The 69,356-nt window shown below is 55.1% G+C and overlaps 4 protein-coding genes across 4 annotated transcripts; all 4 read left to right on the top strand.

Annotated features, from left to right (window-relative positions):
- Positions 1 to 953: 953 nt before the first annotated feature.
- On the top strand, positions 954 to 8,611 carry SPMAP2 (sperm microtubule associated protein 2; the record flags this gene model as incomplete). Its single annotated transcript, XM_084248602.1, has 8 exons — positions 954 to 1,279; positions 1,703 to 1,816; positions 1,997 to 2,068; positions 2,497 to 2,558; positions 3,317 to 3,386; positions 4,410 to 4,527; positions 5,633 to 5,792; positions 8,373 to 8,611. The coding sequence occupies 8 exons, from the start codon at positions 954 to 956 to the stop codon at positions 8,609 to 8,611; spliced, it is 1,161 nt and encodes a 386-aa protein (XP_084104728.1).
- Positions 8,612 to 31,116: 22,505 nt separating this feature from the next.
- Positions 31,117 to 42,663, top strand: MIER2 (MIER family member 2; the record flags this gene model as incomplete). The annotated part of the gene is made up of 13 exons (XM_084249391.1): positions 31,117 to 31,204; positions 32,217 to 32,359; positions 34,183 to 34,308; positions 34,824 to 34,944; positions 35,439 to 35,530; positions 35,900 to 35,969; positions 39,345 to 39,493; positions 39,796 to 39,877; positions 39,947 to 40,041; positions 40,606 to 40,730; positions 40,951 to 41,078; positions 41,780 to 42,209; positions 42,642 to 42,663. The coding sequence occupies exons 2-13, from the start codon at positions 32,225 to 32,227 to the stop codon at positions 42,661 to 42,663; spliced, it is 1,575 nt and encodes a 524-aa protein (XP_084105517.1). The 5' UTR covers positions 31,117 to 31,204; positions 32,217 to 32,224.
- Positions 42,664 to 46,759: 4,096 nt separating this feature from the next.
- On the top strand, positions 46,760 to 54,397 carry PLPP2 (phospholipid phosphatase 2; the record flags this gene model as incomplete). The annotated part of the gene is made up of 6 exons (XM_084251460.1): positions 46,760 to 46,811; positions 49,620 to 49,771; positions 50,041 to 50,318; positions 53,592 to 53,649; positions 53,868 to 54,044; positions 54,233 to 54,397. The coding sequence occupies 6 exons, from the start codon at positions 46,760 to 46,762 to the stop codon at positions 54,380 to 54,382; spliced, it is 867 nt and encodes a 288-aa protein (XP_084107586.1). The 3' UTR covers positions 54,383 to 54,397.
- A 5,266-nt stretch (positions 54,398 to 59,663) lies between these two features.
- On the top strand, positions 59,664 to 60,914 carry ACTL9 (actin like 9; the record flags this gene model as incomplete). Its single annotated transcript, XM_084248601.1, has 1 exon — positions 59,664 to 60,914. One exon carries the CDS (start codon positions 59,664 to 59,666, stop codon positions 60,912 to 60,914), a length of 1,251 nt encoding a protein of 416 aa, XP_084104727.1.
- Between the last annotated feature and the right edge of the window lie 8,442 nt (positions 60,915 to 69,356).

Genomic DNA, 69,356 nt, shown 5'->3' with positions numbered 1-69,356 from the left:
TAGAGCCCATCGCGGGACTTCCCCATGAAGCCACCTCTCCAGCTGCCTCTTCAAGTCCTCTTCAAGCTGGTTGGAGCCCGACTTAAATATGCACCAGGGTGCCCACTTTTGAACCTGTTTGGTCTTTTTAGTTGATTGACACGCATGGGAGCTCCAGTCGGCATTGGGAGGTGTACGGTCCTCTGTTGCACCGCACCAGAAGGGGCTGAGGGTCTGCACTACTCTGCACAACTGCCAAACAGGAGGGGGTTGGTCTTACTGCAGCTCTTTGGTTGGTGCTGGTCAAGCTCCAGTTCAATCGGTCCATTCTGAGGTGCAGCCTGGAGCCTGATACCCCGGGGAAAAGCCCAGCCCCGGCCCAGACTGGACCTGCCCCCAGGCAGGCGCCGAGGAGCTCAGCGGGTCAGAGGCAACTGTACTGGACATCCCTCGTGGGTCTGGTGCTCATAACTTAGGGGGCCCTGCTTCTGCTTCACACCAGGCCTGCTCTCGGGTCCCGACCTGCTATCAGGCTCCAGGCTGCACCTGCTGCACCTACGCGGGTGAGGGCCGGACCCACCGACTGGGTCAGCCCTGTTTCCCTGGGTGTGTCCCTTTTCACGGGGACACAGGGAGACCTGGGGCTGGGCGCTTTCCTGAGCGGTCAGGGGAGGCGGATCCCGCCGAGAAGTGCGGGCACAGGGCCAGCCAGCACGGAGGCCTGAGGCGGGGGGTGCACCGAGGGTGCGTATGGAGCAAGAGGAAGCCAGACAGGAGCGGACAGAGGCAGGGGCCACAGTTAGGGCAGCGATGGCCCCACACACAGCCTCGTTGGGCCCCCACCGGGGTCCTGAGAGTGTGCGGGCAGCGGAACGTGGAGCCGGAACACGGGCGGGACATTCTCGTGTCGCCAGGCGACCGCAGACACACTTGGGTGTGGAGGGAGCGAGGCTGCAGGTCCAGGGGAGCTGCTTATGGCAGACGATCAGCCAGGCTCACTAAGCGACACCCACAGCGGCTCAGAGACCAAGGCCCCGTCTGAGGGCGGCCAGGAGGATGCCCCGAGCCTCCAGAGGACGGTGTTCGAGAGCCCTGGGTCCAGAGACTCGATCAAGTCCCAGGACCTGGAGGATGCGGAGCTGGGGTACGAGGTCCAAGAGGAAGAGGCCCTCCCGGAGGAGGAGGTGAACGCAGAGGAGTTCCTGGATGACCAGAGCCCAGAAGAGGCCGCTTCGGGGCAGGAGCTGGATCTGGACAAGGATCTGGACAAGGACACGGAGGAGGCTGTGCCTGAGATGAGGTGGGCAGCCGGGGCAGGGGTGAAGTACCAGGGGAGGGAGGCAGGCTTGAGGGGGAGGGACGGCTGGTGGTGCGGGCGGCCGGGACCCTGGTGCAAAGGCCCTGCTTCCCCCGGTTGGGGGCCCCTGGGGGCGCTCCTTGTAGCCCCCTCTCCTCTGGGGCCGGCCTTGGTATGTGTTGGTGATGAGCAAACCTTGTCTTATTTAATAATCGCAACAATCCCGGGAGGGTTTTTCCCTTTCACGGAGGGGGCTGACCGGGTCACCTCTGCCTGGTGGTCCAGGTGGGTCTCATCCGGGTCCTTGCGATGGCAGCGCTCTCCCCAGAGAGCTCCCTGGATGGAGAGGTCAGGGGGCGACGGGGTGTGGCAGTCGAGGCCTCTGGGTCTCCGAGGTGGTGACCTTAGCCTCCCATTCTCCCAAAGCCGGCTGTCCATTTCCCCGGGGGTCCCCAGCATCTCCAAGCCCAGGTGCAGGAGGCGGCGGAGGATCTATGACCTGGCTAAGCCCAAGATCAACTGGCAGGTCCTGAAAAACAGGTGAGGTGGGCGGGGCTGCGGGAGGGAGCGGCCCTTGGGGGTCACCCTGCACCCTCCCCAGGCCACCCACGGCTCCATCTGTCACCCAGACGATGCCCTTGGGGGGGTGCCAAGGGAGGTCGGAGACTGAGGTGGGGCCTGCGGGAGCACGGCGGCTCGTGGGGGCCTGTCTTGCTGCAGGAAGGCCTTCTGCTGTCAGGGGTTCACCTGGGTCTCCCCGCGCATGAAGAGCCTGCAGTTCTGTGTCTACTGGTGAGTCCCGGGGCAGCTCCTGCCCACTCCTGCCATGTGGGGGGGTCCGGTCACTTGATTTATGCTCCTTCTCTCAGGGACAGGGTGGGTGACAGGCTCCCCCCTGGGGGCTCCCTCCCCCTGCGCTCTGGACTCCCCTGCTGGCCCCGCAGTGGGCCTGTGCCCGCCGAGGGCCCTGGCACTCCTCTTAGTTATGCCTTTTTTTCTTTCCAGCTCCCCTTTCTCTGAACATCAGCCCTGCTCAAAATAATCTACACCCCAGCCCCAGAGCTCCTTTGTGCTGCTCTCTCCCACCACCCCTTCCTCCCTCCACCAGCAACCCCGCCCCGCACCACCGTCTTCCTGTCTGTGTTTTGGGGTGCAGAGCAGGGCACGGGAAGTCTGTGCCTGGCTTCCCTCACCCTGAGCCATGCCTGGCTGTATTCCAGGCCGTCCGTGTACTGGACAGAGAAGTTCCTCGAGGACACCACCCTCACGGTCACAGTGCCAGGTAGCCCACCCAGCCCTGCTGGGGCCACCCTGGGTCCTGGGTTGCGCCACCCTGTCTGTCCCGCCGCCCCCGCCTCCTGCCTCACCCCCAACTCACCCACCTGTGCTTGGCTTTAGCGGGAGAGACCAGGGGATCTCCCCCAACCCTAACTCTCCCAGGAGTCCCTGCAGCTCCTCCCTGCCCCCACATTTCCAGGAGTGTCTGCCCTCCCCCCTGGGGACTGTGCTCCCCAGTCTTCCAGGGTCTCATCCCTGGATTCTGTCTCCTGAGGAGGCTGGCCCTGGAAGCCAGGGGCCTGAGGCGAGCTCTCTAGGGGAAATCCTAACTTCCACGGCAGCTGAAAAGGGGGGTGGTGCTGACTTCACACAAAGTCCCATCCACAATGGCTTCTGCACTTTTGGAGAGCACAGAGGCCCTCCACATGGAACTTTGGAAAACAGCTTATTGTTGGAGAGAAATAACAGGGCAGCTTCCCCCTTGGGGGTTTTAGAGTCTCCCCAACAATGACCAGAGTCCCTGGAAAACTTAAGTGGAGTCGCTGCCTGGCCTGAGCTGCTGCTCCCACCCGCGTGGCCGCGCCAGGGGCTTCGGGCCTGTGGCTGCCGTCTCCACAATGGGGGCCGTGGCCGGCGCTCCCCGCAGACTGTCGGGGCCTCATGCCCTGCCTTTGCCCCAACCCGTGGGAAGCTGAATTCAGGAGGCAGGGAACCCTGAGGGTGGGCAGGTTTTAAAGTTGGGGCTGCTCCCACTTTTCACAGTTGTCTCCCGCCGAGTGGAGGAGCTGGCTCGACCGAAGAGGTTCTACTTGGAATATTACAACAACAACAGGCAAGGGCCGGGCGGCCATCTCAGGGCAGCCAGGCGGGAAACTGCTCTTCCCTGACAGCAGGTGGGGGGGTGTCTAGGGCCTGGGGCCAGGTGACCCCCGAGTGGGTGGTAGCGCGGGCAGGTGCACGCCGCCCCTGAGGGGTGCTGGCATCTCACCTCTGCTTTCCCTTATCACTGCGCGGAGTCTGCTGGCTCTGAAAAGTCAGCAATTGCAGGACACATTTTAATTTTATTTATTTTTATAGCAGAATTCTTTCTTACCACTTAGAATTTTCACACCTGTCGAAAGTGATCTTTAGAGTTATTTAGACACAGATTTTAATCCCCCGTCCTCATGGATACATGACACGGAATATATAACTGAAATAAATTAGCTGAAGTTGGTCCGAATGTTTTTGAATCACTTTCAACCCAGACATGTTGCTGTGTTCCTCGTGCTGCTGTTAGGCCTGTCGTTGTGAGGAAGACAATTTAAACTGCAATTAGATTTAGCATCTGTAGCACAACAATGCACGTAACTTCATTGCGTTTATTCTGGTGTGAATGGCCACGTCCCAGCACACATCCGGCCGGCAGCGTTTATAAGCTGCGTCCCAGCCTCGGAGACATGAAAATATGAAAAAAAGTCTGCCCGTGGACTCACTGCCGGGGCAGAGGCACGGCTGAGACCTGATTTTAGGAACTGGGGGTCCAGCAAGTTCAGTGAAGTTCACTTTTCCCAGTACTCATGGCAGGATCCCTGGTGTCCAAACACTGACCCCAGCCTCAGTGATGGGGTGCGGGGAGGAGACCATTGCCACAGAGGGGAACACAGATGCTTGACCTGAAGGCGGACAGGGACAAGCTGGGAAGCGGCAGCAGCGCCCCGGGCCCTCGGGGCTTCCCTCAGGGGTTCTTGTATGATCCCCTCCTAGAGATGTTTCACAGCCTCCAGGTCCCAGGCTTCCCTTATCCCCAGAATCAGGGAGGGGGTGAGAAGAGGCGCACCTGGCCCAGCGGGGGTCTGAAATGCCACATCCCTAGGACCACTCCCATCTGGCCCATCCCTCGGTGCACCCTGGAACACCAAGCGTCTGGTCGCCTGAGGGAGCTGGCTACCCCACGGATCCGGAATAACATTTGGAGCATAAACATGACTGAGGTAGGTTTCTGAAACTTTCTGTCCTGAGGGACTGGGGTAAAGGTCCAGGAAGAGAGGAAACTGGCCTCAGAGCAGCAGATACGAGGCTGTTTTACTGAAGGAAAAACTGTCTCTTGCTCTCATGGCCTTGAAACCTGCACAGAGAGCAGCTTCCCGGCCCCGTCAGTCAGATGGGTCTGGAGCACTCTGCTCACACACCCACTGCAGAGATTTAAAAAGTGCAGCCCATTCTGAAACAAAACCCTAATCTCATCCAGTTAAAGGTTGACATGTGACCTGGGGCACCGCCTGTGTCCTCTCCATGCCCACACACCTATAGCTCCCCAGTTCCCCAAGTGAAATTCAGATTCCTGAGCCCAGAATTCAAGGCTCAGCAGAGTTTGGCCCCTCTTGAGTGTTCCTCCACCATGTGTCTCCTTGTCAGACCAAAGGCAGATTCCTCAGCCTCCCTTCTGTGTCTAGAACTCTCCCTTCACATCCAGAACCTCTTGCTCCAGAATCCCATTCCCACCACCCGCTGCACCTTAAATTCCCTCAACCCCTCACAATCTCTAGGGAGAGTGTGGCTTCTTCCACCCAGATGGTGGGCAACTAACTGTTTCTGATGGCTTGTCATGACTGCCAGGCTGTGTGAACATCGCCACACTTGTTGCCGTGTGGTCAGGTGTGACAGTGTCTTATGTGGCATCCTCAAGCGCATGCTCAACTTGACTTGAGAGGGACAATTTGCTCTCCAGAGTGTTTGTGCCAGATCACTCTCATCAGTTATGCATGAAGATTTTTCTCCTACATTCTTGCCAAGATGTCATATTTTTGCCGAATTTGTTGGCATAGAGTGTTATTTTGTTGTTTAATTTACATTTCCCTGCTCAACAGGGAGGATTATTAGCCATTATGCTTACTCCTATGTGATTTTCCATGGCCGCCATTTTTTGTTGTTGATTTAGAGGAGCTCTTTATGTATGATAGATACTAATCCTTTGCCAAACACATTGCAAACTAAGTTCTTCTCATTCATCTTCAAATGTTTATGGGGTCTTTTTGAGTCAGGACCTTATGAGGAATTACAGGCTATTTCATGCTTTTCTTCTAATTCTGTTTCCAGGTGTCTCAGGTATCCCGGGCAGCCCAGATGGCTGTTCCTAGTCCGAGGATCCTGTGCTTGGCAAAGCCCAGGGTTCCAGCCACCCTGTTGGAAGAGTGGAACCCCATGCCAAAGCCTAAGCCACATGCGTCAGACTATAATCGTCTCCTTCAGTTGGCCGGTAAGTGGCTCCCCTGGGGCTCTGCTCCTTTTGAGGTCCTAGGCAGAGGGTGGTAGTCAGAAAACTTGAACTTTAGACCCACTTCTGCCAGATTTGTACTTCCCTTTCCCTCATCTCCTTCATAAACTGTAAACCACATCCCTGTGGACAATTCACACAGGCTGCTCCCCCAGGGAAGAGAACAGAAGCCAGAGGGGCTGTTGTGCAGATGCTGTTGCCTGGGGGGACTCTTGGGGGCAGGTGGGTGTGCTGCTGATGTTTGACAGTGTCTGTCTGGCCTTAATATCACAAGAGGAATTTAGAGAGCGCGCCAGTCGATGATTCTAGCAGTTTAGTGAGGGTCACCCGACAGGAGAGGGGTGCAGCTGCCAGCCACACTCTCGGCCTGAGAGCGAAGGAGGTCCTGGCTGACCAGCAAGCCGGGTGACTTCTCACTGTGGCTTTCTGGGTGCTCAGCAACAGGAAGGTAACACATCGGGGCCGTGCTCCAGGCACCCTGTGACAGGAGCAGAATAGAAGTTTGGGGTACAGGGCCGGGACTAGGGAGCCATGCTGAGGGGCAGGGCAGCTTTCAACTGGTGTCATCTGCCTTTGTTCCCCTTTGCTTTAAGATAAATGACATTCCTATCCCTGATGACAAGAGCATATAAAAAAAGCAGCCCCACCTGAAATTTCAGCCATGTGTGTCCTCCTGGGTGTGCACACAGGCCTCGGGTGCGTGTGTCATGTTCATCCCCCGGGCACACTCCTCCGGCCACACGCGGGCTCTGCCTTTTGCACAAGGCAGACCCTGCCCAGAGTGCACCCATGGCACCCATGTCTGGTCACAACCCTGCACCACCCTCATGCTGTGCTCCCTGTGCTGCCCCCCACATTCCCTGTGGCAGCCAGAGTCTTGCTAAGCTTAAGCTGGAGTCCATCCTCCTCTGCTTCAACCTGCTGGGGCTACCACCGTGCTCTGTGCACCCTCCCACCCCGTGATCATCTCCTGGCTTCCCTAGGCTCTCCCGCTGGGCTCGCTTCGCTATGGGCTGCACACTGGCCCTTCCTCTTGCTGAAACACTTGTCCCTGACACTCACAGGCTCTGTCTGCCTGGTGTCGCCTGCCCTCCGGGGAAGGCCCCTCTGAGCACCCTGTTTGGCTCCACACATGGAACCTGCCTTCCCATGTGTCTCTGGGCACCTGAGCTGACCAGGACAGGGGTTCCCAGAGTTGGGAGGTGAGGAGAGAGAATCTGTATGAACTTGTGTCTCTGCCCTTGAGAGGGGTCTGTCCACCTGGCAGCTGCTGACCACATGGTTATGTCACTTAAATAACTCAATTGAATCCATTAAAATTAAATAGAAAAAATCTTGAGCCCAATCCAGGCTTCAAATTCACATGACCAAGTCAGCCGTGCAGTTGCTCCAATGCAGAGGGCCTGGCGGGTTTGCAGGTGTGTTGGCCAGCAAGGCAGGAGCCCAGAGGGATGTGGTGGGAGATCTTTAGCCGACAGGACCCCACCCAGGGGGCAGCCCCTACCCGGGTGTGCAGCACCACATAGGTAAGGATACCTCCCTGCCTTCCCCTCACGCAGGGTCAGAGGGGTGGAGGGAGGGCTTTGAAGGGCCTACCTAACCCCTTCTCATGTGGGCCACCAGGGCACTCCTGACCAGTGCCTGAGTGCCCCTCCAGCTCCCCATCTGGAACTTGTGGCCATTTGATTTTTTTTGTTGTTGTTGTTCTTTACAATTCACCCATTTGAAGCACACAACTCGAAAGTCTGAAAAATATCTTCACTGTGCAACCATCACTATTGCCCTGCGGCCCAAGCCCTGGGGCATGACAGGCTTGGCAGGCAATGCTCTAAGTGAGCAGAGATCCTGGAAGCCTTTGGCAGCAGTTTCCCTGCCCTGCTGCCCTGCGGGCACTGCTCTAAAAGCGCCATGGAGCATGGCAACTGCTGCAGGGGTGGCCGCCAGTCCTCAGAGCAAGCTGCCTGCTTTGGCAGTACCCCTGCCCTCCAGGGCCCCTGCCCCCAAAGCAGCAGCAGCAGCAGCAGCAGCAGCAGCAGCAGCAGCAGCAGCAGCAGCGCTCTTTGCGCCCAGGTTGCCCTGAGAGCAGCGGGCTGGGGCGGCTGCACAGCGGTGGGCATTTTATTGCCCTCATCAGCTTCCAGGGCTGCTGCTTTTAGAGCCTGAGCTTAGAACCCAGTCATGCCTCGGGGCTCTGTCTTCACCATCTCATTTCAGAGCATTAACATGCCCAAAAGAAGCCCCGTCCCCATCAGCAGCCGTCTCCTCATCATCCCCTTCCTGGGCACCACGAGCCCACTCTCTGGGCCTGTCCTGGACGTCTCTCCTCAGTGGCCTCACGTGTCTCCTTCTCTCCCTGAGCATCGTGTGTCCAGGCCCCTCTCCGTGGCAGCAAGTATCACAGCTGCCTCCCCTTTCCTGGCCACTGGTGTTTCCGTGTGGGGGGACCGTCTCTGTGTTTCCACACTCACCAGCTGCTCACACGCCATCGAACTTGGCGTCTTAACCTAGAAGACCGATGCGTTCGGCATGCCTGAGGCCGTCTCTCTCCCCCGCCCCCTCCAGCGCCCAAGACCCAATCGGACAAGTGTATTCCTGACCGTGACCCGCGCTGGAAGGTGCTGGAGGTCACCAAGAAGGCTGTGGCCAGTCCCCGGATCATCTCCCTGGCCCAGCCCAAAGTGCGCAAGGACCTCAACGAGGGCTACGACCCCTACCACGTCTCCCCCGCTTCCTTGGTGGCGCGGGCCTCCCCACGCCTGTTTGAGCTCGCCACCCCTAAGAGTATCACCAAGAAAATGTGACAGCCAGCCTGCCTGTTCCCAGTAAACACCCAAGTGCATCCTAACCTTGTGTGCTCTAAGCGTTTGGCCTGGAGGAGGGAGGGAGGCTGGAAGGCGGAGGATAAAGACAATAATAATATTTATGTGTGCACCCAACCACATCTGTGCCGTTTTTCTTCCCACATCACTGCTCCCCTCAGTCTTGGGGCTCTTTGCTGTGAGACCCTAGCTTCCCTCAACTTCAGATTTTCCTCAGAACCCCTATGTCCAGACCACCTTATCTGGAGGCGTCTTTCATGTTCTGACTTCACAGTGACCTGGCTGGGGGGTGACTTTCCCCCTTTACAGAGGTGAGGACTGAGGTCAGGGAGCTTGGGGAAGACCACCGTCCCCACAGGCTGCCGGGACAGTCACCACACGGGGGGCCTAGAACACATTCCTTGAGCCCTGAATCCGACACAGCCCCAACGGGCTAAACCCAGGGAGAATCTAGCTCCTGCCTCTTCCAGCCTCTAGAGGCACCGCATCCGGACCCAGGCCCATCCTCCACCCTCACAGAGGTGCAGGGTCTTCCCAACTCTGCCCTGACCCTCCTGCTCCCTGATAAGGCTCCTCGTGGGGACACTGGCCCCTGGGGAATCCAGGATCTTCCCATCTCGGGGGCCTCAACTCATGTCACCCTTTACCACATGAGGCAAGTGCCCCATGTCCAGGCTGGGGAGCTGGTGTTTGACTGACGGCAGTGGGAGAGACCGTGCCTCCCTCCGAAACCCCAGCCTTGTCTCCCGCAGGTTCTGACCCCGCCGAGGCCGTGTCTTGCGGGTATGATGCGCAGCTGACTGGGCCAGAGCGTCAGGCGGGGCCTTCCAGAGCCGCATAGGTCCCAAGCCCCGGCCTGAGAATCTATAATTATTGCTCAACCCCAAGTTCTCTGAGGATGTTACTCCACTCAGGACTTAGAGATCATCCACTGAGCTCTTACCGGTCCAGTCCTCCGAAGGTGTTCATAAGCGAAAGGCTAGCCAGCCCGCGCCCTTCCTCTCGAAGACGGCCTGAGGGTCCCGATGGACGAGCAGGGATGTTGAAAGAGGCTGGTCCCTCTGCTGGGAGTCTCTGGGCACCAGGAAATGATTCCTGAGGGTGGTGGGCAGGGAGAGCAGCAGGTGCCCTGGGGAGCCCATGGTGAGATCCGCAACGCCTGCTGTGCTGCCCTGGTGGGGGCCGCAGGGAGACAGAGCAGCGTCCCCAGTGGCTGCACGGCCCCTGAGACTCACCTCTGAGCTCCGGCCGGGGAGTGTTGGAGTCTGTGATGCTTTGGGGGCATCCCAAATCAGGGCTCCTGTAAGAGGGGCACCCCTCGCTTAGGGGCACAGCAGAGACAGCCCACCCCAGGCAGGTCGGGTTTCATGTGCCACTGGGGTTCGGGGTTTGAAACCTGCACTGGTTTCGAAAATGCATCAAAAGGTTTGAGCCCGTGTCGGCACCAGCGGGGTGTTGAGACTGAAAACACGCCGACGAGGCTGGGAATCAGCACCGCCTTGGGAGCAAGGGGAGGCGCCAAGGGCCCTGGACAGCATGAAAGGCAGGGAAGCTGCGGCCTCTGCCTCGCTGGCCTGAGACTCGCCTGTGAACACCTTCACTTCAGAACACAAAGACTCCCTCCGGGGGAGACCAGGTCTCTGACTCAGCAGCGCTCTCTTCTGGGACGACCTTGTTCCCTCTGGGCTCTGACTCATTGCTCTGGAGCTTCAGTTGCTGTTCCTGCCTTGCACGCCCAGCGCTGCCTGCTGGCCTGACCACTCACCTGCGTTCGGCTCCTCTAAGAGCTGTCCTCCGTGGCCTGATCCTGCAGCAATGCCTCTGATAGTCGCCCCACCACCTATAGGGCAGCCTCCTGTGGCTGGGTCTCCAGCCTGGGGGCCTGTACCACCTCAGCAGCCCCACCTGTGATCACCCCCAGCTGCCAGCGTGAGTTGGGTCCCGGTCCACTGCTAATAGGTGCGCCACCAGCTCCAGGCTGTAATCGGAGGGACACCAGCATCCTCCACAAGCAGCTTTGGGTTTGGATTGCTGGGCACTGCAGATAATATCTGGGGTAGGGTGAATGGACACTAGTGATTTTAAAAACTTTCCTTTTTCCATCTCTCTCAGTATCCCCGCTGTTGTCATACTCTGTGTCTGAGTTGTGTCTTGCAGTTGTAAGCCCACAGGTGAGGGCTGACCAACCACGGCATCCCCTAGATTTGCAGTTTCAACCCCACAAGGGTCGCATCTGATAATCAGTGTAATAGCCAGGTCCAGGGCCTCCCCGGTGGTGCAGCAGGTTGAGCGCAGCGCTATGAAGCTGTCTGCAGTCTCTGCAGTGAGGGTTCAATTCCCAGCGGGCCAGGGATCTACCCACATGGCACGGCAGACCTCTCCTGTCTCGTCTGCTGCTCCCTTCAGCAGTGTTTTCGATCCGTCTGCTTGTTCTCCTCCCCGCTCTGTCTCTGATGAATCCTCTCACACTCCCCGCACTTCTGGCCTATACCCCAGCTCTTGTATAAATAAATAAAATCTTAAAAAAAAAAAAGCCATGTATGGTCACGAAGAGCAAGACCTTCATTGCTTGATAAGCAACAAAGAAGGGGAAAACTCAAGTTCAAGGTGTTGCAAGCACGCTCCCTTCGTGGGGCTGGGTGAGGGAGCTTCTTCTGAAGCAAACAAGTGGGCAGGGTTTTCTCCAGGAGGCCCAGCAGATCCAAGCTGGTTGTGGTTGGCTCTGTGATTAGACGTTTCAAAGCAGGAGTACCTGCTCCAACAGCGGGGCTAATGAGTTTAAAAATTGGCACATTTCAAAGTCCCAACCCCAATGGTGCTTGGAACCTCACCCATGCCAGGCCTACAATCTCACGCCGGGGGAGGGGTGGTCGGCACGGGGTGGGGGTGGAGGGTGCAGCAGAACCAGGCCTGCTCCCTGCACCCCACTGTTGAAAAGGCCTGCAGTGGAGCCAGGCACACTCTGGTACCTCCAAACCAGGAGCCTCAGAGCTTCTCTTACAGAAAGATATTTGGGTTGTGTCCAGTTTGGGGAGACTAAGAAGGAAGCCAGGAGAGATATTTGTATCCAAATTTTAACAGGAATTAAACGGTTGTGTAGTAAGTGTGTGTTTGCCTTAATAAAAAGGCACTCGGTCCTTCCTGGAGGCGCAAGAGGTTAAGATGCAACCTATGAAGCTGTCCACAACCACTGCAACACTAGTTCAATCCCCTAGCCAGCCAGGGAGCTACCCACATGGTATAGCAGACCTCTCCTGACTCACCCGCTGCTCCCCTCAGCAGTGTATTTCAGTAAATCTGCCTGTTCTGTTTCCCACTCTGTCTCTGGTGAATCCTTTCACCCCCCGCACCTCTGGCCTGTACCCCAGTTCTTGTATGCATAAATAAATAAATCTTTTTAAAAATAAATATATAAATAAAACGGCACTCCTGGAAGTGGTGTATGTGTTCCAGGCATCTCTATCCCGACCAGGCCTTGGTATTGGCAGATTCAAAAATTCTGAATATGAGCCCTTATCAGGTAGATGATTTGCAACATTTCCTACCTGCTTGTGACTTAGCTTTTAATTTTCAAAGTGTCTTTCAGAGAGCGAAAGTGTTTAATTTTGATGAAATTTGACTTATTCTTTTATTTTATGGATCTATCCTTTGGTGTCACATCCAAGAAAATTTTGCCTAATCCAAGGCAAACACATCTGTGATGGATTTTGAGTTCTTTTTGTATGTTGTGATAGTCATCAGTCACGGTTGAGGTTTTTTTTTTTCTTTTTGTACGTGATGTGCAATGGTTACATTTTTGAAAAATAATTTTAAACACTTTGACAACTGAATGTTAACATGCAAACACACTTCAGAGATATTGTGGATTTGGTGCCATGATAAAGCAATGTAGACGATATCACAGTAAAGCAACTGACATGAATTTTGTGATTTCCACAGCATATGAAAGTTATGCATGCATTGTACTATAGTCTACAAATGTGTGATATTAGCATTATATTTAAAGAATAATGTCCATAACTTAAGATATTTTATTGCCAAAAATACTCACATCACCTGAGCCTTCAGTGAGTTGTAATTGTTTTGCTGGGGGTAGATCTTGTAAAAATACTGTATCTGTGAGGTGTGATAAAGTGAGTTGTGCTTGTACTTGGTTCTGTTGTAGTCCTAAGTATTTTATTCTATGCTTTAAATAACATTGTCAGAAGAGGGATCCACAGACTTCACCAAATGCTAAAAGAGTGTGTGACACAGAAAAGGTTTGGCACCTCCACAGAAGGTCTTTATTTTCCATCCAAGAATAGTCTCAGGGACAAACTTCATGGCTCATTATCAATACGCTGCTTGTTCTGCTCTCACTGTGGGTGCTGCAACCTTAAATCATGCTCTGATACTTTTGGTCTTTGTTCCACTTTGACAACACAATTAGTGCAGCTTTGTACTGGAAAATATTGTTTTGCATTTGTTTATCATTTGCAGATACATTAATCAGAGCATTAAATGTTCTAGTATTTTCAAACAATGGGTTGAGCTTTCCTGTTTGGGCCTGGCTGGGTGGCTCTTGCAAAGAAGGGAGCTGGGGGAAGAGCCACGCTGCCAGCACCGAGGGAGTGGGCAGCGGTCATGCCAGATGCTCACAGGCGCCATCCAGAGCAGGCACACTGAGCGTGGAAAGAGATGGGATATTTGTTTATTTTATTTTTATTTATGCAAGAACTGGGGTACAGGCCAGAGGTGCGGGAGGGTAAGAGGACTCACTAGAGACAGAGTGGGGAGCAGAACAGGCAGACCAATGAAATAGACTGCCGAGGGGAGCAGTGGGTGAGACAGGAGAGGTCTGCCTCGCCATGTGGGTAGCTCCCTGGCTGGCCGGGAATCTAGCCAGCGCCGCAGAGGCTGCTGAAGCTTCACAGTGCTGCGCTCAACTCGCAGCACCACCAGGGAGGCCCGAGATGGGATATTTGTGATGAAGGAAATGCATGCTCCAGGCGAGTGCGCGGAGACCACTCTCAACAGTGCTGCCTGGCCGGGGAGGTAGGGGTGAGCACTATCCCTGTGCCGCTGTCCCGAAAATGTGAGGATGAAGGTTCAGCAAACTGTGTACATTGGCTGCCTGGGCCCATGACCACTTCCAAACATCCACAAATAGCCAGTGGGGATGCAACCAACCACCAACTGTCAAATAGTTAGAAAGTTGCCCCCCAATAAACAGTGCATTAATGTCATTGCTTCAGAGAGCAATTTGGCCAGATACAGAAAAGATAAAAATGTGCCTTCTCTACAAGCCCAGTCCCTTCTGGGTGTCTGTTCCAAAGCAACTGTTGCCCACACATGCAAGGAAACATGGATGCAAATGTTTATTGTGCCCTTATTATTTTTTTTTAAAGATTTGTTTATTGTGTGGAAGAACTGTGGTGCAGGCCAGAGGTGCAGGGGGTGAGAGGACTCACCAGAGACAGAGCGGGGAACAGAACAGGCAGATCCACTGAAATACACTGCTGAGGGGAGCAGCAGGGAGACAGGAGAGGTCTGCTGCTCCATGTGGGTCAGCTCCCTGGCCGGGGGTCAAACTCAGGCCATAGAGGTGATAGCCTGAGACTTAACACAAAGGAAGCCCTATGGTGCCATTATTTGTAACTGTGGAAAAGTAGGTAGCCATAATGCCGATCAGCAAGAAAAAACAGTGATGTATTCATACAGTGCATATCATTTTCTAGAAGAAATTAAGAGACATAGAAATGCCTGCATCAATCCTAATCTGGGGCTTGAATGACAATACGTGAGAAAGGACTCTGACTGAGGGAGGGTTTCTAGGGGTGTGGGAGATGCCCAGAGCTCACGCAGAGCTGGCAGGACTGTCTCCCAGCACCCACCTAAGGGTACAACCAAGCATTCTCTCTTGGCATGTTGGGAGCAAGTGCATAGGTGTTTTCCCAGATCCAGCTGGACCTGAACCTCAGGTAGCAGGGCTGAATGGGAAACACCACGGGAAGCATATTTGCAGGGAGTGACCTTCTGGCCAACCTGATTCCAGGCTGGGCTGTGCTCAGAGCTGCGGTTGAGCAACCTTGCTCAGAGGAAAGCAGAGGCTAAAACGCTTGTTTTTACAACAACCCCATGTCATAGCAAGTTTCTTCCCATGAGAAGCAAGATCCTGGTCCATCCTAAGACTGGTGGTTTTGGGGACCCCACTTTATGCACAGATGAGTAATGAAAGGATGTAAAGTTAGCACAGAGAAAGTGAAAATTGTAAACAAACATATCACAGCAAATTTAAGTTTAAATGGATCCAACAGTTGTCCAATGCATGAGATCACAAAGCAGGAATACAGAGTTGATGAATGTATGGTTCCCCTTGGAATTCCATAGGGCTCGAGAGCGTTGAAAGTGTCTCTTGTTATGTTAATGAAGATAACTTCTGGAAAACACCTGAGGTTGGGGACCGGTTGCCAGGGAAACCAACCCGAATAGAGGGTGGGACTTTCAGACTCACACCCTGATTTCCTGGGAGGGGAGAGGGCCTAGAGGTGGGGTTTAATTGCCAATCACCAATGACTTAATCGCTCTTGCCTAGGGAATGAAACCGACATAAAAGCCCAAGAGGAAGGGACTTCAGGGAGTTTGGGGTTGGGGACACATGAAGATTTGGGGGAGAATGGCATGCCTCGAGAGGGCATGGGCGTTCTGAACCTTTCCTACACATCGCCCTGTACGTTCTCTTCCATTTGGCTATTGATCGTGTCCTTTAGTATCCTCTGTAATAAATTTGTGATCAAGTGAGTAACGGATTTCCTGATTTTTGTGTGAGACTCTGGCAATTTAATAGAATCTGAGATGGGTGTCCTCGCAACTCTGATATAAAATTGTCACTGACCACAACAGGGTAGGCTGTGGTGATTGCTGGTCAGTTACTATCATGACAGCAAAGCAAGAGCAAGAACTTAATCGCTTGATGGCAGCAGGGAAGAGAAAAACTCATGTTCCAAGGCAACTTTCCTACTTGGACTTCCCTATGTGGGGCTGGGAGGAGCAGACCTCTCCTGTCACGCCCGCTGCTCCCCTCAGCAGTGTATTTTGTCAGTCTGCCTGTTCTGTTCCCCGCTCTGTCTCCGATAAATCCTCTCAACCTCCTGCGCACCTGGCCTGTACCCCGGTTCTTGTATAAAAAATAAATAAATCTTTTTTTTTAAAAAAGGAGCTACTTCTAAAGCAAACAGGGAGGAAGGATTTTCTTCAGGATTGAGGCTTTACTTGCAACTCACTGATTCTGCAATTTACCTTTAAACAGTAGCAGAGTTGGGCCTCCCTGGTGGCGCAGCGGTTGAGTGCTGGGCTGCGAGGCTGCCCGCGGCCTCTGCGGCGCTGGTTCGATCCCCGGCTGCTCCCCGGCCACCAGAGGAGGGACCCATATGGCGCGCAGACCTCTCCTGCCACCCGCTGCTCCCCTCAGCAGTGTACTTCAGTCCTTCTGCCTGCTCTGCTCCCCGCTCTGGCTCTGGTGAATTCTCTCACCCTCCTGTGCTTCTGACTGTACCCAGTGCTTGTATAAACAAACAGACAAACAAACAAACAAATAAATAAATAATACATGCCTCTTTAAAAAAAAAAAAAACAGTAGCAGAGTTTACAAAGCTTTCAGCTCCTCCAAAATTTTCAGCTACAACAAAACTACAGCTGGGAGAACATGTAATCAGTGAGATGTTCTGGTTTTATATGGGGGTAAAGTTTTGCACGAGGTTTTAGTCTGTTCTTCATTGTTGAGGTACAGTGGGTACAGCTTGTCTTCTGTAGCTACTTTCTGCTAAAAAGAGCCAGTGTCATCACCTGCTGGGTGGTAGAGCTGTTCCCTAGCTTATCTAACTTGTGGTCACCTGGGTTTGCTCCCCTACAGTCTCACCTTTGACTTCTTAAGAAGTTCCACAATTTGGAAGTTGAATTGTTCTTTCTTTTTTTATTTTTCTGTGTAGAAGAACTGGGGTACAGGCTAGAGATGTGGGGGTGAAAGGATTCACCAGAGACTGAGTGGGGAGCAGAACAGGTGGATCTACTGAAATACACTGCTGAGGGGAGCAGGGGGCGAGACAGGAGAGGTCTGCTGTGCCATGTGGGTCAGCTCCCTGGCCAGGGATCGAACTCGTGCTGCAGAGGCTGCCAATAGCTTCATAGTGCTGAGACTTAACCCCTTGTGCCACTAGGGAGGCCCTGATAATAAATTCTTTAATTGTATTGCAATAAGGAGCCAAAGGTAGACTGAAAAGTTTAAGAATTTCAGTTAGAATGATCTAGCTATCTCCTGAATTCTCATTTTTAATCTTAGAAACACTTTGATTTACTAAAGAGTTTTGGGAAGCTACCTACAGCGTGGCAAAGGAACAGATTCAAGATGGAGCCCAAGGCTGGCTGGTAGGTGTGGGCAGCCCCGCTTACACCCTCGGGGGAAATCAGACACATTCTCAACCACACAGTTTGAAAGAAGTATGTAAACTGCCTTAATAATTGTTATGGTCAAAGTGCTTGTCTCTCCCCCTTTTATATGCTGAATCCTCACCTCCAAGGAGACGGTGATAGGAGGTGGGGGCCTGGGACTTGATTAGGAATCCTTGTGGATGGGATTAACGCCCCCATGGGGTCTCTTCTCCCCAGGCCCTTGGACTTCCAACACCCCAAACCGAGAAATACATTTCTGTTGTTTACAAGTCACCTGGTTGTGGGATTTGTTATAGCAGCCTGAGTGGTGTAAGAGAATTTTTAATTGATTACAAGTTGAAAAGAGAATATTTAAAAGCTGTGTTGTGTTAAATAAAATGTATCTTACTGTTTTTTTAACATTTTAATATGGTAACTGGAGAATTTTCAAATTCATCACATTCTAACAGTGCTGGTAGGATTAAGTAGCTTATATAAAATTATACTCATGAAGGTAATCGCTAGAATAAAAGTACAAGCCACTCCAATTCTCAGAATGAAATACAGAAATGAGAGAGAGTGCCGCGGCTGTCGGGCATCTGGGAGGGGCAGAAGCTGCCTCAGGTGCTCTTCCCAACCCTGCTGGCTGCCTGGCTGGTGCTTGACAGCAGGGGCCCTGCCCAGCGCTCCTGAGGGGGTGATGCCCAGCCCAGCCCAGCTCAGGAAGGCTCTGCCTGCCCGCCTGGCGGTCCCCTTTTCTCCCTGCCCTGCTGACATCCCTTCCTCACAGGCTTTGCTCTTCCGAGCCCTCCCCAGAGAACTTCCAGCGCCCAGATTTTCATCTCAGTGTTTGCTTCCTGGGGAGTTTGGGAAATCGGCCTCTAAAGAGGGATTTTGGAGCCTAGACTCTAGGACTTCACAGAACATGATAGAACTTCGCAAACCTTCATTTCTGATCTCTGCTTCAAGCTGCCTCCTGACCGCTGCTCCTGCCTCCAACATCACCTGCTGACTGTGCCCACCTGCACTTGCGCCTGGTCCTCTGGCACCCGTGGCTTATGCCCGGTATCTCTAAGAGCACTTTGCACTTAAGCCCAGTGTCCAGTAGCCTCTAAGAGCTGTCCACTGCTTCTGACCCTCTGGCACCATTGCCTGGCTACTGTTCCTGCCCATGGCACAACTGGCATCATCTCCTGGTGCTGCTGTGTCTGGCGCTGTCCAGCCTGGCTTTCAGATTCCTGTTTTTGGCTGCTGTGCCATCTCAGCAGCACCACGGGTGACAACCCCAGCTGCCACTGTGGGCCGAATTCTGGTCCACCACTTACTTGGTGTGCCACCAGCTCCAGGCTGTCTTCAAGGGGACAAAACCATCTTGCACGAGTTGCCTCGGCCAACTGGACGCTATCTGGGGTAGGACTGTTCGCCTTTGTGTCCTTAGAGAGTCTTTCCTTCCTTCAATTTCCTTCTCTCTTTCACCCCTTTGTAAGTAAACCCCGTTGTTTGTTGTGTCCTGAGCCTGAGCGGTGTCTTGCAGTTCTAAGTGCTCGGTGAGGCCCAGTGCTCCGTGACACTCACCAACCTTTGCATCGTTTCATATCGGCATTTATATCTCTTGATAGAATAAATATTTGGTTTTCCTTCTTCTTCCTCCCATTAATATCATACTTTCAACTGGTATCACCTCTCTTGTTTGTTTTTTAAATCGTTCAAAATATGACTCATGTTTTGTGGCAGAGGCTAGGTCCCCTGAAAACAAACTTTGAGACAGATTATGGGCAGGAAGATTACTGGGGACCTCCCTGCGGGCAGCACCTACCTGGCAGGACTGGACATAAGGAAGAGGCGCCAAAGAGGCAAGGTTCCAGCCCCTCCTCCGGAGCCTGACCCTGTCAGTCACAGGTGCTCAGATCTCTGCACCCACAACCCCTGTGTATGGGGGGCGTTGGCTGCCAAAGGCAAGAACCAGGAGACTCAGCTGAGGACCACGAGCCGCCAGCACCCCCAGTAGCAGGGAGAACTGAAGTTTGTTCGTGTGTTTGCTCGCAGCAGAGGGTGAGGGTGGGGGTGGGCTGGTTGTGATGGGAGATGTGCCCACCCCCAGTCTGAAGCGCTCAGCTCCATGTGTCCTGGAAACAGTGTCTTCTAGGATCGTGTTCCTTCTGGGCCTCCTTTTCTGGAGGGAAACTTACAGGAAAGAGATAAATGGGGTGAGCCACAGCCCTCACTCTCTGCCTTGGAGCTATAACCCAGACTCATCAGCCCCTGCCTCTCCAGATATCCTCCACCCATTCTCCTTGGCCAGTCTAAGAGGCTGACCTGGTGGGGTGATCCAACTCATCCTGAGGGGCTGTGCCCCTCATCACTATGCCCTGCAGGTGCAAAGGTCAAGCTGAAGTCTGAAGCCAAGATCTGTGGAGGTCTTGAGGTCTCTGTGAAAGCCTGGGAGGTCTCCAAGTCTGTGGATGTCTCTGGGAAGGTCTTTCCAGGCATTCCCATGAATCTGTCTGCGATGGGTCTGGTGAATGAATCAAGCTGGTTGGATTATGTCTTCCTTAGGGTCCCTGCCTTTCGAACCTGATTGGTCCATTTACAATCCTAGCTTTTTGATTGGTGCTGGTCCAGCTCCAATCAGATTAGTCCATTTACAATTGCACGTGGTATTCATAAATAAACCCTCCCCCCACCCCCAGCTGCCCAGACCCATCCCACACCTAGGTGGGTTGGTCTCATTGGTGGTGGGCTCAGGAGAACAGTGGCTGGAGCCAGTTCAACGGGGCCAGGCTGGACGCCGCTGCACCTGCTTTTATCGGTCTGAGGTGTGGTAGTGCAGCCACCCCCCACATAAATGCACAGAGCAGAGCTGAAACACAGGTCTAAGCAGCTGGAGTGCAGGAAACGGCTTGGAGACCCCCAGGGTTGTCCTGCGCTGCCTGCCCAGTGGACTTTTTCCCTTTCCCCAGCTCCTGCTGCTGCCACTGCCACTGTCAGAGCCTGCCAGGCTGTCCTGTAGGCTGCTGCAGCGCCACCCAGGCTGATGCTGCTGGAGCTCTGGGGGGCTGGCCTACAGGGTGCACGTGCTGTGGCCAGTCCTCAAAACTGACCACTGAGGCTCCAGGGTAACGCCCTGCAGCCAGGTAATGCCCTGCAACAGCAGCAACTGCCATGGGCCCCCGTGACACTTACTCTAAAGCATAGTAAAGAAAAATCCACATGCTCTTCCCAGATTCGTGAAAATTTTGCTCCATGTGCTTTATCATTCATCTGTCTCTCTGTATTCAGGTAATGCACTTTCTGAACCATTGAGAGCAAGTTATATCCATCATGGCACTTTACCACTGCCTTAGTCTATTTGGGCTGCTCTAACAAAAATGTCACAGGCTGAGAGGCTTGCAAGCAACAGTAACATAGTTTTTCACAGTTCTGGAGGTGACAACCCAAGACCACGGCACTGGGAGCTCAGGGGGAGTGAGGCCCCTGCTCATGGACCATGTCTTCTCTCTGCATGCTCACATGACACAAGGGACAGGCACTCTCTCTGGTCTCTTTATAGAGGCACTGATCCTGTTCATGAGACCCCACCTGTGACCCACTCACTGATTACTTCCCAAACACCATCACATTGGGGAGTAGGTTCCAACACATGAATTTGGGGTGATATAATCAGTCTACAGTAACCCCTAAATACTCCAGTGTGCGTTGTCTAAGGTTAAGAATATTTTCTTACATAATCACGGGTTGTTTTTGATTCCAGCAAACTTGACATTGATGTAATACTTCAATCTATTTGAATTCCTGTGTAGCCAACTGACTCATGATGTCCTATGTGGCATTTCTCCTACCACTAGATCGGTCCAGGACCAATGTTGCACTTCACGGTCATGCCAGGAAGATATCACAGCTTTCATGGCATTAATGTTTCACAGCTTAATATTTTTGAAGACTACCACCTATTTGTTTGCCAGCGTGTTCCTTATTTAAGATTTGTCTGAATTTTCCTCAAATATAGATGCTGGCAGTACATCCTTCCCAGGTATCACATCAAGAAGCAACATGTCCATCTGCCTTTTACCAGTGATGCTAATTTTTATCACTGGGTGGAAAGGTTGCCTTATGTCTCCACCATAACTAATAATCTGTCAATGGGAAAAAACTTTCAAGCCCTTTTTTTAAAAAAGATTTATTTATTTATGCTATAAGAACTGGGGTACAGGCCAGATGTGTGTGGGGTGAGAGGATTTACCAGAGACAGAGCGGGGAACAAAACAGGCAGACGGACTGAAATACACTGCTGAGGGGAGCAGCAAGGGAGTCAGGCGAGGTCTGCTGCACCATGTGGGTTTCTCCCTGACCGGCCGGGAATCGAACTTGCACTGCAGAGGCTGCGAAAAGCTTCACAGAGCAGTGCTCAACCCACCGTGCCACAGGGGAGGCCCAAGACTTTCAAGCCTTATAAATGTCCTTCTCTTCATCTGAATTCCCTTTCTCCTTCAGTTCACATCTATTTGATGATTCTCACCAAAGACTATCCTCTTGAGTCAGCCTTTTCCGTCATTCCTGCCACCTGTTATTCACAGAGCCCGACTCTCCTTGTATCTGTGGATGCAGCTCCCTGCATCACTGAACCTCTGGTTTTCCAGTGGGAGGGCTGCAGGGGACAGGTATTCAGATCATTGATGAGTGACTTAATAACCAATTATTCTCTGTACAAGTGACAAAGGGCTTTGAGGCTGGTCTCAGTCACAAAGGTGGGAACCCCCAATCCAAATGATGTAAGAAGACACAGGAAGTGGGGAGGGGGATTCACTGACTTATACTGGTAGAGATCAGGATAGACTTTTCAAAGCTGGTTCTTCTCTTTCTGGCTAGAAGGTTCTCAGAGGGCTGGATAATGCTTTTAGATCAAGCATAGAGCATGGTCCATCTTGACTACTCAATATTCTGTTGGTTCGCATCGGGGAAAGGAATGGGGCTCTTGCATCCTCTGCCTCCCCAGTTTTATTCCTCCTGGCCTCAGCACAAACATGCACTCGTTTGTGCAAGCCAGATACCTTCTCCCCATCTCGCCTGCACTCCACCAGGGCATCTTTCTTTCGGAGTCACCTACCCTACTGTCTGCGCGGGTCTGTTCCCACACTGACATCTGTGCTGCCTCCTCCCTGATCTCCCCTACTCCCTCTCTACATCCCCTGCCATGACAGAGTACCTGTCAACCTGAAATTTAAAATGTGGTGAATCTGTTAGGACTGTCTTGTTCAATTTCCCCCTCAGCACCCAGCATAGGTGCACAACGTGCAAACGTTCCGAAAATATTTAATCAACGAATTAAAAAAACACCAATGGTTTTTAGAGTCAAATGACCCTGGGTTCGATCCCCCCCACCTGTTCACCAGTTGGGACGCTGAGTCCCAGTATATGGAGGCCATGTTCCTCAAAGCTCAAGGGGCATTTTTGCAAGCTACCCAGTAGACTCTGGCCCAGATGGACCATCACTGGTGCAAAAGTGCAGAAAGTTGCAGAACCACACCTCCCAGACTCGCTGCTGGCTCCATCACCTAAGTATTTGAGGCTGTGCCTACGGGCCTCGGTTTCCTCATCTGCACCTCGGGGTCCTGCTGGTGCTCAGCTACGACGTGACGGGAGGAACTAGGCCAGCGTTCCCCACCCGGGCGTGGTTGTCAGGAATCAGCGTTTTTATTTGCAGATGCCCCCAGCCCCGGGGGGCCGAGGCCGAGGTCCCAAGCAACCCCCGAGCGCGCGCCCGCCCCCGGGTCCCCGCGCGTGCACCCACCCGGGCCGCCCGGCCCCGCCCCGCGGCGCCGCCTTCCCCGGCGCTGCAGCCAATCAGGGCGCGGCCCCGCATCCGGGGATCCCGGCGCGGCCCCGCCTCCCGCGCACATACGGCCATGGCGGAGGTGAGTGAGCTGGCCGGGGGAGCCGGCCCCCCGCCCCCGCCCCGCGCTCCCGCCCCGGCCGCGGCCTCGCCGGGCTCTCGGGCCCGGAGACCCCCTCCCCGGGGCTCGGGGGCCGCGCGGGTGCGCCGCGTGCTCCCCGGGCCCGAGAGCGCGGGGCTCAGACGGCGGCCGCCCCCGGCCCGGCCCCCCCTCCCGACTGCCACATCGCGGGCTGCACTGCGCATGTGCGGCGCGGGGCGCGCGGGACGGGGGGCGCGAGGTGGGGAGGGGGCGCGTCGGGGCGCTGCGGCCGACGCGGTGGGGAGGCGCGCCCGGTGCGTTCCCCGTCCTGCCGGACCTGGTCCCTGGCCGCGACCCCCAGCCCTCGACCCCGACTCCTGGTCCCCAGAGCGACCCCCGCCCCAGACGCCTGCACTCCGGTCCCCCCAGTTCCCGCCCCTCAGCGCCGACCCCAGACCTCGGACCCCGCTTTCCGTACGCCCTCCCCGAGCCCCGCGGTCCTTCCCGCTCACGGACCCCCTGCCTGCCGGGCGTTGGCTAACTTTGCCGGGCGCGCTCTGGGTCGCGGTCGGGGTGCACCGTCTTCGCCCCGTCGGGTCCCCGGGTGGGCCCCGCCCCGCGGCGCGCGAGCCCCCGGCCTGTGGGGTCCCACGCCCGCTGGACCCCTGGCAGAACTCAACTCCGGTTCCGAGCTATCCCTGCGCAAACTCAGCGGAGTTGGACCAGCCTTCATCGGCGGCTTGAGGTTACTCTCGGAGCCTCTTCGCTCAGTCCAGACAGGCCCGAGACTCCTTGATCCAAATACTTGGGGACAGTTGCAGTTTCTTCCGACTTGAGGACCTGTGGGGTTTCCAACTGTGATGCGTGGTTGCACTCACCGAGGACTGTCTGGGATAAAGACAGACGCCAAATCCTTAATGTTGCCGTACACCAGGGTGGTAGAAGGCTGCGGGGGTGTGGTGGGTTGGGGATGGGGACAGTATTGGGCTCTGGGGACACGCTGCAGGTCTACAGACTCAGCAGTGAGCCTCATCTAAAGGGCAGGGCCGTCGAGGTGCAGAGAGGAGTGGGAAGCCATCCAAGAGGTACAGTGGGCTGGCTGGAAAGTGCCCTGGTTGTGGGGCCGCGCTGAGTGTTCAGGACTTAGCGTGGGTCTGTGTTGCCATCCTTTCCCACCAGTGGCATCTCAGGAGCAGCAGGAGACCCTGCACTTGTGACCACAGGCATCTGTTTGCAAAGCGAGTTGAGATAGCAAGACCTCACCAGCCATTTTCTGCCTTGTCCTGGGTGTCTGGGTCCCGGGCTTGTGAGTTAGTTCTCCTTCCTTAGAGACATTTAGGGAAACAGGACTCACACAGGGACTGACTGACCTCGAGGGTCAGAGGCGGTCAGGTTTCCCAGTGGTCCAGCAGGGGCCTGGTGGTTGAATGTGTGCTCCGGCATGGGAGACAGTCTTCCTGGGTGCTAGGTGTCATTTAGGCAGCACTCCTGGCCAGGCAGAGGGTCAGGGCAAACTCCCCAGGAGGAGATCCTCTGTGTTCCTGTCAGGCCCTGAGGTCCTGGCGGTAAGCAGAAACCCAATGGTTTTGTCCCAAAGGGTCTTAGAAATCTGGTCAGTGAGGGACCGTTTGTGTGCCGAGCCTGGCCTGGGCCTTGGCCAGCCTCTCCCAAAAGACCATGGCTGCTCTGGTGCCTCCTATTCTGTGTGGCCTGCCAGGCCCCAGAGTAGCTCAGAGGCTAGGTTTCCTCATCTCTGAAATGGAAAGGACCTCGAGCCAGAGATCTCACGAGATCTCAGGGTGGAGAAGCTGAACTTTGCAAAATCGCTGTCTCTGACCAGTGAAAAATGGTGATTGTTACTTAGTCAGTGCTTGATCCGTGTTAGCGGCCTGACTTTTGTTGTGGCCACAGTAGCCGTCAGCACCACGAAGGAAGACAGCAGGCTCCGTGTCTGATGGTACAAGATTCATCCTTGAGAAACCTACTACTGTGCTTAACACCTTCCAGGGCGTCTTGTTCACTTTGGTGTAAAGTGCATCTCCTCCCGACCCCTGGCTGGGTTGTGTGGGCCCTGCTGATCTTGCACCCCCCACCCCAGACCCTGGGCCTCCTGTTTCCTTGTGCACTCTTCACCCTTGGTGGGGCTGGGCTGTTTCACTGCTGGTCAGGCCCCCACCCCATTTTCTCCTTCCAGGACTGTACGTGAGCACTTGTGGTTAACGTGACCCCAGCTAGACTGGTTAACTTGTGGGTGGAGACAGGTGGAACTTGTTTCTGGTTGATTTCGGAATACCTGCGGGGCCACCTCAGCGGCACCAGCCTGAGTTGGTGCTAATCGTTACTCAGTGGGCGGGGTGAAGTACCTGGTGGTTCAGGGGGCACCATGAAGCTGGGTGTGCCTGAAGGGTTTTCAGGTCAACTGTTGCTGCAAATCTTGTCACCATAAAACTCAACTTTCCAAAACTACAACAGTCATTTTATTGTTCTCTTTCCTGGTTCTGAGGGTTGAAGGGCTCTGCTAGGCAATTTTCACTTTCCGTGGGGTGGATTGGTGGCTGCAGCGGGGTGCAGCCTAGAGAGCTCCACAGCTGGACACATCATGCTCCTCTCCTCGTGGCCGTCGATGCCGGCTATGGCCGGGCACCGTCACATGCTTCTGCGTAGCTTGTGCTTCCTCACAGCATGGCAGCTGGGTTCTGGGCAGGGTTGTTCCAAGATGCCTGGGGAAGCTACTGTGTGCAACTAGCCCTGGAGGTCTCGTGGAGCCCCTCCCACCAGCCACAGGGCCAGCCAGATTCCTGGGCAGGCAGGTGTCTCAGCGGCACGCTGAGCAAGACTGGGGCGGGTGGGCTGCACGAGCACAGCGTCCTGGGGTATGGGATCTGCTCAGTGGCATTTGGGCGTAAGCCTGAGGGTGGTGCGGGGGAAGAGGTGCTGCCCGGGGCGAAGGCTGTTCTGCCTCGCCTTCCCATCATTGTGCTGTGAGCTTGCTGCCCCTCCGCTCTGCCCAGCCTGTGCCTTTGGGACCAAGTCTCTTGAGCTGTGTTCCTGCTCTTCCAGCTTTCCCGTCTGCCCAGGACACTCGTAACCAGCTCCCCGTCCTTCTTCTTCCACATAGGCCAGACGAGGGCTTTGCCTCTGATGGAGACATCAGAGTGCTCTGAACAAGGGCCGCAGACCCTGGGGATGCCACTGTGTGGACTGGACTTGGCCTGGTAGTGGTATTGGGGCAGGGACAGGGAAGAATGTCCACGCGGGCTGCATTTCTTGGTAAGTTTCGAGTCACCGGGAAATGAACTTGGGAATCTGAGGCCCCATGGGGAGCAGGCTGCCGGCACCCCCTGGGAGATGCTGCCTTCCTCTTGCTGTTGCTCTTTCTACCATTCCCGGTGGTTTCTTTCTGAGCTCCATGTTGAATGGCAAGTCAGATAAGGACCAAGTCCTCCTCAGCCCGGGCAGGGCCTCAGGCTGCCGTGCCTGTGCCTGCGATGCCGTGGGCCCCGCTCTGAGCAGAGTGCTTGCCTTTGCTCTGGAGAAGGAGCCTCCAACTCTGGCCTCACTGGTGGCCTCCCAGTCAGTGGTTGGTCCACGGTTGGCAAGAGATGGGGAGCCAGCCCCGCCTGAGGCGGGAGGGGAATTGGGAGATGCTGGGAGGGGCTGGGGAGCGCGGGCTGGTTTCTGAGGACCTGTGGGATGTGGCTGTGCTGCCGTGCCCTCCTCCCTGCTCTTGGTGCTTCTTGCCAGTCCCGGCCCAGGCGCTGGCTCCTTGTCCCCATCTGCAGCTGCCTTTTGCCACGTGGGGCTCAGCTTCCTAAAGCTGCTTGGTGGCTCTCCCCACTTAGAACACGGGCGCGCCGGCAGAGGCTGCTCGAGCTACGTTCCTGCCAGGGACTGGGCCCCCCAGGCTCGTGCTCCTCCTCTTGCGCTCGGCCTTGCCTGCCGCCGCCCGCCTTGTCCAGCGCCTGAGTACCTTTGCCTCTGGCTCTTGCTTTTCTGCGCGCTCCTGTGCGTTCACTTGTGCTCGTGGGTGGTGTGAGGGCCGTCAGGGGCTTTGAGGTTCGGAGCCCGAGTTTCATGTGCCGTGTGAGCGGGGAAGTGGCTTGGCCTCTGTCACGTCCGATCCCCTGTTTCGCGTGTGAAGACCATGACGACGTCTCTTGACCAGTGAGTACATCAGCGGGGAACTTCTTGGGAGACTTTTTCTCTGAATTTTTGAACTATTTCATTAAGCACGCCAGTCTTTTCGATTTTTACTTTGCAAAAGCTTTACTGAGGTAAAATTCATGTCCCATAAAGTTCGCTGACTTAAAGCGAACTGTCTTCTGCCTAAGTCACAAGGCCCAGGCTGGAGAAGTCAAGAGGATGGACACCCCAGCACGTGTCACCCTGGCGTAGGGAGTGAGCTGAAGGCAACTGAGACGCGCTCTCTTGCCCCCACCGCCGGTGAGCAGGACCGACGCCTGCTGGCGGCGTGCTGCTCCCCGTCTCACCCCAGCCAGGGCGGAGAAGCCACCGACTCACTGAGGCTCACAGAGTCTAGAGCACCAGGGACTGAACGGGGCTTTCTTCTTTCATTGAGCAGTGCCCTGCCCCCGGGGATAGTGAATGTGCAGTTCAGTATTCACAGGCTGGACAGCGCCGTCAGCTAACTTCAGAACATCTCCAGCTCCCTGAGAGAAGCCTGGCACCCCTTGGTCATGACTCCCCCCACACCCCCTCCTCTGCCACCACGACCCACTTCCTGTCTGCGGCCGGGCCTGCCCTGGACACTTCTCATCGGTGGACTCATTCCGTGTGGCCTCCTGTGTCTGGCTTCTCTCCCTGAGCGTCATGTCTTCCAGATCCTTCCATGTGTTCGTGGTAGAGCGGCGCTCCTTTTTCACCGCTGAGTGATGTTCCATTGTTTCATTTGATTTTCTTTTCATCAGCTGGTGGACATGAGGCTTTTCCCACCTTTGGCTGCTGTGAATCATCCTGTTGTGAGCACGGGACTTTTGCTGTGGGTGTTTTTCTCTTGGCAGTTGTAGGGGAGGAAAGTCACTTTTTTTCTCTCCTCTTGACTCCTCCAGCCTGGGCCCTGTGCTTAGACAAAGGACAGCTAGTAGCAGAGTGAGGCTGGCTAGGACGCAGGCTTCCCTGGCATCCTGAATGGACACTCATTCTAGGGAAGTGACAGGGCCACGTGGAGGGGTCAGTGCCTGGGGGCCTGGGAAGAAAGCCCCGTTTAGTCCCTGGTGCTCTAGACTCTGTAGCCTCAGTGAGTCGGTGGCTTCTCCATCCTGGCTGGGGTGAGCCGGGGAGCAGCACGCCGCCAGCCAGGCGTAGGTCCTGTTCACCAGCGGTGGGGGCACGAGAGCATCTCTGTTGTCTTCATCTCACTCCCTGCACCAGGGTGGCACGTGCTGGGGTGTCTTGCTCTCTTCGCCTCCACTGTGGACCTGGGATTGGGGGTGCTGGGTGCAGTGTTAACCCTGTAACTTTGGAAGGAGCGGCTGGACTGTTCCCCCCCAAGGGCCGTGTTCCCACAGACGCGCGTCACCAACTGTCTCGCTGCCGGGGCTGCTGGCTGGCAGGCGGCTCTTTCCCCTGACGCGGAGCAGTTTGTGTGTGTGTCTCTGTGGAGGAGTGTCTGTTTTCAGGAGGAAATCTTGAAATTGGGCAGTTTGTGTTTTTATTATTGAGTTCTTCATGCTCAGCACAGGTTCCTGTACAGCTGTGTGACCTGCAGATCATCCCTCCGTTCTGGGGTTGTCTTTTCTCTTCCTGGCGGTGTTCTCTGAAGCACAAAGGATTTTTTTATCTTGACGAAGTTCTGTTTGTCTCTTTTTTTTCTTTTGTTGCTTATACTTTCGGTGTCTTGTCTAAGAAACCGTTGCCTGAGCCAAGGTAACAAAGATTTACCTCCTGTTTTTTTTTTTTCCCTAAGAGTTTTTGCTCTTATATTTAAGGTCTTTGATCCATTTAAAATTAATTTTTGTATATGGTGTGAGAAATGTTGAACTGCATCCTTCTGCGTGTGGCAGCTGGTGGTCCCAGTGCTGTTTGTTGGAAAGACTGTTCATTACACTTGGAGTTGTTGAAACAGGCCGTGAAGGTGTGGGTCTGGTCCGTGTCCTCAGATTCTGCTCCTTTGGTCTAAATGTGTATGTAGCCTGACGACAGTGCCACATTGTTTTGGTAGGTTTATGCAATTATGAAATCATGAGGTGTTCTATTCAAGAGTAGTTTTTTCCCCCAAAAAATTTGTTTAATTTATTTATGCACACCAGAACTGTGGTATAGGCCAGAGGTGTGGGGGGTGATAGGATTCACCAGAGACAGAGTGGGGAGCAGTACAGGTGGAGTCACTGAAACACACTGTTGAGGGGAGCAGCGGGGAGAGGTCTGCTGCGCCATGTGGGTAACACTCTGGCTGGGGATCAAACTCATGCTGCAGTGGCTGCTGACAACTACATAGTGCTGAGATTTAACCTCTTGCGCCACCAGGGAGGCCCTTCAAGAGTGTTTTGGCGCTTCTGGATTTCTTGAGGTTTCATGATTTTTGGAATCTGTCAGTTTCTACAAAGAAGCCAGCTGAGATCCTGATAATGGGTTGTGTTGATTCGGCACATCAGTCGGGGTAGGGAGGTATTGACACCTGACTATTTGGGCTTTTGAGCTGTGAGTATAGAATGTCTTTCTGTTTATTTAGATTTTTTGTAGATTCTTTCAACATGGCTTGTACTTTTCATAGTATGAGATTTGAACTCATTAAGTTTATTCCTTAGTATTTTGTTTTGATGCGATTATAAATGGAATTGTTTTCTCCATTTCCTTTTTGGATCCTTCATTGCTAAAATGTAGGAATAAAATTGATTTTTCATATATTGTTCTGATAGCCTGTATTCTTGCTGAATTCATTTATTACTACAAATAGATTTTTAGTGGATTCTCCAGTATCTTCTATGCCCAAGATCATGTCATTCATGCTCCCCTCTAGCTGGCATTTGCTGAGTAGAAATGGGAAGCAGGTCTCCTCGCTGCACTTGGTGCTGGCGCAGGACTCAGAGCAGCATGGTCAGCGTTCTTGTCTGTCCCTAGTTGAGTGGTTTTTCCTGAAATGGCGTTGGATTTTGTTAACTACATCTCCTCTATTGAGGTGACTGTGTGGGTTTGTTCTGTATTACGTTGATTGACTTTCAGATGTCAAGCCAATTTTGCATCTCTGTGATAAATCCTTCTTGGTGATGGTTTAAGATCTTTCTTATATAGGGGCCTCCCTGGTGGTGCAGCAGGTTGAATGCCGAGCTGTGAAGCTGTCCGCAGCCTCTGCAGCATGGATTCGAGTCCCGGCTGGCCAGGGAGATATCCACATGGCGCGGCAGACCTCTCCTGTCTCCCTTTCAGCAGTGTTTTCGGTCGTTCTGCCTGTTCTGTTCCCCGGTCTGTCTCTGTCTCGCCCTCTGGCGCCTCTGGCCTGTACTCCAATTCTTGTATAAATAAATAAATAAATATATATATATTTTTTAAAAGATCTTTCTCATATGTCCACCTTTGGGCGTCTGAGTTATGCTGCAGTGGACACACGTATATACACTTCAGGAGGGACGGGAGTTAGGCTGCAGTGGACACACGTATATAGACATATGTCTTCATTTCTCTTGGGCACATACCTGGAGTAGAATCGTTGGTTACTTGGTAACTCTGTATCTGCTTTTGGAGGAATCCCCACATTTCTCCAAAGCAGCCGATTACCTTGAAGACTGAGTGCCTGGAGGCCGGGCCCCTGCTGAGTTTTGGACTCAGTGGTAGCGGATGCGGTCTGGGTGTGCGTGGCGGGGCTGTGTGCAGGCTGTGCCGGGCTCAGCCACTCTGGGTGCTGTTTCCCCATTTGGAGATGAGGACACCGAAGCTCTAGAGCTGCTGTGTAAGCCAGAGTCTGCACCCTCCACGTGTGAACCTCAAACCCTTGGGGATGCTAAGCAGGTGCTCATTCCCAGTGGCCATGTGCCTGGCTCTGTTCTGAGTTCTCCCTCTCCAACACACAGTACCTCACAATCACCAGGGAGCACAATCACCTGGGAGCTGGCTGTGACCCATGCTTGCTGGTCCGATACGGTACTGTGATGTCTGTGCTGTGGTGGGTTCTGGGCCCCCCCAAGTTAGCCCCCCTCTCTTCTTTTGCAGGCCTCCTCGCTGGAGAGGCAGAGCCCTGGGGTGGCCTCCTGCCTCACTCGTAGCCTGTGCCCTGGAGAGCCCGGCTTGCAGACGACAGCAGGTACCTCCTTCCCTTCTGCCCAGGCTGTGGGGCCTTTGCCGTTGTGAGACTGGCTGTTCCTGCTAGTCTAGGGGCGGTGCTGCACTGTCTCCCTGTTCTGTGGTGGGATACAGGGCAGCCCTGCCGAGGACCGGGGTGCCTCCTCCCGGTGGTCCTACCTGGCCCTCCTGGCTCTCACTTCGTGGCTGGGTGGCTTCCCGAAGGAGAATGGATGAAGTAGGGGTGAGTGTGGCATGGGCACCCTGGAGCCCTGGGCCATACCTCCTTCTGCCATACCTAGGTCAGCGTTGGCTTCCTCTGCGCCTTGGTGTGGCTGATTGAGCTCTATTCCTTTTTTGTTTGTTTCTTTTAAAACTCAACTTTTTGGATCTCATCATGGAGAGGTAGCGGTGAACACACCCTAGTTCATTTGGGAAAACCCCAAATCTGCTAACGTGCACCACCCATGGGGGCCTGTGCCTGGCCCTGCTGAGGGAGATGGGATGGGCACTTGCTGCCCTACATGCTGCCCTGCAGTGCTCCCTCCCCCTAGCGACTGTGGAGGTGGGTATAAGCATCACCTCGGCTCTTCTGGAGCCCAGGGCCTCACACTCGCCGCCCAGGTGCCGGAGGCCAGGCATCGCCCTTCTGTTCTTTGCGCCTGTTAACCAGCGCTACCTCTTCCTTGTCCACCTGCTCCCCTGGAACATCACCAGTGCCTGTGGTCAGGGGGCCACGGAGCCTCCCCAGGAGAGCACAGCTCCAAGTACCGGCTTGTGCCAGGTGTGCCCTCCCACTAGGATGCATTCCGTGGGGAGTCCCGTGGTGGGCTGACCGCACACGGTATGCACACAGCCTCTCACAGCTGCACACACACATGCACACGCAGCCTCCCTTTTGCACGCACACAGGGCATGAGCTGGGGTTTGGCCCTTTGACCACCCTGTTGCTCCTCTCTGCCCCAGCCTCCTCAGCCTCAGACACAAGGATTGGGGCCGGGGTATTGGTGTGCTCAGACTGGCCCCCTCCACAGTGGTGTCCATGGGGTCTGCAGGCCACCAGTTCAACCTCGCAGAGATCCTGTCGCAGAACTACGGCATCCGGGAGGAGTGTGAGGAGGCTGCCAGTGGCCTGGAGAAGCCCGAGGAGGAGCTGGAGAAGCATTTCATCACCCAGGTACCGGGTGCCGCAGGTGGGCTTGCCGGGCTGGCCGGGCGGGTGTCGGCCTCCGCGCGGCTGCCTCAGTGCCTGAGCCGCGCAGACGCCGGTGACAGCGCTGGTGTGACACGAGCTAAGGCTGTGGGGACGGCCCGCCTGGTCCGGCCTTCGTGGGACAGCGGGGCTCTGGATGGCGAGCCCGCTGCTGTCAGGCCTGTGGGCCTCAGAACCCGCTTTCATGCTCTTGAAAGTCGAGGCTCTCAGGAGCTTTGTCCACCAGCGGTCTCATGGCTGGAAGAGATGACGTTTCTCTGAAAACTAAACAATAACTTTCCCCAAGCAAAAAAAACAGGGAGAAGAGGGTGGCATTTTTCTAAATCTCCAAATAAAGTAGCCGTTACGAGATTCCAGCCGCTGTCTTTTGAGGCCGACGTTGGTCAGTTACGATGCGGTCTTTTGGTTGAAGTGGAGATCTGGCCCTGTGCAGTGCTTGGAACAGGGAGGCGTGGTGACGACCCTCTCAGACAGTGGTGGGCATCTGGAACGCGGCACAACCATTCCCTGCTGGTTTGGGAGGGTGCTTGCAGAGAGGATCCTGCACCGTGTCCAGAGAACTCTCTGTGCTTGGTTATGTGACAGCCCGTTGGCCGTGAGCTGGGAGTGGGTCTTCATCCCTGTGTGCTCTTGTTTTCAAAACATTGGCTCCCTGACATGTTGATCTCCAAGTGCCGATAGAGTTCACAGCATAACATGTCAGCAGCACACAATTGTGAAAACCATGAAGTGGGGGCTTAAACGGTAGAGGTTTAGTTTCTCACAGGTCGGAGGCCAGAAGTCCAAGGCCACGGCCTGGTGGGTGTTTCTGGTGAGAAGCAGGTATTGACCCTCATGCCGTGTCCCCTGGCTCAGCCGCTGCTGGTTCTGTTCCTGGTGCAGACGGGCCATCGTTGCTCAGTAATGAAGGGGTCTGGAGAACTGGGGTCCTTCTTCACTGTATTCACCCCCCAACAAACCTATAAGTAGAAGCTGCTGATTTCCCCCATTGGGTCCTGTGAGAATAAAGAGGAACTTGGCCTGGGGGGGGGGCCCTCAGAAGGGGGACTGGGGAATAGGCTGGGTGGTTTCCCACTTGACTTGAGGTCCCCACAGTGAGGGCCCGCTAAGGTGGAAGGTGGAGGGAGTCAGTTGCCCACACATTGAGTGGATGAGGGAGTGAGTGTCCAGGAACTAGAAGCCGACAGCAGCGCACAGGGTCAGTGGAGTGAGAGCGAACGGCACTGGCCTCAGGAGCGCGGTGTGCGGTGGGCTGAGTCGCTGCGTTGAGGGCAGTAGTGGCGAGGAGGGGAGAGAGAATTTTTGCCTTTCTCCCAGTAAGTAAGTGTCTTGTGTCTGTTTCTTGTCATGTTGCATCAGCCCAGGGTCATGGTGCCCTGGAACTCCCTGTCCTGTTGTGCTTGTGGCTACTTGCTGTCGCCCCACTGGCGGGCTGTGACTCCATTGCATGGTGGGGCCTCCGTCTCATTACTTAGTGTGCTGAGGACGTTTTAAATCAGAAATGGATGTTGGCGTTCACTGGATTCCTTTCTCACCGTTGTCATGAAGCACGTATCTGATGTGTTGATCCATGAGTTGTGACAGTGGATGTCCAGGTGTTGAGCCATGCTTGCTTCCCTGGAATTAAATCTATGCTTGGCTGGTCTGGTCCTCTCCTGGGGTTGGGGGAGTCCTTGTGAGGGATTAGGCCAGGGTCTGGCCCTGATTGTGGTGGCTGATGGGGCCCAGGCAGGGCAGGGGGCGGAATCCCCAGAGCAGACCTTCCTGACAGAGCCCTGTTCCCTCAGAACAGTGACATGCCCCTCGACGAGCTGCTTGCCCTCTACGGCTACGAGGCGTCAGACCCCATCTCGGACCGGGAAAGTGAGGGCAGCGAGGCTGCAGTGCACCTCCCGGACATGACCCTGGACAAGGTAAGTGGTCATGGCGGAGGCAGGGGATGGAGGCCTGGGACAGAAATACCCTGACCATGGGCCAAAGGAGGGGCAGAGCAGAGGCTGGCCTGGGGAAATGTAGCTGGGTGGGAGCAAACCATTGGGCATGCTCCCTGGCCAGGTTCTCAGGTCCTGGCCTCCGGGTGCTGACCTCTGGGTGCTGACCAGGTCACGGGGTGACTGTCAGGAGGGAGGGCCTTGTCACCGAACTGAATGCACAGTGCAGGATCAGCGATGGGGCTGTGAAGGCAGTCTCAGTGTCCCCTCCCAGACCTCAGGGTGTGGTTTCAGGGGCTGGCCCAGTCTCTGCAGGGTCCCTGACTGGCCCGCACCTGCACCTGGTCTCTGCATCTGCAGAGAGGGAGGAACAACGCACTGGACCCTTTGGGTGCTGCCGGAAGGAGGCTCCCCCAGACTGGAGCAGTCATCGTTCGAATTACTAGTGAGACAGATTGTTAAACTGCAAAAATGTTCTTTACTCTCTTTGTTACAAGGAACAAATAGCGAAGGATTTGCTTTCGGGGGAAGAAGAAGAGACACAGTCTTCAGCCGATGACCTCACCCCGTCCGTGACCTCCCATGAGGCCTCTGACCTTTTCCCCAACCAGAGTGGATGTAGGTGTCCTGCCCCTTCCTCTCGTGCTGGCTGAGCCAGCTCTGGTGTGTGGGTGCGGACTTTGGGCTGCTGGGACTGTCCTATGCGGCAGGCCGTGCCCTGATGTGTGAGGAATCCAGGACTTGTGGCTTAGCGACCGCAGCTCTTGGAGGGTCTTCCTGGTCTCACCCACCGTCTGGGCAAGACCTGGGTCACCCTGCTTCTCAGGAGGGGCACAGCACGGGGGTCAGGTGATGGGGAGGGGGGTGGAGGCTGCAGGCAGTGGAGGCCCCGGGGTCCCTTCCTGCGGAAGACGCTGTGAGGAGGCCGCCACAGGGAGCCAACACATCCCCCCAGTAAAAACTCAGCTCCCAGGCTAGGACTGGGGAGACAGGAGCCCCAGAAAGACTTAGGCTGAGAACGGACACAGGAGCACCCGGTGTCTGCGCACGAATCCTCTCATCTCCTCGCGCAGTGCCCTGGGTATGCCTCACCTGCCCTCCTTTCCCCAAAGCCTGCTTCCTGGTGGATGGAGCCAAAAAACCCAGCTCCTCTGCCTCGTCCGACACGGAGGAGGACCCCTTGCCTGCCAACAAATGTAAGAAGGTGGGTGTCTTCACCCCGCTGGGTCCTCACCTCGGCCTCGGCCTCCTCTTGGGGCTGGGCTGAGCCTGCCGCGCGCCAGGTGTGATCTGGGCTGGACTCGGCCGCAGTGTCGGCACCTTGAAGTCCTGTTCTCGGAGCTGCTGGGCTGGGTGTGGGGAGCCTGGGTCCTCGGCCCCTGCCCCATCCCACGTGGCTGGCTGCCCTGGACAGATGGATGGGGTGACAGTCGTGCTGCTCCCCCCATCTCCCCATCCTGTCCCATCCTCTGCCTCCTGCCCTTTGACTGCAGGGCTTGGCTTCTCGGGGCAATTTGCACATGCTAAGCTGTGTCCAGTGGTCTGCCCTGACTCCAGACTTTTGCTTTTGCAGGAGATCATGGTGGGGCCTCAGTTCCAAGCTGACCTCAGTAACCTGCACTTGAACCGCCATTGTGAGAAGAGTAAGTGGCCTGGTGATGGGGCGGGTAGAGCTGGCTACATATGCAGCCAGGGCAGCTCCAGGTCCTCGGAGGGACAGTGAGGGCCCAGTTCGGGCCAGGTGACTGTCCTGCACTGCCCCGAGCAGGGGTGCTGAGCTTGCAGGGTGCTCAGGGCCAAGGCTGGGGTGGGAGGATGTGGAGAGACTTGCCCTCGCTGCCTCTGGGCCCCTCTATGTCCTTGCCCGCAGCTCGTGCTCTGTGGTCTTGCCACCCTGCACAGCCTGCACCCTTTTGCTTCCTTTGGCTCCCCCACCCTTATGCTCCCCCCTCTTCATCAGCACCCATTGACCAGGAAGAACTGGCCAGCAGGTCACACCTTGCCCCGGTCCTGTCTCAGCACACACCATCTTGAGTTGATGTCTATTGATGCCATAGAATGTCAACCAGGCCTCTCTCGCCTTTGAGATAGGGATTGTCACCTCCACTTGCAGACAAGGAGTTGGGGCTGGCCCTCCTGGCACAGGAATCTTGCCTAGATGATTCGGCAGCCAGGTTGGGGTGGGAGGGGACAAGGGAGACGGACCCTCAGTAAAGAGATGAACACGTCTCGGAGCCAGGGGGACTTGGGCTTGGGGGATGTTTGCTGCGTCGTAAACACTGTTTTGGTGAAAGATGGCTGACGGGAAGGTGCAGCTAAGCTGGGTCATAGGAGCTGGTGGAATTGGGTCTCTGAGTCTGACAACACCAAGGACATTCCTCAGAAACCTCGGCCCCACCTTCACAGGGCTCCAGGGCTGTGCAAACTCAGTCTGGGACCCTGCCTTGGGATCTGTCATCCGTCCTTTGCCTGCCCTGCAGGGAGCAGACGCTTGGGACGCAGAGGGAGAGCCCTCCCGCATCTGTGCTGCGGCTCGCTGTCCCCCATTGGCCATTCCTGCTGCCGGGGTGTCACCGTGATTTGCAGTGTGGGTGTCTTTCGTGGCCAGCCCTCTGTTCTGGACCCACTGTTGGTTTGTGATGCCTGCTCAAGGCTATCCCCACCCTGGGGCTGTCTGTCTTGTCGATTCGAGCCCTTCTGTGACGGGGTCTCCTGGTGCCTTCAGCGTGCATTTCTCTGATGAGGAACTGGCACTATTTCTTCGGCGAAGGGCCCGCTCATGGCCGTTCCCACCTACAGTGGGTTCTTTTTCCAGTTCTGGGAGGTTCTGTCTTGGTTTGAGGCCTCAGTTAGCCGCAGCAGAGGTATTTATTCCACTTGTGGTCTTTCATTTCAGTGGAGTCCAACCTGTGATTTCTGCTTTACTGCAACATGTGCGCTCACACACACAGCAGCCCGGCGGCCTCCCTGGCGCGGGACATGGCTGCATTTCCCCGTTCCTGCAGCGGAGAGTATCCCGTGTGGCCGCAGCGCACCTTGCCGCGGGCTCCTCTGACAGGCACGCGGGCGTCTCCCCTGCTGGGTGCTGGAGACGGCGCTGTAGGCAGCGCGGTAAAGTGCGAAGGTTTTGGTGTCTGGTCCGGGACTTGTTATTGGGGAGGTTTTTTATTGCCTCTTCAATTTCTATGCTTGTGAAGGTTTCTCAGCTCTTCTGTTTCTTTCTGGTTTAGTTTTAGTAAACTGCCCCTCGGGGGGCTTGTCCAGGGTGATCTCATTCTGCGGCGCAGCGCTGCTTTGTGGTGAGGCCCGGATCCTTCCCGCCTCTGCTCTCTGTGGCCAGTTCTCCTCTCCGTGTCTGATTCTGTTTATTAGTGTTTTCTCTTCCTTTTTCTTTGTTAGCCTAGAGCTTTGTCTGTTTTGCTTATCTTCTTGAAGAATCAACTGTTAGTTTCATTGATCTTTTATACGGTCTTTTTCAAATCTCTTGTTCATTGTGCTTTTGTTATTCCTCCTGTGAACTTTGAGTTTTGCTTGTTCCTCTTTTTCAGTTTGCATTAGGTGTAGTAAAAATTTGTTTACTTTGGATTTTTTGCTTCTTCATGGGGGCCTGTACTGGGAGTATCTCCCCTCTCAGACTGCTTTGCGGCATCCTGTGGAATATGGTAGCTTGTGTTGTCATTTTCCTTCATCTCGGAGTATTTTTTTATTTCTGCTTTAATTTTCTCTTCTATCCAGTAGCTGTTATGTAACATATTGTTAGGGCTCTGTTTATGTGGAGCTTTTCCCTATTTTGTTTTCTTACAGTTGGTCTAATGTTAAAGCATTATTAGTTTTATTGACAGTAGACGTGTGTGTCCCAAAAGGCAAGACTTTGTCTCTTTCTCATAGCTGAGTAGTAGCCCACCGTGTGTTCATTCCCGGCTCGCTCTTCTGTCTCTGGGCCCTCAGCTTGCTTCCACAGCTTGGCTGGTGTGAACGGTGCTGCAGTGAACATAGGAGGGCAGGTTTCCTTTTGAATTGGTGTTTGTGGGTAGATTCCTGGGAGTGGAATTGTTGGGCCATATGGCAGATCCGTCTGTGGCCTCCCGAGGACCCTCCACACAGCTGCCCATCGGGCTGGGCCCGGCTGCCTTCCCGCCCACCACACACGGTGCTCCTTTCTCCACGCCCTCGCCGGCGCTTGTTGCTTCTGGCCTTTTTGACCTGGGCCGTTCTCACGGGTGTGAGCTGGTGTCGCGTTGTGCCTTTGATTGCTTTTCCCTGATCACGGGAGTGGACATTTTTCATGTGCCCGATGACCACCTGTGTGTCTTTGGGGAACTGCCCATTTTTTGATTGGCTTGTTTATTTTCGTTTTGTTGAGTTTTGAGCTCTTTGCAGATCTGCGATAGCAGCCCTGGCAGATGTGTGCGCAGTCAGCAGGGCGTCGCTCCGTGGTGGTTGCTGTTTCGGCCCCGTTCTGCGCCCCTCCCCTGTGGCGCATACGTAGCTTCCACTGTTTAGGATATAGTAGGATATAGTGGTATCTCCAAGCTTCCTTTTGATTTTTCTTTGAATTTTCTCCTTGCTCTCATGAACCACGTCTTCTGTGAGGTGCAGGGGCTGTTCGCGCCGTCGGCGGGCTGGTCAGCTCACTCGCAGGCCCTTCCCGCGGGGCGTGGGATGTGACTTGCCCGCAGGTTCAGCTCTATGCTGAAGTTTTCCATCCAGTCTGTCCCGCCTGGCCTTCGCTAACATATCACTTAGTTACTTTGGATTCATGAAATCAAGAAAGAAAATTTTAAAAAAAGCCAAAATGAAGCTTGAAGATGACGTCGTAGCCTGGGACACTGTTGCATCCTGAACCGTCATCGGGGATCTTCCGAGGCGCGCATGCACGATCTCAGCGGGGCACCCAGGCGCGCGTGCAGGGCCCCCTGACAGCCTGCGGGGAGGGGGGGCACCTGTTGGTGCTGTGGGCATGTCGGGCGGGGCGCGTCCTTGTGCTGCGTTGTGACCCCAGCCCTCCTTCCACACAGTCTATGAGAACGAAGACCAGCTGCTCTGGGACCCCAACATGCTCCCCGAGCGGGAGGTGGAGGAGTTCCTGTACCGGGCGGTGAAGCGGAGGTGGCACGAGACGGCTGGGCAGCTCCCGGAGGGGGAGATGGTGAAAGACAGCGAGCAGGTGGGGCTGCCTCGCTGGGGTAGAGGGGTGGGGGCAGCCCTCGGGGCAAGGGATCAGCAGGCCCGAGTGGGGGTGCAGGGAATGGTCCCAGAGTGAGTGGAGTCACACCCTGGCGGTGTAAACCTGCCTCATGTCTCCCAGCCGCGGTGGCTTGAACCCCTCTGAGGTTCCTTCCCTGGGGGTGGTCTGAACATGGCCTGCCCCAGCATCCCTGCCCTGGCGGTGGGGTGCCTGCCCCTGCTGTGTGGGGTGCGGGGGCATCGGGAGTGGGGCAGCAGTGGCAGTGGTCTCTGCACCCCTAGGCGCTGTATGAGCTGGTGAAATGCAACTTCAATGTGGAGGAGGCTCTGCGGAGGCTTCGCTTCAACGTGAAGGTGATCCGAGGTGAGTAGCCAGATGACCCCCCGCTCCGTAGCTCTTCCTGGGTGCCACTGACACCCCCTCTCCCCCCAGATGGTTTCTGTGCCTGGAGCGAGGAGGAGTGCAGGAACTTCGAGCACGGCATCCGGGTGCACGGGAAGAACTTCCACCTGATCCAGGCCAACAAGGTGAGGCCGGCTGCGCTTCTCCACTGCCGCGCTGGGGCCGTTGGGGCCGGGAGGGGCTCAGAGCTGGCACTGGCCACCCAACGCGAGAGGTTGGGCCTCACTGCCCCAGGCTCCTGGCAGGGTGCACGGGCGGGGCTGACGTCTGGTTCCTACCTTGGTGCTGTGTGCCCCTGGCTGTTGACTGTGGGTGCCTCTGCCTCCTTTGCTGGGCTCTTGTCAGCCCCTGAAAGAAGGTGCCAGTTTGGGAAAGAATTTTCCTAAAGGTGAATTTTAGTAGTCGTGCCTGCCTTCCCGCTGGCATAGGCCCCCTGCCGTTTCTCAGGACCTGGCTTGTGGGGTCAGTGCCCGCTGCTGATCCGTAGCGCTGACCCCTTCTGGGCCTTCTGTGGGGACCAGGAGCTTGTTTTCAAACCACGGTCACGGGTCTTTTGCCCCCCGTGATGCACGCTCAGGAGGGGCAGGTGCTGCTGCTTTGTCGGGCATGGTGGGGGCACCTGGGGAGGCAGAGGGAGGGGCTGACGAGTGGGCGTGGGGCCCAGGCCGAGATGGTGCTGCTGTTCTCAGGTCCGCACTCGCTCCGTGGGGGAGTGTGTGGAGTACTACTACCTGTGGAAGAAGTCAGAGCGCTATGACTACTTCTCCCAGCAGACTCGGTTGGGCCGACGAAAGTATGGCCTGTCGGGAACCACGTGCGTGAGCTCCCCGTGGGAACTCGGGGTGGGGGGAGCGGTGGTCCTGGGTCCCCTCCAGAGTGTCATGTGCTGCCTCTGGCGGGAGTGGGGGTACCAGTGGGAGTTTTGGGGCCTGCCGGGACCATGTGAGTGCGGCTACCAATGGGAACTGGGGGTGCAAAAACTTGCATCGTGGGAGTTATGCTCCTGCTTTCCTTCATGGCACCGTCCCCCACAGGGACACAGACCAGGATTTGGACGGTAGTGACCCCGATGGCCCTGGCTGCCCTCGTTCCTCTCTGTCCCTGCCCCCCACTGCCGACGGGCTAGACCCCGACCAGGAACCACTCGCACAGATGCGCACAGGTGAGACTGGGGTGGGCCCCACTGTGGGCACCCCTCCTCACTGGTGGACGCTGGGATTACCCCTTCATCCCCACTAGTTGTCACGCTGTCAAATCACTGAGGCTCGTTGGCTTTCCGTGTGTGGGTCTCACGCCCCGAAATGGGGTCTCCTCTTTGGGCCCCCATGAAGGGGGTGTTCAGCCCCTGCTGCCAAGCAGGAAGATCAGATAGTGTCTGCGCCACTCCAGAGGGCCGCTTGGGAGCAAGACGGCCTGGGCTGGGGCTTCAGTGTCTGAAGGTGACCCGCACTGAGGTCGGGGCCTTTGCTCCCTGGGCCTTTGCTCTCTGGCTCAGGTTACCCCCATGGTTGACCCGGAGGGTGCGGTTCCCGGATGGCCTGTGCGCCTGTGCGCCAGGGCCGTGGCACCCCCGCGCTCGTGCTGTTGGTGCTCAGCGTCACTCTTGAGCTGCTGCGTTCCGACCTCCAAGCGGGAGGCCCAGCCTTCCGGAGCAGTTTCAGCACAGCCGCTTCTCGCGTGTCTGTTTTGCGTATCTGTGTGCGGCGGCGTCCTGAGCTGTGCTGGGCCCCCTGAGCGGCAGGAGTCCTGCGAGGCTTGTAGCCTGGAGGCCAAGTGGAGGGTGTGCGCAGCTAGGGTGGCTCGGTCCCAGGATGGCTGGCGTGGCTGTGGGCCTTTGCCTCAGGCGGCATTCTCCCTCCACAGAGCCACTGAGCGTCGACAGCACGGCGGGCAGTCTTGGTGAGCCGCGGGAGGGCTCGCACGGCCTTCCTTCTTTGGAGCCGGGGCTCTGTCCGTTCCAGCAGCTGGACGCGCCCTCTCCTGTGCCCCTGCCCCAGCGGCCCCCGGCCCTGGCCGAGCCGGCCTTCTACCCCCCAGCCACCTCTGCTCTGGAGCCCGGCACGAGCCCGAGAATGGCCGTGGACTTCACCCTGCCCGGGGCCCTCCCTGAGGAGCTGCCCCTCATCTCTAACCACGTGGACATGAATGGAGAACCTGAGGAGGCCGAGGGCCCCGCGCAGGTGGCCTTGTCGGTCACAGAGTTTGGACTCATCGGCATTGGGGACGTGAATCCCTTCCTGGCCACCCACCCAGCGTGCCCGGCTCCTGGGCTGCACTCGGAGCCCCTGTCACAGTGAGTGTGCCCCTGCCCCTGCTGGTGCCCCCCACCTCACGCTGAGCTGGGGGATCGGGAGGGGTTTGCCTGAGGGCCCAAGGATGGCATGGCCCCACCGAGCAGATTCTGTTTGTTTCTTTAGTTTTATTCTCTACTTTTAATTTGGCTTATTTATTTTTTTGACTAGGTAATACATTCATATGGTTCAAAATCCAAACAGGTACAGACGGGCCAGTGCTAGGCTCCTCCCGCCCTGGTCCCCACCACCAGCCCTCCTGGTCAGGGACGGACTTGGCTGCCTGGGGCCTGTCAGGCAGCGAGTGTGAAGGACAGTCCTCGCGGGGGGGGCGGGCGGGAGCCGTGTTTTCGGCCACGGCACCCGGCCGTGTGGCCTGCGGCATGGCACTGACCCGCTCTCGGTCTCTTTCTTGGTCTCTCCCACTCCCACAGCTGTAACGTGATGACCTGTTGATCCCTGGCTGCAGGTGGGCGTGTGTGGCCTGGACTGGACTTGGGGTCACCACAGGGCCTGCCTCTGTCAGTCTTTCCGACCCTTCCCCTCCTCATGGGCCTTGGGTATGCCTTCTCTGCTTCAGAACACTTCAAAGACTGGGGTGAACGGTGGCCAGGCTGCTGGCCCTCCCCCTCCCCCCTCACAGACTGGCACCCTCAACCCCCGGCACCACTGCCCAGCTCCAGGCTGCCGCCCCCACATGGGACCCGGGACCGCCAGGCACCTGGGTGCAGAGGTCCCAGCTCCATCCAGCCAGCAGAGGCAGGAAAGGCGTCCCTGCCACACGTCAGGGGAACGGGAGACAGGGCAGGATGCCACCCCTTACCAGCAGCCTCGCCGGGGCGCCCTTGGCACTCTGCTTGGCTCCATCTCCCCACGGCTGGCAGGGCTGCAGGTTGCTCCAGCCCAGGGGTCGGTAGAAAGCTGCTACTCGGTGCCAAACCCAGTGGGGCACAGAGCCATATACCTCGATGTCGGCCCAGCCCCGCCCTGACCTCTGCCCGCTCTCTCCACTTCAGGAAAAGCCGCACTTTACACCCCACCTGCTTCCCCCCTTCTCCCCAGGGCCCCTCAGCAGCCTTGGGCATGGGTTCAGGAGACAGGTGACTTACACCCCCCTTGGTTCCACGGCCCTGTTGCCTGCAACACTGAGGGACTGGGCTCCAGCTGCTCCCCTGACCCAAAGGTCGTCTTTCTGTTGAAACTCCCCTTGAGATGGTTTGGGGTCCTGGTCCTTATCCTCCTGGCCTCCCTCCTTTTATTTATGCTTCTGTTTACAAATTGGAGTGGGGTCCTCCAGCGGGGCAGGGCGGTGCTCCCTGCCCCTGGGTGTCACCGAGTCAATGGCCGGAACCCATCTGCAGAGCCGGACTCAACCTTCCCTCTCACCCCACCAAGGACCACACTGTGAAGTGACAACTGCCTTGAACTCCTTGCTGTTTTATTTATTAAACTTGATTTGAAGCCCTTGCCTGCCTCATGTGGATCTGGTGAGGCGGGCGGGAGGAGCCCTGGTCAAGCGCTGCCCACCATCGGGGGCGGGTGCCGTCCAGTCTCGCTGACAGCGCAGCGGGGCCTCTGGGCCCGAGGCACGTGCAGAAAGGCAGGAAGGGCCGAGTCGGGTGGAACCTGCCACATGCCCACCTCACTGCCCTTTCACTTGGACACAAACTCATCAGCCTGAGCTGGGCCAAGGGCCTGCCGTGCCCAGGAGCTCACTGCTTGGTGGGACACGGGCACCGAGGAGCCAGTCCCATGTCCAGGGGGCAGCCCAGTACCCAGCAGGGGCTCACTTTCCTCTTCAACTCTGTTATCTACAGGTTGGAGAAGCGCGCAGCTGGGCTGCCAGCCATGCCCCAACCCCAGAGCGGGCCTCCTGGCTCAGGTGCATCCTGAAAGCGATGCAGAGTAGATTCCAGGTGTGAAAGCGCCAGGCTAGCAGGAGCCTGACCCCAATCCTAACCCTAATTCTAATCTGTGCTGCTGACTGGTTTAGTCCTGACCTTGCACAGGGTTTTGAGGTCGGCAGGGAGGACTCTAGCTCACGTCTGCCCACAGCCTTGCTGCTCCTGTGGCCCATTGGGATTGGTGGGGCGCCTTCCCACCCATGCTCACCCACCACCCCCTGTGATGAGTCCCTCCCAGCAGCCTCCCTGCCCAGCATGTAGTAGGGACATGTGAGCCACAGATTTAGACTCTAGTATGATGTTGCGCTTTCCCTACCCTAGTGAACATGCCTGGCAGGATCACAGAGGTCACAGTGGAAAGTGCAGTGACACCATTGGTGTACTTGTGCCAGGGCTGTGGGCGTGCTGCACAAGTGCCTTGTCCAGTATGCCTCGTGTGAACGAATGAACTACCTACCCCCCGCGCCTGCCCCATGTGCGGGCAGCCCGGGGAAGCCCATGGGTCGAGCCCCAACTTCCCTGGCTACCTGCAAGATCAGCTGTGGAAAGGGTCCCTTATGATCGCACTGGCCCTGGTCAAGCGCTGCCCACCACCGGGGGCGGGTGCCGTCGGGTCTTGCCAGCAGTGCAGCGGGGCCTCTGGGCCCAAGGCACGTGCAGAAAGGCCTGGAGGGCCGGGTGAGGTGGAGCCCGCCATGTGCCCACCTCACCGCCCCTTTTCTTCACTTGGACACACACTCATCAGCCTGAGCTGGGCCGACGGCCTTCCATGCCCAGAAGCTCACTGATCGGTGGTGACACGGGCACCGAGGAGCCTGCCAGACACCAGAGTAACCTTCCCTCCAGTGAATCTGATTGTCTGTCTCTTGGAGGAAGTGGGGAGGGCCCGGTACGGAGGAAGCTGCCAGCAGGATGTGCCCCTCCAAACTCCTTGAGTGCTGTGCTTCTCGGGAAGTGCTTCCGGCACCTGGTACATTGCAAATGGGAAAACCTGGTCTAGAAGTTTCCATCTAGGACCTTGTCATGTCTTGGGAATGGGCTGAGTTATTTTGAGAGAGAGAGTCTGGCAAAGAAAGCCAATATCTTTGCTGCCTTTTTTTTAAAAAGATTTATTTTTAGTTATTTATGCATACAAGAACCGGGGTACAGGCCAGAGGTTCAGGTGTGAAAGGATTCACCAGAGACAGAGTGGGGAGCAGAACAGGCGGGTTTACTGAGAGACAGTGCTGAGGGGAGCGGCGAGTGAGACAGGTCTGCTGTGCCATGTGGGTTGCTCCCTGGCCCGGGATTGAACTCAGATTGATAGCGCTGAGACTTTAACCCTGTGCCACCAGGGAGGCTCTCTGCTGCCTTTTAAAAAAGTTGTTGGGCTCAGGGAACTGGGCTCAGAGATTACACCCCCAGCCCCACTGTCTAGCAAAGAAGTCGGATCAGCTGTGCACTGCCTCCACTTCAACAGTTTCGGTCTTTCTGGGACCCCCACACACCCCCAAGGGCCTCTTCATCCTCCTGGGAAGCAGGGTGGAGGAGCCAGGGCTCAAGTTAGCTGCTTGATCTGGGGCCATGGGGCAGGGGTTGTGCTCTGGCCATGGCTCCCTCCATTTCTAAAGAGGGCCAAGAAGCACCCTGTGTCTCCGGGTTTTGGGGGTGGGGCCGTGGGTGGGACGGTGACTGTGGTTTGGAGGTCAGGGGCTGTGACCCTGGGGCCAGGTGTACTGGGTTCCAGGCCCAGCCCTGCCACTTCCTCTGTGCCGCCTGACTCCTGAGTGCCTTTCCAGGCCCAGGCGGGGCTTTTCAGGGGTGGCGCCACTTCTCAAGGCTTCTCCGAAGGTTCAGCCCAAAGGTGGGTGTCTGAATGGGGCCCAGGGGGCCTCACTTTACACACCTGGGAAAGGTGGCCTTGGCCCTCGGACACCTCCTGGCTCAGTGTCGGGGGGGGGGGGGGGGGGGAACTCAGTGTCCTCGGGGAGAGGACGCCGGCCCGACTCAGGGCCTCGGCTGCTCCTGCCTCCTGGCGCCGTCGGACCGAGCGCTCACCAGGAGGAGCCTGGAACAGCCTCCAGGGCAGGAGCCGCGAACTTGATCTTTTAAATGCCTGGCGCTTAAGCATTAGAAGGAAAGGGAGAAAAACTCTGCATTAAGCCACGACGTCCCAATCAGTTTGCAAGCACTTCCCGAGCTCGGCGCGGAGCGGCGGCGCGGCCCTCCACGCGCGGGGCCGCGGGGCGTCTTCGGGCGCCAGCCCCCCCCACCCGCCCGGCCCCTCACCCGCTCGCCGCCTCCAAGCTCGCGGCCCCCCACGCCCCCCCCATGACCCGCCGGCTCGGTCTGCGGGCCCAGGGCGCGCCCGCGCGCTCCGGGCGCCCCGGTGCCGTCCGCGACCGCCCGGCGCCCCTGCCCGGCTCGCGCACCCGCCGCCTGCGCGCCCGGCTCGGGCCCCGGGACCCCGGCCGCCCCGCGCGCGACGCCCCACCCCGCACCCCGGCGTCACGGGCGGGGCGGGGGCAGAGTCCACCCCTCCCCGCGCGCCGCCCGCGCCGCCCCGCCCCGCCGCTCCCCGGCCGGTCCCCGCTCCCCGCCCGGCCCCGCGCGGCGGCCATGTGACCCGCCGCCGGCGGACGCGACGGGAGGCGCGGGGGTCGCCGAGCATGGAGCGGAGGTGGGTCTTCGTGCTGCTCGACGTGCTGTGCGTGCTGGTCGGTAAGAGCCTCGCGGGCGGCGCGCGTCCGTGCGGGGGGGCCTCCCGGCCCGCGCCCCCGGCCCCCCGGGTGGGCGGGGCGGTGGGGGGAGCCTGCGCCTCCACCCCAGGGCCCGGGAAGTGGCGGGGCTCGGGAAGGGCTCCCCGCCGCAGACCCGCCTCCGCGCCCCTGCCCGCGCGCGCCCTCCCGCCTCAGTTTCCCCCGCGGCCGGCGGGGGCGGGCGCGGGGCGCGCGGCGGGGCGGGGGCCGCGGGCCCGGGTGGGCGCGGGGAGCCGCGGCGGGGGGCTGCGCGCCTCCCGGCTCCGCCCCGCCGGGCCGCGGCGGTGATTCACCCGGGCGGTGGCCGGACTGGGGCGCGTCGGGGGTGGGGGCGCGGCGTGGGGCACCGCCAGGTGGACTTGCGCGCCCCACTCCGGCACCGGCGTCTCCAGCGGGCGAGGGAGGGCCGAGCCCCGGCCCGGAGCACCGCCGCGTGCGGGGCCCGGAACCCCCGCGGGCGCGGGGAGCGCCGGGGCCGCCCTGCCCCTCGGACCTGAGCGGCGCGGAGAGAAAGGCTGGGCCCGAGGCGCGGTGAACCGGGGCCTCCGGGCTACGCGGACCAAACCTGTCCGGCGAGTTTGCTGGTCAGACTGGGGGAGGGGGCACCCAGAAGTCCCCTCCCGCGCTTCCCTGGGGTCCGGAAACAAAGACCGAGTGTTTGCTCTGGGGCTGCGCGGACAGCGGCCGCGGGATTGCACCCTGGGCGCGGGCCGGGCCCTCGGGCCTGCGACACCCCCTCCCCACGTCTGGTTTCTGCTCCTCCTGTGGGATCGAGGAGACCGCGGGACACGGGTCGTCCCTGGTGGATGGCAGAGGCCGGGCCCTCTGCTCATGTCGCAGACAGGCCCTTTGGGTGGGCCAGGTCACGGCAAGAAGTCCCCAGAGGATGTCTGCCGGCCGGGGGCCCTCCTGGGCACGCATATAACTTAAATATTTGTGTGGCATTTAGTGTGTGTCGGGCACGAAGGGACTGCAAATCATTAAACCTTTAATTCTAAGCAATGTGTGCTGTCATGATCCCCAATTTCAGCCCGGAGGGGTTCAGCTGCCTGCTGGAGTCACACAGCAGTGGGTAGCAAAGCTGAGATCGGGTGGTGAGGTGCTGCTGTGTGTGCCAGCCAGGCCCTCCTGGTCTAGGCATACCGCGCTCACTCCCTTCTAGAATATACGAAGAGTTCAGTTTTAGGTGGTGAGAAGGGTCCTGGGAGGAATTTGAGGCCAGGGGCCCTGGAGTGTCTGCCTGGGACATTTGAAACTGAGCCCCAGAGGGCGGGAAGGGCCCCCAGTCGGGTGCTTTGAGCTCTGCTTTCCAAATCCCAGAAAATAGAAACCCGTTCCACTGGGGGTGGAGCTGGGGGTCTCCTGTGGCAGGGTTTGGAGCTGGGGGACAAGAGTTGAGAGACTGACCTGAGGCCCAGTTGGCCTTCGCAGGCTGCAGACCTGCTTTCTGTCTTCTAGCCTCCCTCCCTCCCGACCCTTGCCAACTCTGGGGTGGCCTCCGAGCCTGTGAGTACGGGCCCCACGCTCTGCTGCAAACCCTCGGGTGCCTCCTGCTATGGCACCTTCCCCCACTTGTTGGGCTCTTAGGAGGAGACCCACCCCTGGGCCTTTGGACTGACTCTTACCCCCGCCTGGCACACCTGCCAGCCCTCCCCAGAGCTTCCGCGTCTACTCCAGGCCCTCTTCTCAGTGGCCTCCCCCGGCCCCTCCTGAGAGCTGCTCCAGGCCTCATTTTCCTGCCTCTACGCTTGTTTCCTCGTTATTCTTCCTCTGCAGCCTCTGACCAGCTCTGGGAGGCCCACCTCGGTTTTCTTCATGGAGTCTGTCCCCAGACTCATCATTGAAGGTGTTTCATAGTGTCCCGAGTCCCAGGCCTCGAATATGGCCTGTGGTGGGGGCAGAGACCATGCCCTCCTCTCCTCAGGTACTCAGAGTGCCCCAGCTTTGCACCTGTCTCCTGCCTCGCAGGGGCAAAGGGCACGCTGCCTGGGGTTGTCTCTGGTCCGATCTCCGCAGGGCCTTGGGAGCCCAGGGCCTCAGCCACGCCTTTCCTGAATCAGCCGTGACTTGGCTCCTGGATGGCTCTTTAGGCTGAGCGCCCCAGACTCAGGGCTAAGTCCTGTCTTGGTCACCGCGTGGCTGGCGCAGGGACATACTGGCATTGCAGCGCCTTCTCTGCTGCGCTGTGTCCCCGAACTCTCAGGCCAGCCCTCGCGTGACAAGCACCATCGTCCCCTCTTGTAACAGATAGTTATCAAATACTTGCCTTGACCAGCACACTCCAGGAGCGAGCCTAGAACACAGCAGGCGCCCTGGGCGCTCGTGGATACAAGGGTTGGGGGTACCACATGTGGTTGCAGACGCACGCACAGGGGCGGGAGATGCGGAGAGTGGAAGTGTCCTTCCAGGAGGGTGACTGCAGGGTGGGTCGGGTGGAGCCGAGACTAGATGAAATCAGAGGCGGTTTGGGCCAAGAAGCACATGTGCAAAGGTCATGGGTGTGTGCTGGTTGGCTTCAAAGGGAAGTGCCGGGGTGTGGGGGGGCTGGCTGATGGGTCTGGGGAGGCGTTTGATGTTCATCTGCAGGTGATGGGGGCTGTGAGGGGATTTTTAGAGGGGACTTACCATGGGAAGAGTTGTTGTGTGGGGTGGAGGTCGGGGACCTGGGGGAGGCCGAGGCAGGTGTCCAAGCACCTGATGAAAGTTGGTCTGTGGGGCCCTGGGCTTGGCTGGTGGGAACACGTGACTCCTGGACTCCTTTCCCATCCAGCCGCTCTGCCCTTCATCATCCTGACGCTCGTGAATGCCCCGTACAAGCGAGGGTTCTACTGTAGAGATGACTCCATCCGGTACCCCTACCGTCCAGACACCATCACCAATGGGCTCATGGCCGGGGTCACCAGCACAGCCATCATCATCCTTGTAAGGCGGGGGAGGGGGGCCCCTTGGAGGATGGGGGTGGGGATGGGGCCACTGGAGGGCCAAGTTCTGCCCTAGAAGGAATAAAGGGGATCTGGTGGGGTGGGGGTGGAGGCACAGCCCTGCCCGAGAGCTGTGTCCTCAGCGAGGCCAGGAATCTGAAACTCCCTTCCAAAGGCTAGAGCAAGGCCCGGGGAGCCAGTGGGGCTGGGGGAGGCCCCTCAGTTGCTGCTCCAGCTTGGCCTTTGGTCTCTTGGTTCTTCCCTTTTTAGGTCTCCACCGGGGAGGCCTACCTGGTGTATACTGACCGCCTCTACTCCCGCTCCAAGTTCAACAACTACGTGGCCGCCATCTACAAGGTGCTGGGGACCTTCTTATTCGGGGCTGCCGTGAGCCAGTCGCTGACAGACCTGGCCAAGTACATGATTGGCCGCCTGCGGCCCAGCTTCCTGGCCGTGTGTGACCCTGACTGGAGCCGCATCAACTGCTCGTTTTACGTGCAGGTAGATACGGTGTGCAGGGGCAAGCCTGCCGACGTCACTGAGGCCAGGTAGGTGTGAGAAGCAGTCTTAGGACAGAGGCCTCAAGCCTGGGGCAGGGCTTAGGGCAGGGTTGGGGAAGGGCCCTCAGGTGTTGGGTGTGAGGAACGTGGTGTCCTGTGGAGAAGCACAAAGGGGCTCCTTGTTGGAAAGAAGATGAGGTGGGAGTGAGACCCAGAGACACCATGGGCCTGGGTCCTTCGGCCTGAGGGGAAGTGGGGCCGGTTGACCTTCGGAGCACAGCAGCCACTGTCAGAGGGGGTGACCTCTCTCCCCTGAACAGCAGGCCTCTCTTGTGCTTCTTGCTCTGTCTTCTCACTGTCTCCACTATTAAGCATATTAAACTTTTATTTAATTGACATTTTTCTTCTCCTTTTTAAAATAATGAGATGAAATTCTCTTGGCATAAAATTTACTATACCAGCCATCTTAATCTGTATTATCGTTGCTTTTTAGTACATTCAAAATGGCATCCTGGGGCCTCCCTGGTTGCGCAGGCAGTTGAGCACAGCACTGTGAAGCTGTCCTCAGCCTCTGCAGCGTGGGTTCGATCCGGGCCGGCCAGGGAGGTACCCACATGGGGCGGCGGACCTCGCCTGTCTCACCCGCTGCTCCCCTCAGCAGTTTGTTTCATCAGTCTGCCTGTTCTGCTCCCCACTCTGTCTCTGGTGAATCCTCTCACCCTCCCGCACATCTGGCCTGTACCCCGGTTCTTGTATAAATAAATAAATCTTAAAAAAAAAGGGGGGGGGCCATCCTCACTGTCTTCCCACCATCCTCACTGTCTTCCCCTCGCCCATTAGCTGTCATTCTCCCCGCTCTGCTCTCCGGCTGTCTCTGGATTTGCCCATGTGGACATTTCATACAAATGGAATTATACACTCTGGCCTTTCCAGCTTGGCTTTAATGTTTCAGAGTTCTCCCATGTTGTAGCTCCTGTCAGTTTTGCCTCATGGATTTTGGTTGCTGTTGTTAGGTGCAAATCTTTTTATTTGTTACATCTTCGTGATGAGTTTTATCACCATGTAGTGTCCTTTGTTTCTCCTAACTATTCTCGTCTTGATGTCTGTTGTCAGCTAGTTCGACCTCGCTTTTGTTTTCGACACATCTTTTTCTGTTTTTCAATTTTTTCATTACTGCCTTTTCTGTTTAATTGATGTTTATATGCAAAAACTTTATGATCACCTCCCTCCTTAATGATGTTATTGTCACAAATTATGTCTTTATACATTGTATGCTCATATCAGATTTATATGTGGTTGTTTTAAGCATGTAGGGAAAAAACAGGAATTCCAAACCTAAAGTACATGAATACTGATGTCTCTATTATATAATTACCTTTATCCTTGGTTTCTATGTCTTTGTGAAATTTGAATTACTGTGTATCATACTTCATTTTTCCTTGAAAGACTCCCTTTAGCATTTCCTATAAGGCAGTTGTCCTAGCAGTGAATCCTCGTTAGTTTTTGTTTGTCTGAGAAGGACTAATTTTCTCCTTTATTTTTAGAGGATGCTTGCCATCCTCCAAATTCTTGGTTGATCTCTCTCTCTCTCTCAGTGCTCTGAATATGCCATCCCACGGCCTTCTGATTCCCATGGTTTCTGATAAGATTGAGGCTTTTTGGACACAATGAGTACTTTTTCTCACTGCTTTCAAGATTTCCTCTGACTTTGAATTTGGGATGTTTGCTTGTGCACCTTTTTAGTTTATCCTATTTGGACTTCATTGGGCTTCTTGGATGTGTAGAATTTCTATTTGGTTCTTTTTAATAAGTTAATATCCTTGTTAAAATTCTCTATTTAGTGAGGCATGGTTCTCACGGCCTCTTAGCTCTTTGAATGGTGGATTAAAAGTTTTGTAAGTCTAGTAGTTTTCTCCCTTCTGTTTTGGCTTCCTCTCCCCATTCCTTGTGATTTTTTTGTTGAAAACCCGGCCCCTTGGAATGTCATAATGTTGCAACTCTGGAAGTCAACTTCTGTTGCTCATGTTTGCTGTAGTTGTCATGAGTTGGTGGTTTAGTCACTTTTCATCACTCATTTTTGTAAAGTCTCTATTCATCATCATGTGTGGCCGTGAAATTCTGTCCTGTTAGCTGGGTGCTAAGGCAGTGACCAGAGATCTGCCTTGAAACCTGGAAAACATGATCTCTGAGAGCTTGTAGCCACATTCCTTGTGCCGTGCAGGCTTCCCTTACGGAGCCAGGGCTGGTGCCTTCGCCCTCCCTGCCCGTCTGCATCACGAGCAGCGAGCGCGCACATGGTCCTGGCCTCGACACTCCGGCCTTTCTCTCGCGAGTATCTGGGCCCCGACCTGTCCACCAGGCCAGGTGCTGAGTGTGTTTGTCTCAAGCAGCAGCAGTGCAACTGGTCCACTTGTGGGCCGCCTCTTAGAATGAAATAAAGACGAGTCCTTTCACCCAGGACTCTAGGGAGGCCATCAGAGTTCTTGCCCATGAGGACTCTGTACACCTTGCCGCCGACCGTCGGGTCTAGACTCTTCTTGCCCGTTTTTTCCCTCGCTCTTATGGAGCGTGGTGGACCTGCTCAGCTGTTTTCTCTCTTGTTCGTTGATGCGCTAAAACTCGAATTTATGTAAAAAGAAAATGTGGGGGCCTCCCCGGTAGCGCAGCGGTTGAGCGCTGGGTTGCGAAGCTGCCCGCGGCCTCTGCGGCGCCGGTTCGATCCCCGGCTGCTCCCCAGCCACCAGAGGAGGGTCCCACATGGCGCGCAGACCTCTCCTGCCGCCCGCTGCTCCCCTCAGCAGTGTCCTTCGGTCCTTCTGCCTGCTCTGCTCCCCGCTCTGGCTCTGGTGAATTCTCTCACCCTCCCGCGCTTCTGACTGTACCCAGTGCTTGTATAAACAAAACAAACAAACACATAAATAAATAAAAACATGCAAAAAAAAATTAAAAAAAAAAAAGAAAATGGGAAACTTGCAGTTGCCACAGATGGGAAGTAATCCTGAAAAGAAACGTAGTGAGAACAAAACCGCAGTGCCCGCTGCTTGCCAGGCGCCGTGGTCCGCCCTGGCCCCTGAGCACGGGCAGGGCCCCAGCGTCTTGTGGGTGAGGAGTCGAAGACCGCAGCTCCGGCCTGGGATTTCCTGTTGCTCCCTGAGAAAAGCGAGAAGGGAATGCTGGGCTTGTCTGCCGCCCGCCCGGCTTCCCGGCCAAGTTCTCCCGCGGGGTCCCAGCTGGGAACGTGGGGCTGAGACACGAGCGTGCAGGGCCCTGGCTCCCTCGCACACGCGTGGCCCCTGAAACCTGTTGCCCTCCCTGCCCCAGGCTGTCCTTCTACTCGGGACACTCCTCCTTCGGCATGTACTGCATGGTGTTCTTGGCGGTGAGTCTGGCCCCGCGTGACTTGCTGTCTGGGAAACAGCGGCCAAGTTACCACCCTCAGGGGCCTCCGTTTCTCACCTGTCAGGGGCGGTCGGGAGGGGATGGTGGGTGGGCACCCTGGGTCTCCCTCTGCGATGTGTTCCTGGCCTCTGCTGCCGCCCTTGGGGTGGGCACCGGGTGCCGGGCGGCTGCGGGGCTGACGGCCCCCTCTGGCCCCAGCTGTATGTGCAGGCGCGCCTCTGCTGCAAGTGGGCACGGCTGCTGCGGCCCACGGTGCAGTTCTTCCTGGTGGCCTTTGCTCTCTACGTGGGCTACACGCGCGTGTCTGACCACAAGCACCACTGGAGCGATGTCCTCGTCGGCCTCCTGCAGGGGGCGCTGGTGGCCGTCCTCACTGTGAGCTCCTGGCCCCACTCGGGGATGCCCCCCTTGTCCTGGGACTCTGCTCCTTCCTCCCCCCTCCTCAGGACCCTCATCCTCCCGGTTCTGCTTTCCCATCCCCTACCCCCTCATCCCTTCCCTCCCTCCCTCCCCCTTCCCTACCCCTCCGCCCCCCAGTGAGCCTCCTCTCTGCCCACCTCTAGGTCCGGTATATCTCTGACTTCTTCAAACCCCGGCCCAACCAGCACGGCCTGGAGGGGGACCACTCGGAGCAGAAGCCCCGCCTGTCACAGTCGCTGACCCCGAGCGAGGCTGACCACAACCACTATGGATACCAGTCCTCCTCCTCCTGAGGCCTCTGCCTGGTCAGCGACCCCACGGCGCCCGGCTTGGGATGGTGTTTGGGCTCTGCGCAGGTTCCAGGTCCCTCCTGGCTGGCACCTGGAGTGGGTCCTGCACACCCCACTTCCTGCACTGGGCCAGGGTCTGGAGGTACCTGGGGTAGCCCTAACATGGAGAGTCCCGGTCCTCATAGCTCCCCGAGTGCCACCTTTGGACGTTGTTTTTGTAAAATGTCCCGTATGTGTGGATTTCTAGTAAAGTGCAGCGTTTGCTGACGCGTGTGGTGCCTGTGTTCATCGTGGGGGTGCCCACGGCACCGGGGCGTCCCTGTTGGGCTCAGGTGAGCTTGACCGGGTCAAGCCGCGATGCCTGGAACTGCTCTGACAGTGTCTGCAAGGGGGGCGCCATCCGAAGCCTCTTTGCCCAGAGCCAGGGGAAGGGCCAGGTGGATCTGAGTAAAAGGTTTCTGTGTCGTGTGACCCTGATGTGGCAGGACACTGAGGAGTGGAGAAAGTGTCTTCATGGCTCCTTCCTTCCATGACAGGAGGCCTCTGAAGGCTCCGATGGAAGTGATGGGCAGAGGGCCCAGCAAGGGCAAGGAAATTGCCAGAGGCTGGAGTCCTTGCATGTGACCCCTCAACAGGACCCCTGGAATGACCCGGCTCACACCCCCCCACCCCCACCCCTGCAGCCTCCTCCTGGACTGGGAAGGCTGACTTAGCTGAAGGTCCCCTGTGCAGGGCCAAGACCAGACTGAAGGGCCTGTGAGCCTGTGGCCTAAAGGTCTGCTCAGGCGCACCAGCTGCTCCCTCTTTTAAAGAAGAAGACAGTCAGCATTGTTGCCACGGCGTGTAAGAGAGCGCCAGCTCCTTTCCCACGAGTCACCTGTGACGCTGGGAGGACGCGCCTTCCATCCCTGGTCCAGAGACAGCCTGGGTAAAAGAACTGGCCAGCTGGTAGGATGAGTTGCCCCAGTCCTGCTTGAGCAGGTGGGCCAAGCCGTGGACTGGAGCGCCCTGTGCGAACAATTCAGCCACCAGCCCAACCATGAAGCTCCATGATGGATTGAAAGCGTTAGATTCTCTTTTTTTTAATGTTTATCCCCCAAATGCTCAGTATTGAGTTGTTTTTTTTTTTTTAAGATTTATTTATTTATGCATACAAGAGGTGCAGGGGGGTGAGAGGATTCACCAGAGACAGAGTGGGGAGCAGAACAGGTGGACCCACTGAAATCCACTGCTGAGGGGAGCAGCGGGGAGACAGGAAAGGTCTATCGCGCCATGTGGGTAGCTCCCTAGCCAGGGATCGAACTCGTGCTGCAGTGGCTGCAGACAGCTTCATAGGTTGTGTCTTAATCCCCTGTGCCACTAGGGAGGCCTGAGAGCATTAGATTCTGACCAAAGATCAGTTTCCTGGAGGGAGAAAGCCGAGCCATTGAATGTAACCCACCTGCGCATGCCCCACGCAGCCCAGAGCAAGCTGTGGGGCTGCCCCCTCCTCCCGCCTCCTGGACGTCCCCTTGCAAGGTCTCCTCCTAACCCCCTTGGGGGAGCCAGGTCCCGCTCTCCTTTCCCCAACCGGCTCCCTCGCGCACGCGTCCCGGATAAAGCCTTGCCTGGCCCAGCTGCATCTGGAGACTGCGGGGAGTTCTTTCCCTGGGTGGTGCACCCCCCACCCCGTTGGCTCTGTAGCTGTCCTCGGCAGGTTCTCTCAGTGGGGGTCTGGACCAAATGAGAGAAACCGTGGAGGTGGGTGCGCGGAGGACAAGTGTATCCCGTGACGTGACCAGCAAAACCTGTGCTCGAAAGACGCCGTGTCCTAGAGGGGCCGCGTCGCTGACGTGGCACAGCACCGTTCTCTGGGCGGGAGCCTTCAGGAGCGTCTGTTCCAGGTGTTGGCATTGTAGGGGTTCAGATGACGGGGTTCAGTGTGTGGAGTTCTGGGCCCCACTGAGAAAGAATTCACCAGACTCGGAGAGTGTATCCGGGAGAGGCCGAGGAGAAAGCCGCGGGCCCGGGCCCGGGCAGGTGGTCTTGGAGAGAAGAGCTGCGTTCGGCCGGAGCAGGGGGTGCTCGCTGATGAAATCGCTGAGCAGGCCGTTGGCCCTCTGTGACTGCTAGCCCTCTCTGACCCCACCTTAGATTGCTGGAAACATCCACAGTAGGATTCAGGTTAAGATGCCTGAGTCATCCGTACCCCGCCCCTGGTGTTTCTCCTCGTGACATTTTCCACCCTAAGTTTCTCTACTCTCGGCTCCCTCAGGCATCTCCCGTCCTTGCCAGGAAGGTCTGTGAAACTTCCCTCCAGGAAACAGGAAAGGCTGTCGTTGGCAGGGTTCTTATCTCACCGAGGTCTTCATCATCGTCAAGAAGCTGGTACAAGGCGAGCTGGGCATGCTGACCTGTGCCAAGAGGGAGACCTTCTTAGCTCTCGCCTCCATGCGCCCCCAGGGAGATGCTGTGCAGCCTTAGGACAGGATTAGAAAACTATTTTCTGATAGAGAATGAGTCCGAGGAAATTGTCAAATAGATAAAAGCAAGTTACGTGAAAACAAGAGGCCTAGTAGAGCGCCATGTACTGCAAATCAGCTACACGTGATAAGTGTGCAATTCAGGTGTTTTTGATGTATCCGTGAGGTCAGAACCACAATTCAGATATGATGATGAAATAAAATGTAAGAAATGATCATTTCCGTCCTTTCTGAATGCTTCCTGCACAGTTCTTCCGTCGCGCTGTTACTCAAGCAATGACACCTCAGCTTCCTGTGAGTTTTTGGATTGTTCCCAGTTTTTTGATGATTATGAATAAAGTTGCTGTCAATATTTATAAGTCTTTTCATTCCTTTTGGATAAATACCCAAGAATGCAATGGTTAGGTCTTGTAGTAGGTATATTTAACTTTTAAGAAATTGCCAAATGTTTCCAAAGGGATTGTATGTCAGCAATATATTAGAATTTTCGTTCCCCGGCCTCCCTGGTGGCGAGGGGTTAAAGTCTCAGTGCTATCAAGCTATCCACAGCCACTGTGGCCTGAGTTCCATCCCCAGCCAAGGAGCTACCCACATGGCACAGCAGACCTCTCCTGACTCGCCCGCTGTTCCCCTCAGCAGTTTTCTTGGTAAGTCTGCTTGTTCTGTTCCCCACTCTGTCTCTGGTGAATCTTCTCACCCCCTGCACCTCTGGCCTATACCCTAGTTCTTGTATGCATAAATAAATCTTTTTTTTTAAGATTTATTTATTTATTTATTTGTAGAAGCACTGGGTACAGTCAGAAGCGCGGGAGGGTGAGAGAATTCACCAGAGCCAGAGCGGGGGGCAGAACAGGCAGAAGGACCGAAGTACACTGCTGAGGGGAGCAGCGGGAGCAGCAGGAGAGGTCTGCAAACCATATGGGACCTTCCTCCTGTGGCCGGGGAGCAGCCAGGGATCGAACCGGTGCTGCAGAGGCTGCAGGCAGCTTCGCAACCCAGTGCTCAACTGCTGCGCCACCGGGGAGGCCCCATAAATAAATGTGAAAGAGAAAGAGAAAAAGAAAACTTCAACTCTACCGTGATCCAACAATCTCATTTCTGGGTCTATCAACCAAAGTAAATGAAAACACAATCTCCAAAAGATACCTGCACTCCAATTCATTGCAGCATTATTCACAACAGCCACAGCATGGAAATAATCTAAATCATAAAATAAAATAATAGAGGCTTACAAAAGTCACACACACACATTAAGCTGTGATATTCCTATGACACACTCAGAACTAGTCCTGGTGATCTCTAGCCTCCACACAAACACACAGAAAAAGGTTAATTTTTTTATTTAGCAGGTGATATCTAACATCACCAACCAAAAATAAGTTTTGAAGCAACTTTTCTGATCCATTGTGTTGTCCTTAGTTGAAACATTGCCCTCCTCTCCCTTTTTATCAATATTGAAGCCCCTTTTTTGTTTTTGTTTTGTTTTTAAAGATTTATTTATTTTTATACAAGAACCGGGTTTAGGCCAGATGCACAGGAGGGTGAGAGGATTCACCAGAGACAGAGCGGGGAACAGAACAGGCAGACTGATGAAATACACTGCTGAGGGGAGCAGTGGGCGAGACAGGAGAGGTCTGCTTCACCATGTGGGATTCTCGCCAGCCGGCCGGGATTGAACCCGTGCTGCAGAGACTGCGGACAGCTTCATAGTGTGGCGCTCAACTGCCTGCACCACCAGGGAGGCCCTGCATCCCCTTTTTTGTAACTCCTCCACCAAGGTAAAGAAAAGGAAGCTCCTGGTAGACACCCTCCACCGCCAGTATGCAGCACGGAATGGGAAGGGAAATTAGGGAAGGCTTCCAGGAGGCAGTGGTTGCCCTCTGATATTTGAAGAGGCAAATTCCTGCTCAGCAGGAATGGGGCAGGGAGGCTGTTCCAGGCAGTGGGAAGAGCAGAAAAGTCAGAGACCCAAGCATGGTAGTGTCTGTGCCTCTCCTTGGCCCTCACCCAAGCTGACTTCTGTTCCCTCTTAAAAAACAGAACATGGGCCTCCCCAGTGGCGCAGCGGTTGAGCACTGGGTTGCGAAGCTGCCTGCAGCCTCTGCAGCACCGGTTCGATCCCTGGCTGCTCCCCGGCCACCGGAGGAGGGTCCCATATGGCTTGCAGACCTCTCCTGCCGCCCGCTGCTCCCCTCAGCAGTGTACTTCGGTCCTTCTGCCTGCTCTGCTCCCCACTCTGGCTCTGGTGAATTCTCTCACCCTCCCACGCTTCTGACTGTACCCAGTGCTTGTATAAATCAGTCAATCAATCAATCTTAAAAAAAAAAAAAAGCTGCCAGGTCAGTTCTTATTAAAAAAAAAAAAAAAAACCAGAACACCATGCTAGCTAAGCTGAAGAATATCCTCGATGAATGCTGTAAAGTTGGAAGCACTGTGACCGGCTCTCCTATGCCGCGTGAAGGCACCTAAGGGCAGGGTTCCTGGGCCTTGCTGGGTTCTGGGTCCAGGAACTGTGTCGAAAGACCCTCTCCAGAACTCTCTATCTTCTTCCCTCTCAACATTTAGCACTTGGGGGGAATCCAGAATAAATTAGTATCCTGGGAGCTTTCTGGGGCAGGGACAAAGAGGGACCCCACCCCCACACCACCCTGCATTATGAAATGAAGGGCCCAGCCGGGCAGGGTGATGTCATAGACCACTGCCCAGGCCTACTCCCTCTGCCCATGGCTTCCCCTGGCCAGGTCGCAACTTCTCCCCACAGCCCTGCACCCCACAGGAAAATGGTCAGCCTTGACAAGCAACTCACCTGGCCATTTACAGCCATGGATGCAAATTGCCCCAACCTCCCTGAGCCCAGATCCTACTCAGAGGCCCCCCGGCCTGACCTGAGCTCCAGCTCAATCCAGGTGAACAAAACCCTGCCGCAGAACTCCCCCAGCCTGGCGGGGGACAGGTTGCCACCAAAGACAGGGGCTGTAGTCATCGACATGGGCACAGGCGCCTGTAAGGTGGGCTTCGCGGGCCAGGCCCGGCCCATCTACACAGTGACCACCATCGTGGGCTGTCACCCCAAGAAGGCATCCAACTCTAAGCAGCCGGTGCTGGAGACTTTCATCGGCGAGGCCGCCCGCTCGCGCCCGGAGCTGACGCTGGTGCAGCCCATGCGCCATGGGATCGTGGTGGACTGGGATGCGGCCGAGCTCATCTGGCGCCACATGCTTGAGCACGACCTCCGCGTGGCCACCTGGGACCACCCCCTGCTGTTCTCCGACCCGCCCTTCAGCCCCAGCACCAACCGGGAGAAGCTGGTGGAGGTGGCCTTCGAGTCGCTGCGCTCCCCGGCCATGTACGTGGTGCATCAGTCAGTGCTGTCTGTCTACGCCCACGGACGGGTCAGCGGGCTGGTGGTGGACACGGGCCACGGGGTCACCTACACGGTGCCCGTCTTGCAGGGCTACAACCTGCCCCACGCCACCGAGCGCCTGGACCTGGCGGGCACCCACCTGACGGCCTTCCTGGCGGAGGTGCTGCACGGGACAGGCTTGCCGTTGGGGCAGCAGGACCTGGACACCGTGGAGGACATCAAGCACCGCTACTGCTACGTGGCCCCCCACTTCCTGAAGCAGCAGGCCCGGCTGGAGCAGGAGTGCCGCAGGACCCTGAAGCTGCCTGACGGCCGGACAGTGACGCTGGGCAAGGAGCTGTTCCAGTGCCCGGAGCTGCTATTCAGTCCCCCCAAGATGCCGGGACTGTCGCCTGTGGGTGTCCCCGCCATGGCCAGTCAGAGCCTCCACAAGGTTCCCCTGGAGGCACAGGCTGAGGTGGCCCCGAACGTGCTGCTGTGCGGAGGCTCCTCGCTGTTTGCTGGGTTCGAGGCCCGCTTCCGCACAGAGCTGCTGCATAGCCGGCCGCACCAGGCCCCGGTGGCAGTGGTGGCGCAGCCCAACAGGAACTTTTCTGTGTGGATTGGGGGCTCCATCCTGGCGTCTCTGCGCACCTTCCAGCCCTGCTGGGTCCTGCGGGAGCAGTATGAGGAGCAGGGGCCCCACATTGTGTACCGCAAGTGCTACTGATGGGGAAGGGGGAGCATGGGCAATAAAACCTCTGCTGCCCCATCAGTTCTGTCCTGCCTTCTCCGGGGGCCCACAGGTCCGCTCCTGGACGCACCCAGATTCACCTAGATTCTGACCCCACCCTCACCCACCCTGAGCTCTCTCCCAAGACACCCCTAATTCACCTCCTGACCACTGGGGCTCCTCCTGACTCTCTAAACCTACCGCCCCCACAATCAACCTCCCACACACCACCACATCCTAACCTTGGCAAACCCAACTCCATGACCCTCACCCCCCAAGACACTCTCAGGTTGGGAAACCCACAAGACCACCCCTGAAATTCCCAGATTCTGACCCCCAAACACCCTCATGATCTGTTGCCTTTGATATAACCCCTTAGGATCCCCATTTCTAACCCACCCCATCCCAATTCATCCCTATGATGTATCCTTCAAGGTCCACCTCCATGCCCTGCTCCTCCCCAAGGATCCTGCACCTGGGGTGCTTCCGCCCCCCTCCCAGTAGCTTCCCACAAGTGTTCACATGTATAGCTGTACCCTCATAGCTGGCCCCAATTTCTAATGCCCTAAAACACACCACCAAGATCCATTTTCCCAGACATCCCCGGTTCTGAGCACTCCAAATCCAGCCCCTCGGTGGTTTCCTTCATGCGATTATCCAAAGTTCTAAACCCTGATATCTGATCATAGCCCCACAAGATCCCCTCACACATGCACCCCCAAAATCCCTGTTTTGATCCTTAAGCTCCCCTGACACTGGCTCCCTAAAAGATTCCTCAGTGTCCAAATACCAGCCCCCAAGTTCCACATTCCTCCCCAACTTGCTCTTCTGGAATGATTTATTTGCTCCAGATTCCCCTCCATCCAGGTCTCTCCTACCCTCAAAGGATGCCATGTGCTGAGACCCCAAGCCCCAGGATGACCTCCACTGCTCTCAGGCCACCCCCTTACTCTGTGTCCCCCCTAGAAATATTCCCATATGGCCTGTCCCAGTGCACCTCCTGATCCGACTCAGCCTCTCTGACCTCCCAGGAAGCTCTGACCCCAGGACCACCCATGAGGGCTAGGCCCTCCCCTAAACCTTGACTCCCAACTCCCCAGTGATATTATCCAGGGTCACCCCATAATAAAATGCAGGACACTGCACCCCGAGCCCACCTCCAGGACCAGGTCAGGGCTCCATCTCTTTGGTGAAGACACCAGTGGGCCATGGTGTTGCCACGGCTGGCCAGCTCACTGTGGCCCCGGGCAGATGCGAGGTGGGCCCCACCCCCAGATTATTATTTCCTCCTACTCCCTACATGCTGCATTCCAAGTTCACGCCATTCCCTACATCTCTCAGCCTATTCCTGCCCCACACTGTCCTGCCAGGGTCTGGGTGGGAGTCCCGGCTCTCAGGGCAGCAAGGTGGGCAGGAGCCCCGCAGGGCACCCTAGTCCCCTCTCCTCCCCACCCCTCCCCTGTCCTCATCCTTGGCCGCCCCGGGGCCCTGCTGGAGCCAGGCCCTCTGACTTCATGCCATCCAGCCCAGCCCAGCAAATGTCAGAACCCCCGGCCAGCAGCCTGGACGTGAGTTGTCAGAGCGTGTCCATGTTCACACCGTGTCCTTTCATCCCTCGGTTCAGGGAATCGGTCAGGCGCTGGTTCTTCCCGGTAGCCGGCATGTGTCGGCCACTTCTCGTGGGCTCTCTCTGTCCTTGTCCCTCCCTGAGTGTTTTTTGTTTGTTTGTTTTTATTTGCTCGCTTGATCTCTCTCGCTCTCTGTCTCTCTCTCTCCCTCGCGCTCGCTCTCTCTCCCTCCCCTCCCACCTTTCTCTGCATTTCCTTTGGTGGTCCACGGAGCCCACCCCAGTCACGGCAGCCCACGCTGCCATGGAACACGGGCATGGGTGGAGGCCCCAGCGCTCCTTTCACTTTATCCCGGGGACCAGGCAGTAGCTGGTCCTCAGCAGAGGAGGGATCCCCATAGTAGACACTTCGAAATCCCCACATCACAAAAGGGCTTGCCTGCCCTGCACGGGGATAGCCTCAGACCTGGGCTTTGGTCTCCAGGCCCCAGGCTGCCGAGGTGAAAGGAAACTTCTCATTCTTCCCACCAGAGGGCAGCACCTCCAAGTTCAAGGAGTGAGGGCTGCTTCCAGTTTAGAATCAAGAATTTGAGCAAACCAGGCATGCCAGTCCTCCAGCGGCACCCACCCCTCACCGTGGTGTCAGGGCACTGCCAGTTACACACATACAGAAAGGATGTAGGCAGGCTGATTGCCGGATTCCACAGAAGTGGAGGGGACACAAAACCCCCTAACATCCCTGGGCTGCTGGGAAACCCAAAGGACTCTCACTTAGACCAAACTAAGTTTCCCACAACTCCAAACCTTCATTGGCACAGAAATTTTCCCTCTATCCCTCCAGATGTGTCCCATCCACTTGCCCACTCCCAGGAGCAAGCCGTTGTACAGCTCCTACTGGAGCAGAATGAGGAGTAGGGATCCACATCAGGTACTGCAAAACTATGGTTAAGGAGGAACATATGTGTCTAGTTGGACTTGTGATTGTTGACTTTATGTGTCGACTTTGCTATGCTATTTGGGATCGGATGTCACCAATATTTGATCAAATACCATGTTGCCTTGAAGGTATTTTCTATGACATTAACATTTAAATCAGTAGTCTTTGGGTAAAATAGAACCCCTCTCTGCCATAGGTTTGATGGCATTCAAGGTTGGTGAGAGAGACTGTAGGATAATTGGCAATCTCTTCCCTTGATGACAATGAAGGACAAAGAATGACAATTGCTAAAACCTCTAGGCAGGATAAGCTGCAGTAGACTCATCTCTGGCCCAGTTGTTGCACTTCCAGGAACATGTACTTTAAGATAAAATCACATATGTGCACAATGAACAAATGTAGTAATCCATTGTCTCTTTCCAATATTACATGACCATCCATGAGAATTCATTAAATCAATTGTTTTCAAACAATTTATTATTTGAAATATAGAGGAATACTACATGATTTTTAAAAAATCAAATTTTTGTCACCAACGTGGAATTGTCACCAAGATATATTTTATTTTATTTTTTTTTTTTTTAAATTTTCTAGAGGCATGTCTTGTCTTATTTATTTATTATTTGTTTGTTTGGTTTATACATGCACTGGGTACAGTCAGAAACGCGGGAGGGTCAGAGAATCACCAGAGCCAGAGCGGGGAGCAGAGCAGGCAGAAGGACCGAAGTACACTGCTGAGGGGAGCAGCGGGCGGCAGGAGAGGTCTGCGCGCCATGTGGGACCCTCCTCTGGTGGCCGGGGAGCAGCCGGGGATCGAACCGGCGCCGCAGAGGCCGCGGGCAGCTTCGCAACCCAGCGCTCAACCGCTGCGCCACCGGGGAGGCCCCAAGATATATTTTAAATGGAAAAAAAAATCCCAGGACACTGTTATTATTTATGAAAGATAAGAATAAATTGATATGTATATATTTACTTGAAAAGCAAAAACAAAATCCAAAATGTCTGCTATATCCAGGTGATCCATCTGTGCTCTGAAGATAAACATAAGCTAAAAGTAAAAGGTTGGAAAATAATCCTATAAACAGGCTCCTAATAAAGGCAGGGATAGCCATAATTATATCAGAGGAAACAGACTTCCCAATTTAAAAACCACAAGAGATAGGAATAGATGTTATATGCCAATAAAGGGTTCAATTCATCAGGAAGACATAACTCTCATCAGCACATTTGCAACAAAGGAGTAGCAAAATATAGAAGGCAATGACTACCAGACCTAAAAAGAGACATTGACAGCAACACAATAGTAGTAGTGTAATTCAACATTCCTCTTACATCAATGAAAAGAACAACCAGACAGAAAATCAACAAGCAAACAACAGCTCTAAATGAAAACTAGATGAGATGGACTTAATCGATATTTATATGTACTCCATTCCAAAAAGGTTAAGCACACATGGAAAATTTTTCTCAAGCATACATGGAAAATTCTCAAGGACAGACCACATGCTGGGCTACATAATAAGTGACAACAAATTCATGAAAATTGAAATCATTTCAAGTAGCTTCAGTAATGGCAAGAAGCTAGTAATCAACCACAGAAAGAAAACAAGAAAAAAAAACACTCAATATGTGGGTGACAAAGAACATGTTATTGAATAATTATTGTGTTAACAAGGAAATCAAAGGAGATATTTAAAAATACCTGGAAACACATGATGATTAAGACAATACTTATCAGAACCCCTGGGACACAGGAAGGGCAGTGCTGGGAGGGAAATTCTTAGCGATTAGGGTCCACATCAACTAACAAAAAAGAACTCAAATAAATAATTTACTTGACACCTTAAGGCTCTAGAAAAATAAGAACAAATGGAACTAAAATCCACTAAAAGAAAGGAAATTTTTTCTTAATTAGAGCAGAAACAGATGAAATTATAAGTTAAAAGACAGTACAAAAAGTCAATGAAACCAATAGCTGGCTCCTTGAAAAAAAAAAAAAACAAACTAGACAAACCTCTATCTAGACCCACTAAGAAAAAAGAAGAAAACTCTTACAAGTATATTCAGAAATTAAATAAGAAAGGTAGCAACTAACATCTAAGGAATACGGAGGATCATTAGACTTGCCTATGAATACCTTTAGGTGAGCAAACTGGACAATCTAGAAGTTATGGACAAATTCTTAGAAAACTACAACTCTCAGAGACTGAATCAGGAAGGAATAGAAAACTTGAACCGATGAACTATAAGCAAGAACAGGAAACTAATCAAAAATCTCCCAAAAAACAAAAGCCAGGACCAGATGGTTTCACTAGTGAGTTCTAACTAGCCTTCAGAGATGAAGTAATACCCATCCTTCTTCAACTCTTTCAACTCTTTCAGATTTGAAGAGGGAAGTCTCCCAAACACATCTTATAAGGCCCACATCACTCTAATACTAAAAGAAGACAAGGATGTCACAAAAAATGGAGTCTACAGACCAATATCCCTGATGAACATAGATGCAAAAATCCTCAACAAAGTCTTAGTACACCAAATTCAACAGATTAAAACAATCAAACACCATAACCAAGTGGGATTTGTTTCAGGGATGCAAGAATGGTTTAGCATCTGCAAATCAATCATGTAATTCACAAGAATAAAGGGAAAGATAGAAGTCATATGATCATATCAATAGATGCAGAAAAGCTTTTGACAAGATGTAATATGCATTTTTGATAAAAACTCTCAAATGAGGATTGATGGAACATATCTGAACATAATAAAGCCATATATGAATAATCCATAGCTAACATCTTATTAAATGGTGAAAAACTGAAAGTTTTCCTTCTAAGATCAAGTACCAGACTAGGATGTCCACTTTCACCACTACTTTTCAACATAGTATTGAAAGTTGTAGCTAGAGTAATTAGGCAAGAGAAAGTAATAAAAGGAATATAATTTGTGATAGAAGTAAAACTATCATTACTTTCATGTGACATGATGATATACATAGAAAACCCTAATATGCCCCCAAAAAACTATTTGAAATAATAAATCAACACAGCAAATTGGCAGGCTAAAAATCAACATACAAAACACAGTTGCATTCCTGTATGCAAACAAGCAACTTAGAAGAAAAAGAAATCAAAGAAACAATTCTATTCATAAAAAGAATTAAGCACCTGGGAATAAATTTAACAAAGGATGTGAAAGATTTGTACAATGAAAACTGAGAGACATTGTTAAAATACAAAAGTCACAAAGAAATGGAACTATATCCCTTGCTCATGGATTGGAGGAATTAGTGTTGTTAAAATGGCCATGCTACTTAAAGCAATATACAGATTCAATGCAAATACTATCAAAGTTTCAGTGGCATTCTTCAAAGAAATAGTGAAGACATTACTGAAATTCATATGCAACTACAATAGACTATGAGAAGTGAAAGTGACAAAAAAGAGGAAGATTTCATACTTCCAAATTTCAAATTACATTACAAAGCTATGGTAATCAAAACAGTATGGTATTGAAATAAAAACAGACAAGGGTTTGGAGAAAAGGAAACACTTGTGAATTGTTGTTGGAAATGTAGATTGATCCAACCCCTGTGGAAAATAGTATGGAGGTTTCCGAAATTTTTTAAAATAGATCTACCTTATGACTCAGGAATCTGACTCCTATGTATATGCTCAAATGATGAATAAACACTAACTTGAAGAGATATATACACTCCTGTGTTCATTGCAGCACTATTTACAATAGTTAAGTTATGGAAACAACCTAAGTGCCCAAAGACAGAGGAATAGATTTAGAAGAGGTGAGATATACACACAGTGGAATACTATTCAGCCATCAAAAGATGAAATCTTATCATTGTCATTTGCAGCAACATGGATGGGACTGCAGGGGATGATGTTAAGTGAAAAAAAGTCAGAAGGAGGGCCTCCCTGATGGCACAAAGGGTTAAGATGCAACCTATTTGATTCCTGGCCAGCCAGGGAGCAACCGACATGGCGCAGCAGACTTCTCCTGACTTGCCCGCTGCTCCCCTTAGCAGTGTGCTTCAGTCAATCTGCCTGTTCTGCTCCCCACTCTGTCTCTGGTGAATCCTCTCACCCACTGCACCTCTGGCCTGTACCCCAGTTCTTATATGCATAAATAAATAAATCTTTAAAAAAAAGTCAGAAGGAGAAAAGCAAACACTGGATCACTTTACTCATATGTGGAATATAGAGAAACGAAACAAAGGAACAGAAAAACTAAACCCAAACAAACCCTGGAAATCTGACTGTAGAACTGAAACTACCAGAGAGGGCGTGTGGAGGAGGGAAGCCAAGGGACCATAGCGGAGGATTACAGGTCTTTTGGCTGTGGACGTGGTGTTGTAACATACATGGAAAGAAGTGCTAACCTACTCCAAATTATATACAGTGTTGTAAATTTTTGTTACCTCAACAAATATAACAATAAAATAAAAAAGGAAAATGCCTGAGATCTCTCTGGAAGGTCACACAAGACACCTGGCAACAGCTATTTCTAGACGGGCTTTATTTCACTGGTATACCCCAAGAAGCCCTTATTCTTAGACTTTTTTTTCCTAATTAATCCCCATAAAAGTTTAATATTACAAAATGTAATTTTAAAAACAAAAATAAATAAATTTTTAAAGTTTAATACTACAGATTTATTGTGTGTCTGTTTATATTTTCCACGTATATCTGTGCTTGAGACATAGAAACAAATTTTTGTATAAACCCCCAGAATTAATTTCACCCCCTTGGGCGTAACTGTCCCCCACTGAGGACTGATGCTCTAGTGAAGGAACCAGGACCTGGGCATCAGGTGGGAACATTTCTCACTCTCTACTCTTTCAAACTATTAGATTTGAATCGTGTGAATCAGTACTTTTTAATATGGATTTTTTAAAAAGAATTATTCCTTTATCATAAGACTTTCATTTATTTTAGCATAGAAGAGAGTGGGGTCTAGGCCAGCGATGCGGGGGCTGAGAGGACTCACCAGAGACAGAGTGGGGAACAGAACAGGTGGATCCACTGAAATACACTGCTGAGGGGAGCAGTGGGCAAGTCTGGAGAGGTCTGCTGTGCCATGTGGGTAGCTCCCTGCCCGGGGATCGAACTCGTGCTGCAGTAGCTGGAGAGAGCACTGAGACTTAACCCCTGCGCCACCAGGGAGGACCCTGGATGTTTATTTTAGGTTCTTTTACCATCCACCCTGGCAGCTCCATTTTCTTTCCGAAATCTCGCCCTCGTGGTGATCACGTGACTTCGGCTGCCTCCCTGTGAGTGATGGGACAGCAGTGAATGGTGTTGCTGCCTCCACTGAGTCTCAGGCGCCCCGTCTGCGTCACTCACCCCCCCTCCCACAATTCTGCCCAACAAGGGTTTGCCAGGCGACTAAAGGTTTTAAATGCCTGTATTAACAGAACAAACGGTCTGCAGCATCGGCTGAGCTTAGAAGGACCCCCTCTCCACTACAGAGGGCCCCTCGACCTCTCCTGCAAGCCTGGGTTCCAGGCACGCCCCTCACACTGTGTGACCTTCTGACCTAAACTCTCTGAGCCTCACCGACGCCTGCCTGCGAAGTGAGGGTGACCTGCTCACACCAGGGCCCCTCGGAAAGATTAAGATCACAGGCTCCGGGGGCTCCTCCTCCCCTGGCCTCTCTGTGGAGAGCACCTTTCACTGGCCCCCTGCAGACCCCTCTGCTTCACAGGAGAACGCCCAGTAGAAATACTTTCTGAAACCTCTGAGGGACGCTAAGTGGAGTCTGGAGCCCCCCTGCAGGGTAATCCAAGTCCTCAGGCTCTCAGGGTCCCAGGAGAGGAAGTGTCTGAAAGAGGGGATCCCGCAGGCCAGGGCCTGGACCTAGGCATGGTGGACACGTGGGCCCGGAGGGCCCGGAGGGCACGGCCTGTGCATGTGTAAATGCT

Source organism: Talpa europaea, assembly GCF_964194135.1.
Source record: "Talpa europaea genome assembly, chromosome: 12".
Taxonomy (NCBI): domain Eukaryota; kingdom Metazoa; phylum Chordata; class Mammalia; order Eulipotyphla; family Talpidae; genus Talpa; species Talpa europaea.
The sequence above is the reverse complement of the archived record's forward strand: the minus strand, read 5'-3'. Positions and strand labels throughout refer to the sequence as shown.